Source organism: Panicum hallii, chromosome 5, assembly GCF_002211085.1.
Source record: "Panicum hallii strain FIL2 chromosome 5, PHallii_v3.1, whole genome shotgun sequence".
Lineage (NCBI taxonomy): Eukaryota > Viridiplantae > Streptophyta > Magnoliopsida > Poales > Poaceae > Panicum > Panicum hallii.
The window spans coordinates 25,932,753-26,004,841 of NC_038046.1; the positions used below are offsets into that span (position 1 = coordinate 25,932,753).

A 72,089-nucleotide genomic window follows, 5' to 3' on the forward strand; every position below is an offset into this window, starting at 1 on the left:
ATCCATTAAATATTGGTCACAAAAATTCCAACAACCCTACAGTTTTCAAACTTTCCAAGAATTTTATGGCTCGGAAAAGACTTCTAAAAATTGACAAACAATATCTACAAATCACCATATGAAATCTAGTATTTGAATAAAATATTTGGGGGCACAGTTACATAGAAAAATTTGAACTTGCTTCACAACTTTCTCTTAAACCACACAAGAAAATGGAGATAATTAAATGCACATGATGCTCCTTGATGCTTGGATGATGCTCATGATGATGTTGTTTAAATTCTTAACCATGTGGTTTAAGTTTGGGTCGTGACAAACCATGTTTTCAATTATACACTCATAATGCAATAAAACTAAGATTATATGTACCCCATCTTGCACATGTATCTTTACAATGCTTTAAGGCATTTGTGTGACGTCGGATCCAACTCCTTTGCATCATATGATTTCACTTTAAAATATTTGTAATAAGAAAAATGTGCCCCGTTTGATCTCCAAACTGCTCTAGTGCTTTCCTCGCTGTATAAACGGAAGCCACATATTATTGTTTCGCTTTGATATTGTTTGCTGCGGATTACAAGCAATATTTTCAGCATTACCCTCATTACGGATGCCTTGATCATGAATGGCAAGAGAAATAGGGACCCATGTTTTCAATTCTCACCATGTGGATCCACCTAGCTCATCTATTACCTTTTGTAGAAATAGGATAGAAGAAACCATCTAAAAATAATATAATCAAATTATTTTGTCAGAATTCACAAAAGAAACAAAAAATTTGATCGTAAGAAGTCACAAAAGTACCATCCTGTATCATGCCTCTAATCTTATACCATTTATCTTTTTTTTTGCGAGTACTTGTCTTATACCATTTATCATATAGTAATATAATCAATAGTATATTGTAATATTTAGTTAATGTCGGTGTTTTACCGCCACACGCACCGAGGGATAGCCCCGAGATGGTGAGTTTGTAGGTAGGGTGTCGTCGAGATTAGGAACTCGAAAGTGCAAGGAACACAAAGTTTAGACAGGTTCGGACCACCGAGAGCGTGATACCCTACATCTTGTGTGCGGTTTGTATTGACTTAGGTGTTGATCGGGGTGATCTCCCGTTTGGAGGGGGTCCCTGCCTGCCCTTATATAGTTTGGGGTGATAAGATTACATGGAAATCCTAACCAGATACGAGCTAAGAGTCCTACCCAAGTACTTTTTGGGTAGTTTTCTTCTATTCTGACTAGTTCTTCCACAGTACAAGCAGTTCTACTACGTTTCGAGTAGTTACAACTGGTGTAGGGTATGGACCATATTCCACCTCTTATCCTGTAAGATATAGGCCATGTGCGCAATCCCGTTGGCCCGGGTGTGACAAGCCCCGAGCTCTTCGTAGTCGAGTACTGCAGGCTTCCGAGTACTTCAGAAGGCGTCTTCGAGTTCTCCCAAACTCCATTTTAAAGATGTCTTCCGAGTACTTCCTGAGCTGCATCGAGGCTATGAGGTGCTTATGCCCCGAGTAGTTGTCAAGTCTTCTTTTATATGGGGTGCGATTGAACTCACACTACATATGCAGTAGCCCTCGAGTCTTAGGTTGACTCGAAGAATCAGGCTGAGTGTCAAATGAGTCTTGAATCTTCTATCCTTATCTTCCAAAAGATTTGAAAAATAAGTCGCTGATGACACGTGTCGGACACAGTCCTTGAGCCTTGAATCCAGATCCCCAAGGTTTGGAATAAAGGATCCAAAGAATCGTGGCATGCAATATATGATGGTAAGAATTTGATGGTTAAGATGGGCAAATTGGTTCAGGTATTCGAAAACCACTTTTTTCAGGATGAATTCCCTAAAAATGGTTAAACAAATAACTTCTCCAAAAAGCACCCTAAATTACCACTCAAATCAACTCTTGTTCCCTGAGTCAATGGCTAAATAAGACCTCTAGGTTAAAATTTTGAAAAACCCCTTATTTTGGAATAGAATCCCTAAAATAATGGTTAAACAATTATATTCTCGAGATAAATCTTCAAAAACCTCTTAAATCAGGTTCTTCCATGAATCTTCCGAGTAGTTTTGCAGCATCCAGCTTCCAAGTGTGAGAGCTTAAATGATATGCCAAAAGCATGCTGAATGCCCCATCGCACCCAGCCCCCGAGCCTGGGAGCCAGGCGAGTCGCACAAGATATGCGTAGTAGTCGGTGGCACCAGCCCCTGAGCCTAGGCATCAGCCAAGTTGCTGCTGAATATTGAACTATCAATAAAGCCGACTAGTCGAAGTCGATTCCAACTTGTTTTGTAGGCGAGACGAGTAGTTGAAGTAGTCGCCAGCCTGTAATAATAGTCGAAAACTAGTAAATGCGGTGTTATGGGAATAAGGCCCCTTCAGTAACATAGAATACTAGTCGAGAACTAGTAATCTGAGCGTTAGTGGAAGTATGGGAGTGAGGCCCCTTCAGTAAACTGCATGTAGTACTAGTCGAGAACTAGTAAACGGAATGTTATTGGAAGTATAGGAGCGAAGCCCCTTCAGAAACATAGAATACTAGTCGAGAACTAGTAATCTGAGCGTTACTGGAAGTATAGGAGCAAGGCCTCTTCAGTAAACTTGCACGTAGTACCAGTCGTGAACCAGTAAACAGAGTAGCACTGGAAGTATGGGAGTGAAGCCCCTTCAGTAACATAGAATACTAGTCGAGAAGTAGTAATCTAAATCTAAACGTTACAGGAAGTATGGGAGCGAGGCCCCTTCAATAAACTTGCACATAGTTCCAGTCGTGAACCAGTAAACGAAGAAGTATTGGAAGTATGGGAGCGAAGCCCTCTCAGTAACATAGAATACTGGTCGATTACTAATAATCTGAGCATTACTGGAAGTATGGGAGCGATGCCCCTTCAGTAAACTTGCACGTAATACCAATCGTGAACCAGTAAAATGGAGTAGTACTGGAAGTGTTGATCTCTAGTCACCTACTGAAGATGATTTCTTGGGCGGGCCATGAGAATTCACATGTTGCCATGCGCAAATATCACGGTTGGCCCGAAGGAAGTGACGACGAGGTCCTTCACATGGGGTTGATCAGTTCCTTGGTCGGGCCACGACAAGTCATAAGTTGCCATATGAAGATGTCTTGGTTGGCTAAGGATGAAAACGTCATAGATGCTCGATATTCCAGGAGTTTGGGACTTTCTGACCATCAGGGTACTGTAAACGATACGACCCTGGTCTTATAACCTTGTGTATGATGAAGGGTCCCTTCCATCGCGAATTAAGCTTGTGCAGCCCGGTTTCATCCTGGATGCGGCGAAGAACCATATCTCCAACGTTGAAAGATCATCGTTGAATGTTTCGGTCGTGGTAACGATGGACGTCTAATAAGTAGTGGGCTGACTGGAGTAAGACATTGCATTGGACGTCTTCTGCCAATTCAAGTTTGAGATGTCTTGCATCATCGGCCTCACCTTCTTCATACATCTCCAGTCGAGGAGATTGCCACATGACATTAGCCGATAATATAGCTTCTGACCCATAGATGAGAAAGAAAGATGACTGTCCTGTGGCTTTACTTGGTTGTGTGCGAAGCCCCCAGAATACTGACAAGATCTCCTTGATCCACTTTCCACCCTTTTTGCTATTCTCGTCGTAGAGTCTTTTCTTCAAGCCATCGAGGATCAAGCCGTTAGCATGCTCAACCTGGCCGTTGGCCCGCGAGTGAGCCACTGAAACATACTTCACCTCAATGGCACTATGTTCACAGAAATCCCAAAACTGATGCGAGTGGAAATTGGATCCCTGGTCCGTGATGATGGTGTTCAGAAAGCCGAATCGGTGTAAGATGTCGTAGATGAAGCTAACCACTTGATCTGCAGAGAGCTTTGTGATTGGATTGTACTCGATCCACTTCGTGAACTTGTCGATAGCTACCAACACGTGAGTAAAACCTCCTAGCGCAGTTGTCAAGGGTCCTATCATATCCAGGCCCCAATATGCAAACGGCCATGAAGGTGGTATGGTGATAAGGTTGTGAGCCGGGATATAGGGCTGCTTGCTGAAGAACTGGTAGTTTGTGCACCAGCGAATGAGTGTTTTGGTGTCTGCCAAAGCAGTCGGCCAGTAGAACCCGGATCTAAAAGCTTTTCCGACTAGTGTGCGAGAAACAGCATGGTTCCCGCACATGCCTTCATGAATCTCTTGGAGTATCTCTCTGCCTTCCTTTGTGCAAACACACTTCATGAGTATGCTTGATGATGATCCACGCTTGTATAAGTTGTCCCCGACTAGAACGTACCCTTTGCTGCACCTTAGGATGCGTGTGGCCTCAGCACTTTTTGGGTCGACGCCGGGGGTAGTTTGTGCTCCTTGATGTAGTCAAGAAATGTCACCCGCCAGTCGACCTCGATCATCAAGATCTCTCGGTTGGGTTCCAGTGGACCCTGAGCGATGGTGCTTTGATCTGGTAGCTTGATGGATGGGTGATGCAACTCATGGACGAAAACTCCCGATGGGACGTTAACTCGATCAGAACCTAGTTTCGAGAGCACATCCGCTCCCACATTGTTGTCACGAATCACATGATGAATTTTCAGCCCCGTGAACTTGTTTTCAAGCTTGCATATTTCCACGACGTACGCGTCCATGGTGTCCTTGTTGACATCCCACCCTTTGTTGACTTGTTGGAACACCAGCAAGGAGTCTCCATAGATAAGTAGTCTTTTGATGCCCAGAGAAACTGCCAGGCGTAGCCTGTGCAATAGTGCCTCGTACTCGGCTTCATTATTGGAGACCACAAATAGTATTGGGAACACATACTTGAGTTGTTCTCCTTTTGGACTGATGAAGAGTACTCCTGCACCATAGCCTCCGAGCTTGAGTGAGCCGTCAAAGTACATTGCCCAATGCTCTGGCTGGTTGGCTAAGTCTTCCACCTGATTTTCTCACCATTTTTCCATGAAGTCAACTAGTGCCTGTGACTTGATGGCCGTTCGGGGCTTGAAGTCGAGAGTGGGAGCCCCCAGTTCCATTGCCCACTTGGAAATGCACTTGGAGGCATCCCGATTGTGGAGAATATCCGCCAATGGGAAATTAGTGACCACCGAGATGTTGTATGCATCAAAGTAGTGGTGAAGCTTCCTGGAGGTGATGAGTATAGTGTAGAGTAGTTTCTAAATTGTGGGGTAACGAACTTGGACTCAGAAAGGACTTCGCTGACGAAGTAGACGGGCCGTTGGACACCGAAGGCATGGCCTTCCTCCTATCGTTCCACCGCGATTGCCGTGCTGACGACGTGAGTAGTCATGGCAATGTAGAGTAATAGGTTCTCACTTGGTTGTGGAGCCGTTAGGATGGGGGCGACTGCAAATGATGCTTGAGATCTTCTGACGCCTGCTTCGCTTCTTCGGTCCATTGGAACTTGTCGTGTCATTTGAGCAACTTGTCTGTAATGACGGTGATCTTCTCTAGGTTTGCTTCAATTTCTCGGTGACTAACAATGAAACCAAGTAGTTTTCCTTGTGGCACGCTAAAGACGCACTTGGTTGGGTTGAGCTTCCACCGAAATTTGCGTAAGCTGTTGAAAGTTTCCTCGAGATCAGGGATGAACTCGTCATGGGCTCTGGTCTTGATGACCATATCGTCCATGTTGGCTTCAACATTGCGATGTAGCTGATCAGCAAGGCATAGCTGGATAGCCCACTGATAGGTGGCTCCTGCGTTCTTCAACCTGAAGGATATAGTTATGTAGGCATATGCTCCAAAGGGGGTGATGAATGCTGTTTTGATCTGGTCTTCTTCCTTGAGAGAAATTTGATGATAACCCGAGTAGCAGTTGAGGAAAGAGAGCAGGACGCAGCCAGCCGTAGAGTTGATGACTCGGTCGATGCGTGGGAGTGCGAAGGGATCCTTCGGGCAATGTTTGTTGAGATAAGTGTAATCCACACACATTCTCCATTCATTATTGCTCTTATCAAGACTAGTACAAGGTTGGCTAACCACTCGGGGTGGTAGACTTCTTTAATGAAGCCAGCCGCGAGTAGTTTTGCTAACTCCTTCTTGATGGCCTCCCTCTTGTTGGGAGCGAAGCGTCGTAGTCGCTGCTTCTTTGGAGTGGCTTTGGGGTCAACTTTTAGGCAGTGCTCAATCAACTCATTAGGTACACTTAGCATTTCCGCTGGTTTCCACGCGAATATGTCACGGTTGGCCCTAAGGAAGCTGATGAGCGTGCTTTCCTATTTATCACTCAAGCCACCTCCAATCAGAGCAGTCTTGGTCGAGTCGCCTTCTTGCAGCTGGATGGCCTTGATACTGATGTCGCTGGTTGGGTTTTACCCGCGACTGGCTAGGCCTCTGGTTGGAGATCTCCATCTTTGACTCGGTGAGACTTTGGGTGGCCGCAAAGACTTCTGCAGAAGATTCTGGCACGCATGATGTCGCGGCGTACTCGATCCCCTCTTGGTCATAGTCGTACAACTTCTTCAAGTTGCCACGGAACATGAGTACGCCTGTCTTACCGGGCATCTTGAGTAGCAAGTAGACGTAGCGGGGTACGGCCATGAATTTGGCCAAAGCTGGCCTGCTGAGGATGGCGTGGTACGACGACTCAAAGTCAGCCACCTCGAACTTGATGTACTACATGCGGTAGTTTTCTTTCATCCCAAAGGTGACTGGCAGGACCACTGAACCGAGTGGTGTAGCCGCATTTCTGGGATGATGCCATAGCTCTACTAGGGGTAAGCATCTTGGAAATGTTCGGCCCCATCTTCTTCGATGTACTCGCAAACAGAAGGTTGATGCCGCTCCCACCGTCGATGAGTACTCGAGTCAACTATGAGCCCACCACGATAGGATCTAGGACGAGCGGGAATTTTCCCGGCTTGGAGAAGCTGGTCTACTGATCATCCCTAGAAAAGGGGATCGGGACCTCACTGTATCTCAGAGGCTTTTGTATGGCGAGCTCGATAGAAAGGATTTCGCGCAGGGTCAGCTTCTGCACGCTCTTGGAGGGGAAGCCTCCGTCTCCGCCGAAGATGACATTGACGACATTCTTCGGGTCTTGGAAATCTTGAGCCCCCGACTTGTTATCCTCATTGTTGTCTTCTTGATCCTTTCACTTTCCATCTTGAGGAAGGGGTGGAGCATTGAGTGACTTGCGGAGGCTGACACACTCGAAGAGCGTATGCCGTGACTTCGGGTGCACCGGGTATTGTTTGTGCAGGACTTTCTCAAACTGTGGTTGATTGCTCCCTGACTTTTTGCCCTGGGGATTGCGCTCGACAGCCGCGACTTCTTGGTCTGGCTTGCATTTTTAGGGATTCCTCGAGATGTTCTGCTGGCCCTTGTCGAAGTGGTTGTTGTTGTTGTTGCCTTGCTTGTCGTTGCTGCGCTTGAGGAAGCGATCGTTCTCCTCATCCTCCTGGTCAGCCCACCATGCCATCATGTCACGCAGTTCCACGGCAGTAGTCGGGCGGTTGCGTCTGAAGTTGTGGTACGTGTGCTTCGAGAAGAGGCCATTATGGAAGCAGCGGATGACGTCCTTGTCGGTAATGTTGGCGATGGTTGCTCGCATCTCGAAGAAACACCGGGTGTAGGACCTTAGAGTCTCATTCGACTTCTACTTGACCTGGGACAGATCGTGGTGAGTACCTACTCGGATCATCAACCCCTGTAAGTTGTCGATGAAGGCCCACTTGAGGTCATCCTAGGAATCGATGGAGTTTGGTTTATGGCTTTCAAGCCAAGTGAGGGGCATGGATTCCAAGGCTACAAAGAAGTAGAGTGCCTTGGTGGAGTTGGATCCCCCTGATACCTCGATGGCGACGGAGTAGCAACGAATCCACTAGCGCAGATCTTGCTTGCCATCTTACTTGGGGATGCCGACTAGTTTAAAATCCTTGGGGTAAGATTTCTCGGTGATGTTGGAGGTGAAGGTGGGGAAGCGATCATTATCATCATCGTCATGGTATTTGTCAGGCCGATCCCTTTTCCTTGCCTCGATGATGCACCTCGCATCACGGCCGTCATTGATCTTCTGCCTTAGATCAATCGTGGGAGCGTTCTGGAGGCTGGCCTCGGGTGGAGCTTGGCCCTGAGGCCTTGCATCATGCCGATTGCGGGGTGGGCATGTCGATTGTTTCACCTCTTGTTCGACATTGCCACGCGCGGACTGCTGGTCCTGGCGATTGCCGTGGCCGACTGGACTGCCCTGGTTGCGCTGGCGATTGTGGTTCCCCTAATATCCGAGGCCTCCTCTAGGGGTATGACTAATCTGTGCAAAATCACCATGGCACTGATCTTGAGGGCATGTTCCCAGTTGAAGATATTGGGTGTTGCCCATCGAGTTGCACGAGCGCGCGCTGGGTTAGATATTGCAACCTTTGTATCTAGGGGTTTGGTGGTAATTGTTGAGCTAGGAGTGCTGCTTCTGTAATAGCGCCGATTGGTGTGCGATACTCCCGATCTACTGCTGCTGCGAAAGCATTGTTGAGGTTCCTTTGGTACATTGGGTTGCGTGCATGATTTTCCACGTTCTGCCTGCGTTGGGCACGCTTGGCATTCTTCAACCACCGGATCCTTCTGTGCTCCTCGTTCTCATCCTGGGGGGGGGGCGTCCTCCGTATGCTCGTCAGCAGATACGTCCAGAAGTAGTTCAGCGTCGTACTTGGGACCCAGCTCGTCGTCATCCGCATTGCAAAGGGAAGCCATGTAGACTTGACGATCCGACGAGCTCTTAGCCGTATGGCTGTACTCGACTAGCTCTTTGTTGCCCTCTCCCTCTTCTGAGGTGGGAGAGAGGGGTTTGCCCTTCTGGAAGGGCAGTTCCTGCATGAAGGCCATAAGGCAGGAGTCGTATTCGAGTAGTTCAGAGGGCTCTAAGCCCTTCTAGTACACGAAACGTCCTTACGGTGTAGACGTTATGATCAAACCTAATTGATTACCCGAGAAGGATTTGGGATCATCATCCGATTCCAAGTGGTTGTCAAGAATAGGGGTCTCCCGACAGGCAGTGGCTCCCTTGACCCCGAGTCCTCCCAAGCTCCAACTTGAAGGTATAGTACTAGTTAACGAGTACTTTTCGTCGGAGTTCGAGTAGTTGTCGAAAATGGGGCCCCCCCGATAAGCGGTGGCTCTCTTGTCTCCAATCTTGAGAAGACGGTCCAAGTCCTCCTCCAAGTCGAAGAGGGATGTGGATTGTGTAGCCTCCTCAGATCGGTTTGAATCCAATCCGAGTAGTCCTGGTGCATCATGAGCTGAAGTCGCGTTGAAAATGGACGTCGTCTCGATCTCCCCGGCGTGATCGGGGATCATCAACTCGTCGAAGCTATTGACAAACTTGTCGAGGTCGCTGCTTCAAGTTGGTGTAGAGGCCTCTGGCTTCCTGGAGTTGGCTAGGTGGTCGTTGAAGCCACCCAAGCCGATGGCAACGCAGACCTAGGAGCCGAAGATGAAAGTTGTGCCCTCATCGAGTACGGTGCTGGTGAAGCTGAAAGATGCCATCGAGTTCTCCAGTGAATGCTCGATGAACACCCCTACCTAGCGTGCCAATTGTTGGTGTTTTACCGCCATGCCCACCGAGGGATATCCCGAGGTGGTGAGCTTGTAGGTAGGGTGTCACCGAGATCAGGAATTTGAAGGTGCAAGGAACACAAAGTTTAGACAGGTTCGGGCCGCCGAGAGCATAATACCCTATCTCCTGTGTGTGGTTTATATTGCCTTAGGTGTTGATCGGGGTGATCTTCCATTTGGAGGGGGTCCCTACCCGCCCTTATATAGTTTAGGGGGATAGGGTTACATGAAAATCTTACCGGATACGAGCTCAGGAGTTCTACCAAAGTACTTTTCGTGTTGTTTCCTTCTATTCCGACTAGTTCTACTACAGTACGAGTAGTTCTACTACGTTACGAGTAGTTACAACTGGTGTAGGGCGTGGGCCATATCCCACACCTTATCCTGTAAGATGTAGGCCATGTGCGCAGTTCCGTGAGCTCGGGTCTGATATTTAAGTAGATCATATTGATTTGGTTAAGGTTATGATTTTTTTTATAGTGTAGGTAAAAGAAACAACAAGTCAAAGTTGTAGCAGAAAACGTGGCCACGTTTACTTGCCTCCAATTAAAGGTGACGACCACTCTAGGTGCAATATGGAGCAGGGCCACCTATTGCTCCACCTATTTTTCTAACATAACTTAGGACTTGCATTGAAATAATTATGTACAAATATATAGCATATAAACTGTTTCTACGCCTGCGTCCTAGAAATGGTCTATTCGAAAATCACCACCGGAAACTCACCTCTTATCCCAATTACCATGTACTATAGTGACCGAAGATTTGTTAAATATGTGTTATGGGCTATGGCTTGGGGAACCGCACCTAGGATCTCTCCTCGAAGAACAACGGAGATAACGGCAGTGAAAAATGATGATTTGTCACTTCTTCATCGATTGTTCTGCTGATTTCTTGCAGTCTTCTTCTTCCTCTTCTTTTCTCATGACACCAGTGAGAAACCAAACCAGATTTGGGAGAGATAAAAAAATCAATGCAAAAAGGTAGGTGTTAACGCCAAATCCGATCAACACATGAGTACGCTAGAACGCGCGGATCGCAACGATCATCACCGGCAGTGCTCCTGCGCAGGCCAGTCATATAGGTTCTGCAGACCGGTCACACCAGTTCTTCTAGGGTAGCGCGAGGAGCTAGATCCGCAAGCTCGGGAGGGACCCCGTCGGGGCTAATGGAGCTAGGGTTGTTCTGAAGTCGGCATGCCACTCGGAACGCCCTCAATAGCTGTGGAGATGCAAGAAGAATATAATTAGGGTTTGAAAAAGAGATGAGTTTGGAGAGTAAAAAAAGTAAGTACAATAATGGTTGAATGGATTGGGATCACCCTCAATCGGCCTTAGCCTTGCCGAGGAAGTCGTACCCCTTCACGAGTCGGTCTAACCAGCCGACCTCAGTATTTGCTAATTTTAGCTGTCAACATATGCCCCCTGCCTTTTTGGTGAGCTTTGCATGCCAAAAAGCAATAACCAGAACCAGAACTATTCTAAGGAGGATGCTTAACACAAACACATCGGCCAAAAATAATTCTAAGGGCAATACTCATATATCAGCCATCTTCTTCTTCAAGCATTTGGCCACACGCTAGGGTGATATTTCTTCAAGTATCTTTCATTAAGAACTCTACATAAACGCTCTGCTTGCAGCGTCTCCACCATATATGAATTCCAGAAGATTACCTTGACGATCTTGTACGGCTCTTCCTAACTTGGCGACCACTTGCCGAACTTGTTGTTCTTTATCCCAAGAGGCAAAATTATCTTCCAAACCAGCTCACCTACCTGAAAAGATTTATTCAACCTTTTTATTGTAAGCTCTAGCCACCTGAAACTTATCTTTCTCAATTTCCTTCAAAGCCATCAAACATTTTTCGGCCACCTCATCAATATTATCCATCATTAAATCATGGTAATCAACGGCAGAAAGATTATTTTGCTTAGCCAATCTATAAGCATCCATATTCACCTCAACAGGCAAAACAGCCTCTTCACCATATACACGTTCAAAAGAAGTAACTTTAGTAGCACCATGTCTAGATATACGATGAGCCCACAAAGCTTCAGATAAAACCTCATGCCACCTCCTAGGATTCTCTTCTATCTTCTTTTTGATAAGCTTGACTAAAATCTTATTACTAGACTCAGCCTGACCATTAGCCTGAGCATAATATGGAGATGGATTGAGCAACTTAATCTTGTAAAATTCGGTAAATTCACATACCTCCTTTGATACAAATGAAGTACCTTGATCGGTTGTCAAAGTCTATGGGATACTGAATCTATGAATAATATATTCTGTAATAAACTCAATCATGTGTCATCTTCCTAAGGGGAACCGCTTCCACTTAGTGCAATAACCTGTACCCACCAACACGAAGCGATGTTCTTTTGATGACGAAGGATTAATTTGTCCAATGAAATCCAGTCCCCAACCTCACAACGGTCATGGCTTTATAATAGGATGCATCAACGCAGTAGACACCAACTGCAAATTATCAAACCGTCAACACTCTTCGCACCCTTTATTATATTGAAAATAATCGGCAAACATACTAGGCCAATAAAAACCAGCCCTTCTAAGGAACTACCTCATCTTAGAAGCCGATTGATGTGTTCCATAGATGCCCTCATGAACTTCCCCCATAGCAACTCTGGCCTGATCCGCATCCAAACATTTGAGAAGCAAAACTTTGGCGGTTCGACGATAAAGATCATCATCAATCAAAACATATTTAAATGCCAAACGCCGAATATTTCTATCTGCACCACGACTAGGATCCTTCAGATATATCACAATAGATATTCTCCAGTCTCCAACTTCAGCCTTGACAATTTTGTCAACTTTCGAGGCCGAATTGCCGCAAGATCAGGCCCCCTTCCTTGTACCATTGAGCAACTAGGTGGAAGAACCCCAATACTGCCCAAATACTCCACGTACCATTCTTAGAACATGTAAATTTTGCAAGCCATATGTGTCTGCAAACCATGAATCAACCAAGAACATGGCTAATTCAGATCAAATGTGAGCACAATAAATAGAACTAGGGAAAATACACCAACTTATATGCTCAAACATTGGACATTTATAGAACCTCTTCCCCTTGATTTTCGGCTGCTGTGACACATGCCAAATCACCCATGTGCCACACCTGGAGCATTGTGCCAGGGGCAAATAGCCTTCTGCATCCCTAAACAGCACCAGCAAGGTAGATGCAAACACCGAAGGAAGCAATGCTTGTACAGGGAGAAGCAGAGGTCTAGTCATGGGAGATGATAGAAGAAGGAAGCAAAGGATGGTGATGGCACGAGAGGATAAGATCAGCCCGTGCTGTTCAACTTGGTTGAACTAGACCGTCTAACTCGCTCTGTGGGCAATATCGTCTATTCCTTGTGGCTTTTTCTCTCTTCCGGTGCTAGTAAATGAATATTCTAAGCGGTATAGTGTGATGGAGCAAAGAAACCCATTTTCATAATGGTATTGGGAAAATTTGATCGATTGCGGTGTGCGCCGGCATATTCAGCGTTATTGCGGTATCCCACACCAAATTTTGCCTACCAAATAGTGCTATTTTGCTACCTCGATCAAGAATGATAGAAGTGGGAGCTGAGGAATGTCTTCTTACTCTATACTGTTGTTGTAAGACATGGCCACCAGAAGACGGATACAAGAGGAGAGAAAGTGGGAAGTAAGAGGACAATAGGCTCAATTGTCACCTCATGGTTATTTGCATCTAGCATATAAAATATCTAGAACACCAAAGAGCAATTTAATAAATATTAGTTATTTTAGAAATATATTTTGAGTGGTTTAATGTCAAAAAAAATTGTTGATGACATGGTCTAACAAATTGTTCATGAAACTCTTGCAAAATGGAGAAAAAAAACCCTAAATAGAATGGGGTCCTTTTATTTATGTATTCCTTTATTCATTCCAACCATGACAAATCTTCGCTCATTATCTTATTGCCTTAAAATATAATTGATACAGTCATGAGCTTGCATTAGAAGAATGGAGCACGTTGGGGAATCCCCTTGCGTCGGTGATGAGCAATCCGTTTTGGTGGTGGTTCTTCTTCATTGTTCTCATTGCAGCTATCTTTGTCACTAGTAGTACTTGAACCAGCATCATCACTCTTATGGACATCAGCCTTTCGGCAACATTGAGGAACGCTTTCAACCATAGTTGTCATATTCATATCATTTTGCATGCCTCTTAGCTGTAGAGATTTAGGATTTAAAATATGTGAAATCAATAAAATATCACATTTAATCTCAATATATAGATTGATAATGAAAATTGTTTCTTATTTTTTACTTAATCTTTAGCTGATATGTGATCACTTACATTACAGCCAAGAGAGCAGAAGCGGAATGCATCAAGTAGAGCACGGCCACATATCTCACAGTTATGTGTTGAAGACGAAGTTGTCTTACAAACGGAGACACCATAGTTACGTTGTTGCGGCCGCTCATTCAAGAAGACAACCCTTGCACTATTGATTATGTATGTTTGCACATCACTAATATCGAGAATGTCCTCAATCTCTGAAACCCTCACGACATCATGGTAGGATGATCGCCTTATCTAAAAGAGCCAATATGGAAAACTTAAATTTGCTATCTTTTATGCACTTACTCACAATATCCATGGAATGTAAATAAAATGCATTCATGAACATCCAAATTTTTGATACATATCATGTAAAGTTTTATGCTTGTGTTTTGATTGTGAGGTGAACTAAAAAGCAATAGTAGAATACACATCCAAATCATAAACATTTTAGTTGTATGGAATACGCCATATATGGAATTTCATAACACAGATGATATTTATTTGAGAAAGCGCATTCTATACTATTGACGGTATGATTACACATTTCGTACCTGGATTACACGATGGGTGGAGTGATCTCTTGAACGGCAATAGTAGCAGAAAGCAGCTGGTGGTGCCTCACACTGGATGCAAAATAGGTTACATTCATTACGACTGGCAAGAAGATGGTTTGCACAAGTGGTAAAGAATTGTGTTGCAAGCAGTAGCTCTAGCCATGGAGGCACCATCTCTGTTTTCATTTAAAAGCAATAGTTTGTTCTGGGCTTGTAAGTGAATGGAATGGCTATATTTATAGAGAAATGACTATGAGAAGTACTTGCACTTTTCCAGTAAATCGGCAGGCATAGTAAGAAGTTTTGCATAATCTGCAGTGCTAATAACTGAAATGTCGGCTAAAACATATAGGGTAAGTAATGCATACGAACACTTTTTCGCGTAAAACCATTTACAAAGTAAGAAGTTTCGCATATTTTGTGGTGCTAAGAAACTGAATTGTCGGCTATAAATCTCAGTGAAAAAATAATTAGTAAATGCACTTTTCCTGTAAAACCGTCGGCGTTATAAGAAGTTTCCAATAATTTGCGGCACAAAGAACTGAAGTGATGGTTAGAAGCTACAGAAAAATAACAAGAAGTACATGCACTTTTCCTAGAAAACTGCTGGCACAACAAAAGGTTTTTCATAATTTCTAGCACTAAGAACTGAAATGTCGGCTAACAATATAGTCGAACAAAAATCGAAAGTGCACTTTTTATGTAAAACGACCTGTGTAGTAAGGATATAATCTATGTTGCCAAGAACTGAAATCCTAGCTACAAAGTTATGCCCGAAATCATAATTCTTATTACATAGTGTATTTGAGCTTGTCATTGGCAGAATCACGTAATAGGCATTATGATTTCAAATGGACGTTTGTTAGTGGTTGTTAGGATATGCATGCAACATAATTTGTCTACTTATTATTGTTCCTAAGATGTTATTTTATTTGTGTTGTGTTGTTTATTGTACTAACTTTGATATTGTATAAGATTTTGTAATGATGACAAATTTGGTACTATCTATGAGAACAGATTGTTCACAATAGTTGAGACATAGTATTGGTACTTTACAATATAAAAACAAAATATTTTTCCCTATGGGCAGTTTGGTTCATGCGCACATGCTAATTGTCAAAACAGTCTCAAATAAATAGTTGCAATATACTATTTTAAGCAGTATCCGAGACTTTTATTTAGTTAAAATTTTGCATAGTTCCAACATGCTTGATGTGCTCACTATTGTGGAGCTGAATCCTAATGAAAGCCCACTCTAAATTAGAGTTAGGGGTGGGCATTCTGTTTAAACTGACGATTCGGCTCGGTGTTTTCGGCTTTAAAATTTTCGGTGTCCAAAAAATCAAGAACCGATAGGTGTACATAAAAGCTAAAAACAGAACACTTCGGTGTCGGTGTCTATGGCTTGGTTTTTCGGTGCCACCGCAGTTCACCAAACTTCAGACATCAGCAGTTCAACAAATCAACAATTCAATTGCACACACATTCAAGAAGCAAATTCGCAAACAGCACGTACAATTGGAATGCTCCATTGTACCAACTTTGCACCGATTGGATAGCTAGGAGCTACGAGTGTTGGGCACCGACCGCTGTGAAGCCTTCTTCGGCCAGAAGTAGATGCGTAGGTAGCAGCTTACTCCTACTTGGCCACTCTGTCTACAAGGCCGAGCAGCGAGCACCGTCGCTGTCGAAGCCGTCGAAGTCGGATGCGCTGGCGCGCCGCCACCCGCCAAATCGCTGATGGGGAGACTCAAGAAGAGAGGAATCGAGTCTGGATGGGAAATTAGGGATCGGGGAAAAAGTATGGTCACATGAAAAGACTGAGGGTGGCGGTGGCGGCGGCGGCGGCTGCGGCTACGGGACTGCGTGTGTGCATTGTGTCGTGTTGGGCTATAAGCGGAGGCTATTGGGCCGAGGTGGGCCGAGGGGGTGCGACCCTGAATTGGGCTTCTGTCTGTTGGATCATTGGCCTACTTCTATTTGATCGGTGTTCGGTTCGATTTACTATTGAAACCAAAACCGATCACTGAACCTCCCAAAATGCAAAACCGACACCGAAACCAAAGAAACCGAGACTTCGGTTTGGTTCGAGATTTTTTTCGGTTTCGGTTTAAAAATGCCCACCCCTAATTAGAGTCGGAAGTAGGGTGAACCTTGGGTTAAGTGTGGTTAAAATTATGGTTGCTCGTTGCTCTATTGCACTAAATTCCTTTGCTGCCCATTAGGCTTTTAACGAATGTGCAGGAGAGCGGCAATATCATTGTATTAAGATAGAAGAAGAGGCTAAAATTTTCGGTACAACACAACATCACGCACCTACGAAAACACTTTGGTTATATACATGCCCAATATAAACACAAAACAACCAACATATGTCTCTACATGGGCAATAAGCCTATAGGACTGCCAGCGACCAAGGAAATGAGCCAAACGAGAGGACTCCATTAAACATATTGTCGAGCTTACTGAATTTTGGGCTTGTTGCCACCAAGCAAAGAGATCCTTGTTGTTGGCCGGAGGTGTAGCAACAGAGAGACCAAAAAGCCCGAACAGCTGGTGCCAAAACTGTCTCGCGAAGACACAAGCTGAGAGAAGGTGATGGGTTGTCTCGTCCTCCTGCTCATAGAGGGCAGAAATCCGGATGAGGGAGATTACGTGCTGTCCAATACCAGTTATGGGCGACCAACCATAGGAAAAATTTGCACTTCCTTGGGGCCCATGAACTCCAAATCAGTTTATGTGGAGCAAAATAAATTGAACCATTGAAGAAAGCCTTATAGGCTGATTTGGTGGTGAATTGTACAGATGAGTTCAAACGCCATTTGTGGACATCTTTGACCTCATGTTGCAGCAATACACCCTGTACCAAGTCCCAAATGTTTAGAAATTCTGATAGCACAACAACTAACAAATGGCCCTGAATGTCCTGTAAGCATCTATTCTCCACCAAAGCTTCCTGAACTGTACGGTTCCTAGCCCTTCTTTTTTTTTACACAAGCAAATAACTAGGGGGCTAGCAGCTCGATTGAGCAGCCTTCTAACCATCCGTCGGCCCAGAATTTTGTACTTGCTCCATTACCCACAACTGAATATACTGCAGTGGCGAATAGCGATTGAGCACAGCTGTGAACAGGGACCGAGAGGGCTGCCCAAGGTCTATCAGGTTCAGTTTTGTTCAACCACTGGGTTCGTGCCCGTGCGTTTCTACGGACGAAAATAACAACATCAAGCAATTTGAATTATACCTCAGATATTTAAATTCTGTAGATAAGACTGGTTTTACTTCCCAAAGACAAAGGAACAGCATTTATGCTATGGGAAAAAAATATCATGTCAACGCAATGTGTAGATCCATTTGTATCTATACCTCATGTTTGAGCATGGAAACAATATTCTTGGTACAACAATATATGAGATACACTGCTCCCAAGACCATAATATGTGAATACAATATTTTTTTAATCAATTTGATTGACTTTTATGTAAGTACCAATTCAACCTACTTTCATGATACAATTAAGGCGTTGTAGTCATTGTAACATGTTTCTTCCTCCTATCGATTTTGCACCTTATCGGTTCTGGAAGTTTCATATCGGACAGAGTATCATGTTTCTTCTTCCTCCCATCAATTTGACTTCCCTACACCATTCTTCTCTCATGTCTTTGGCAGTAAGTCCTAGAAGTCCATGCGAGATCAGTATTATCATTAGCCTATCATGTGGAATGCCATCAACCCAACTCTCGGGTACAACTAATTTGACAACGGAAAGATTTGACAGCCTGTGACCATTAATAAAAAATTCAATCAGCTCAACTCTTTGGTCCAACCAATTTTACAACACATCCCACGATCATTAGTCAAAATATTTTTATTTGCAGTGGAGTCATATAGTATCACTTTAAGAAGCATTTGAAGCTGAGCACAGAACTACGCAGAGATCATGGTAAAGAGTAGAAGCTGCCCAATTATCAAGAAGTATGCTACAAAATTCAAACCTGCGAGTTGGGGACAGAACCACTCGCAGAGCTAGAACAAACCCAACAAACGGAGATGGGAGAGGAGGATATCAAGGCGCACCTCCTGATGGCAGCAGTGCTGAGGGACGCCTCCTCCGCTGGCAGTACAGCTGAAAATTTGACAAATTTGGTAAATTTTTTATTTAGACATGCAGTAGGCTTTTCGGTTTATAAAGTAGGGTAGCTTCATAGGATATAACACATCGTGATATGACAGACATCTAAATCCACATTTGACAATGTAAGGATATGGAACATAGCAACAATTAAACCTGAACTACTGAACAAAAATGCTTTATTCATGCTTACCATTTACTCCCTTATATCACCTCAAGTAATGGACCTTTGTACACACAGTTACCTTCTGGACATGGGGAACCATGAAAAGAATGAAAACGGCATAAGCATGGCCAAGAAACAAAGACATCTGCACCAAGAGTTTCACCTGAGTAAAAAGCAGAGGGCCGTGGACATATTGCCTCTTTGATCTTGTATGTGACAGCTTCCATGACTGAATTCCTTGTCAAATGTCAACCAAAGAAGAAAATTAGTACAGTTGCAGTCAAGAGGATCTGCATCCTTGTGACACACATTTGGACATACATACTTACATTTTGAGATGTGCAAAAAAAAAGAAGAGATACACCACAGAGGAGGAATGGTTTTCCTTCCAGTATGCAGGATATAGCAGCTGTCTCTACAGACTCACAAACTTTGCCTTGTAATTAGGAACATGAACTATGATCCATGCCAATGATGCATCCCAATAAGTGAAAAACAGGACTTTAATGTGTGTGAAAAAATTGAAGAAGCATTTCAAGGACATTGTTCTCCTTCTAAATAATCTGGTAAGAAAAACAAACAGAAACTGAACCGCGTGTTAATGTGGTCTCTTTTTAGCTCTACCACAAATCTGTAATCCTAATAAATTCAAACATGACAACTAAAAATATAATACCATATTTCGATTCTCCAAAATGATCTTACATACCAGGAATGGATTAGATGAAATATGGTGTTAGCTATCTCGTAGCTAGACAAATATTCAATTAATTGGAACATACATTTTTCTAAAAGATGCATCTGCAACCTGCGCATTTGTTTCAAAAGCACAGGACGACGATATAATGGTGACTTAAGATGCACAGAAACATGGCAGTACTAATGCAAGTTGACATCAATGTAAGCATCAGCAAACAACTCCGTTGCAAGTCTGAACACTGAACGTAAAGGAATAAAAAAATCATAGTTTCAAGTAGCACCAGGACCACAACTAAATCAGGAGCAAACATTAATTCACAAAATCATAAGATCCTTGCAGAACGAACATGAACTTAGGAAAGTACTACAATAATCACTCAACTTATCAACCTGTCAATTGGGCACCAATCTAGCCTCAGCACACCTGCATGAAGGGGATGTGGATCAGCAGCTGCTCGTCCGAATCACTGGCATGGTACAGCCCCTCAGCATCCCTGAAAGTCTGCAAGCACCACAACGCAATCGCCATTAGAACTCAACAGCGGAGCAATCACGACACTCACATGACCTCGACCTCGCTTGGCAGGAGCGATCAGGCATGGCGCCACCACCGACGATTTAAACCAATGCTTTTTTCAAGGGACAAAAAAAATTACTCTATAAGCGTCAATCTACTTGGTTTAAACAATATTATCATATGTGCGCCGGTACATTCAATACTGATCCTGAAATAACACTTGGGTTAGAAGAACACATATAGTCATTTTTAAAATAATATAAATAAGCAGTTTTAACCATTGCACGATTCAAAATAAAAAAATTACTCAATTATCAGGCCACTATTTCAGCCAATCAGCTATTTTTATGGCCTTCTTCAGGCCTGAATGAAAGATTTAGTGAAACAGGGTTAAACCTAACAAAAGGCAATACAAATTCCAAATGACATTTGCATATGTATTGTCTTCTGAAAACCATTTTTTCAGGTTGGTATGGTGCAAGCAATACAAATTCCAAATAACATTTGCATATGCTTGTTCTTCTGAAAACCATTTTGTCAGGTTGGTGTGGTGCTTTGCTTTAGAACAATTGAAAGTGAAAATTGAGCAAACTGATATGTTTGTCAGGCATCCATCATTATATCAGACAACAACCACCCCATGGGATGAGCACTGTATGTCTAACAACATGAGGGTTAAGCATTTCGTCAAAGGTATATCCATCATATGATCAGTCATATCATCAAAAGTATATCCATCATATTTCATGGCAGGAATAGTAGCACGCATTAATTTCGCAGTCCAACACTTTAGGACATCAAAGCAAAGTGGATTGATATTGGCTTACAATAGATGCAATCCAAGAAACACAGTGTTGCTTTTCCTACTAACACTTGGAAATTTGGATTTCTAATTGCAAAGGTTTACTAATTATGTTAGCAGTGAAACCTGTCCACTACACTGTCAGTTAATCTATAATAATGGTTGCCGTGAAACCTGCCCGCTACACATTTTAAGAAATACTTTTGCACACTATCTATTTTTAGCACAAATGAAGGAACATTGATAGAAAAAATATGCAGTTATGTGTAAAATGCAGTGTATAGTGTGGGATCACTGGACCAGTAAAGAGGCCTAGAGGGGGGGGGGGGGTGAATAGGCCTGCAAAAACTCAACTCCAAATTCTCGTTAGAGAAGAGTGCGGCACTGCCGTGCTGAGTGTGGCACTGCCGTGCTTAACAGAACACAAATTACAGAATTCAAAATCTGACGAACCAAAAGTGGATCGAGTTAATTTCTAGGTTTCCTGCAGGTGTCAGCAACACATATATGGAACCAAAACAGAGAACACCACAGTAGATAAATAGATCGGCCACAAACCTAGAACAAGAAAGTATCTTAGCAATAAGGTAAATCAGCACGCGAGACAAAGATTTATCCCGTGGTTCGGCGTCGCCACAAAGGCTGGTCTAAGTCCACGTTGTTGAGGTTGCCACAAAAGGCTTGAGCTTCACCACAAAGGTCGGCCCTTTCTCGTTCTCAAGTCAAGAGAGTGAACTCTTGAGATGAGGGGTGATATTACTAGCTGCAAGAGAAGGTTACAGACCTCCCAGGCTGCCACACGAAGGGGCAAGCACAAGGGCGACGCCTAGCCAGCTAGGAGCAAGCTCCAAGAGTAACAAACCCTAGTACCGCCGGCCAAACGTGAACCAAATGCTCTTTTGAGTGGGGAAATCAGTAGATCTGCTCTCCAATCGAAGTTTGCTGCCTTTTTCCCTCAAGATTTGGTGGTTGGATGTGAAGATCCGCTTGAGGGGGAGAGTTGGGAGCAATGGAGGAGAGAGAGAAGAGCATTGGTTCTGTCTTCTGCGAATATGAACGTTGGAGAGCTCTGTTTTTTTTTTCGAGGTCTGTAACCGTTGGGGAATTTATACCCCTCTGGTCTCAACGGTACATTAAGTGCAGCATTGCCGCACCAAGGTTCGGCACTGCCGCACCCACCAAAACAACTCTGCTGGATGTGAAATTTTGCTGGCTGTTTTGGTTGAGTATGAGGATGTGGTTTTCAGGATTTGAGCATTTGGTTCAACAGTTGGACAGTTGTTCTTGGATCCCTCTTTATAGTACGGCTTTTCTTAAACTCAATATTCAAAATATAAAATAAATTAAGCTTTCATGAGTCAAGATAGCCATCATATTGATTTGGGGAATCCTCCAACCTGTACATCATCCTCCTTTTTAAATTTCCTGCATGTCATCTCGATGAATCTCATTAGTTCCCTAATTAGGTGGTCATCAACGCCAAAACCCACAAAGAGCTTGATTGCACTTACAATCTCCCCCTTTTTGGTGATTGATGACAACCCAATTAGAGCTTACAAAAGGTATAAATTATAACTGAGAATTTTTCGAGAAATGGATGTAGGAGCCTCCCCCTAAATATATGAGTTGGATTATAATTCCAATTTTGATATAAATGTCAAAGTTCATATATTTAGATGTGATTTGAGGCCTCCCCCTACATCCATGCCTGCTGTGGGGTGCTGAACACTGTGTCAAAATAACAATACGTGATGCATGTGACAGTTCAGAGCATAACAGGATCTGGCTGTTGCAATGGGGTGCAGCACCGCTGAACAAAAGTGCAGCACTGCCGCACTTATTTGCATCAGTCAGATCAACATGAAAAATTTCACAGCAAGACATATATGAAAGATAATATCTCTAGCGTAAATATGAAGTACGCTACAGCACACAAACCGATACAGATAGAGTCAAATAGGTAGCAATATTACACAAATAGAGTTTTGATCGACTCTCAAACTCACAACCTAACATCTACTCTCATCGGATCTGACATGAAGCGCAGCTGCAGTAGGGACACAGCGTCGAAAAAGGTTTAAAAAGGTTTGACCCCTCTAATTTTCTCCCCCTTTGGCATCAAGTAACAAAAAAAGAAGAGAAAGGAGGAATCACTCATCATCAGAAGAGATTAATGCACGTCCTCCATCACTGGAATGCTGTCCTGAGTCACTGCTCTGCTCTGTCTCAGAAAGGTCAGGCAACTCAAAATGAGGTGGGACAGGAGCAGGTGGAAATGGTGCAAGTCCAGTACGCTCTCTGGTCTCTCTGACTGACTCTCTGAGCTCCAACCTGGTGTCATAGGCTGTCTGAGAAGCATAAGAGCAATGTCCAAAGATAGCTCTCATCCAGGCCTTGACAGTACTACTCAGTCCTCTGCCACTGCTCCTAGAACGAGACCTAGAGTGAGAACTCTCGGGAACGTCCTCACGACCTCTGGAGGTACCACCAACTGTCTCTGTGGCTGCTGCATAAGACTGGGTCTTCTCAATGTTATAGACGGTGTGGAAACCATCCTTAGAAAATATATAACCAGAAACCCTCTCAATCATGAACATAAGGTAGGGAGCATAGGGCAAACTCCTCCTAGCATCATCCATAGCATAAGCCAGCTGCACCCAAATAAACCTACCAACATTGAATTTCTCACCATCAGGAAAACGAGCAAGCAAGTTCCTCACAAAGCCACAAATATCTGAAGCTACTCCATCCTTAGGATCAATGGTGTTCCTCAGAAGGTTGTTCATGACATAATAGTAGCTTTTCAGACCACTCCTCTTGCCATCTGCCTGGCTGGGGTCTCTCGAACAGTGACTAATGTCACTGACCCTGAAAGGATTATCCTGGTGAATCCTGGAGTAAATCCTGTGCTACTACCCAAAACCAAGAATCTGGCAGAAAGTGATAAAGCTAACACGGTAGTGTCTGCCATCAGTCATCCAGTGGATCTCATCTGAATCCCTGTTCCAAAAGTATGTGGAATGAAACTGAGTAAGGATCTCCACATTCCAATTATACCTGAAACCCATGATGTTAGTCAAGTCATATCTCTCACAAGTGTTAATTGCAGCATTGAACTCGGGCTCATTTCTGTCTCTCATAGCTACCCAGTCAATATAGTGCATCTTGCAAATCTTACCCTTCTTATTATCGAAGATGACAGAAGCATAGAAGTTGGAATGGAACCCATCCCAAAATCTATGGTCAACGGCTAGACTCTTTGGATTTGTATAAGTATTGATCTCTCTAGCATCTACCACTTCCTTGAATTTTCTGTAATAGCTTTCAAAACGATGATTTGCTGCATTCTTTGGAGCGATGAGGTTAAATTCTTCTGTCCTCAAGACCATATATCCAATGTTGGCATCTGCAAGGTGAAAAGGGGTGCCTTGATCACCTTCAGGAGGGATGGTGTACCCAATCTGCTGCTGCAAATCCTCCTGATGCATGTTCTGCCTGTGAGTTTCCCTGTCAATTGACTCTCGAGGGGCTGCACTGCTGCTGGATCCCCTCCCCCTGCCTCTGCGAGCAAGCTGCTTCCTAATTGGTTTCCTCTTACCTCTCTGATCATCACCATGCTCCATCTTTCCTTTACTACAATCTCTGAATCAAAGTCTAAAAATATTATGATATTTGCTCACGAGTTTTGAAAGAATAAACATGGGAAATAAAGAAATTTGACTTTGTAAAGAGTAAATCCAATCTACTTGGTTGTCAACGACGCGGATGAAAGAGGGGTTAAATGCTGTTTGAATCATCAAAGAACATTGATGTTCTATTTTGGGCAGCACTGCCGCCCTCCCCCTTTTTCTTCCAAATCATGGAAAACCAAATTGATTCGATTTAAACCACCAAAATCAATTCTAAATGCCCCACATTGTATCTAGAAACAGAAATCCGAGAGCAAAAATATCACATTTCACAGATCGGACACAAACAGATTTGGTTAGGGTTTCACCTTGACTGCCCACGTGGAATGAAGAGGGAAGGAGAGAAGGGGTCCGGCCAGGAACCCTAGCCCTTGGGTGCTGACGAGCAGGAGGACACCCAGGGACGGCGCGGCAATGCAGTTGCAGAGCGCGCGGCGGCCGTCGCTCCGTGGGCGCGCGAAAAGAAGGGAGAGCGCACGGTCACGAGCGACGGGGAAAAGAGAGAGAGAGAGAAGAAGAGTTACAGTGGGGTCAGAGTGGATAGGGAAGAATAAATAAAGGCCCCACAGAGCAGATGAGTCACGGGAGAATTTTACAGAAAACCGGAAGTGCTGCACTGCCGCACAGGGAGCGGCGCTACACCAGCCCAAAGTGACCAGTTTTAGCTACTATCTAGGTGACTCTTTTTATCTTAGATATGGACATATATTCTTCAAATTTCATGACCAGAAACAAATAATCAATACAAGCTATGGTCAGGATCCTTGGAGCTAGTTTTGCAATTAGTTTTGAAACCCAATATGATGTTTTATTTTAAAATTCTTTTCCTACACATACTAGTTGATCAATCAGAAGGTGTGCAGGAATTCAAACCACGTTACGAGAATCAAGTATATTTAGCTCACTGCGCAAAGCACAAAACCTTGACTCATCAAGAGGCTTAGTGAAGATATCGGCTAGTTGCTTTTCGGTGCTCACATGGCGAATTTCGATATCTCCTTTAAGTTCGTGGTCTCTCAAGAAGTGATGACGGATGTCAATGTGTTTGGTCCGAGAGTGTGCTACTGGATTGTTTGCGAGTTTGATAGCGCTTTCATTGTCACACAAGAGCGGGATTTTTGAGTATTGACATCCGAAATCCTTTAAGGTTTGCCTCATCCAAAGTAGTTGAGCACAGCATGCACCGGCTGCAACATACTCAGCCTCGGCAGTGGAAAGGGCTACACAATTTTGCTTCTTAGAGCTCCAAGACACTAGGGACCGTCCAAGGAATTGACAAGTCTCCGAAGTGCTTTTTCTATCTACTTTGCAACCGGCGTAATCGGAATCCGAATACCCAAGTAGATTAAACTTGGAGCCCTTGGGATACCACAAGCCAAGGTTAGGAGTGTGCACTAAATATCTCAAGATTCTCTTAACAGCCGTTGAATGGCACTCTTTCGGGTTAGCTTGAAATCTAGCACACATGCACACACTAAGCATAATATCGGGCCTAGATGCACAAAGATAAAGTAGAGAGCCTATCATGGAACGATATACCTTGGTCTCCACGGGTGATCCTTCTTCATCAAGATCAAGATGTCCATTGCTTGGCATGGGAGTTTTGATTGGCTTTGCATTCACCATGTCAAACTTCATTAACATATCTTGGGTGTACTTGGTTTGGCATATGAAGGTCCCTTCCTTCATTTGCTAGACTTGAAATCCAAGGAAGAACTTGAGTTCACCCATCATGGACATCTCAAATCTCTTTGTCATAGTCCTACTAAACTCTTCAACATACACATGATTAGTACTACCAAATATTATGTCATCGACATATATTTGGCACACAAATAAATCATTGCCAACTTTATGTGTAAAGAGAGTAGGATCAGCTTTGCCTATTTCAAAGCCTTGTTTGAGTAAGAAATCCTTAAAGCATTCATACCATGCTCTTGGTGCTTGCTTAAGCCCATAGAGCGCCTTATGGAGCTTGAAGATGTGGTCGGGGAACTTGGGATCTTCAAAACCCGGTGGCTGCCTCACATATACCAATTCTTGAATTGGGCCATTGAGAAATGCACTTTTGACATCCATCTAGTATAACTTGAAGTCATGATGAGCAGCAAAGGCTAAAAGTATCCTGATTGCTTCAAGCCTTGCCACCGGTGCATATGTCTCGTCAAAGTCCAAGCCCTCAACTTGAGTGAAGCCTTGAGCCACCAATCTTGCCTTGTTCCTTATCACCACACCATTCTCATCTTGCTTGTTGCGGAAGACCCACTTGGTGCCGATGATGTTGGTCTTGGGTCTTTCCACCAAGCTCCACACTTGATTTCTCTCAAAGTTGTTGAGCTCTTCTTGCATTGCCAAGACCCAATCGGGATCCTTGAGAGAATCTTCAATCTTGGTTGGTTCCTTGGGTGACACAAAGGAGTAGTGTTGGCAGAAACTTGCCAAATGTGATCTTGTTGTCACTCCCCTTCGGATGCTTCCAATGATGTTGTCAATAGGGTGATCCCGTTGAATGGTTTGGCGTAGTTTAGGATGCTCAACACCTTCTTCTTCTTCTTCTTCTTCTTCTTCTTCTTCTTCTTCTTCTTCACCTTCGCTTCTTCTTCTTCAAATATGGGATAAAGATTGACTCCCTGAGTTGGTGGTGCACGAGTTGGTGAAGCTGTTGCCGAGGTAGAGGGAGTGGCACTGCCACACTGCTGATTTCCAGCAGGAGTGTGCTGCACTTGGTCGTCGAGTACGTCAGCGAAATCTTGTGCAGTAACAGCTTGTGGATCCTCCTCATCTGTGGCCTGAACTTCTTGTGGCCTAATGATGCCGATGGCCAATTGCTTGATTGCCTCACATGGTGGATCCTCCTTTCCTACAACACTTGAATCAACTTGCTCTACTTGAGAGCCGTTAGATTCATCAAATGTCACATCTATTGTGACTTCAACTCTACCCAAGGTTTTGTTGAAGACACGATAGGCATGCTCATTTGATCCATAACAAAGAAGAATGCCTTCATCAACTTTAGGTGCAAACTTAGAGGTTCGGGGCCTTTTGTTTAGAATGAAGCATTTGCACCCAAACACCCTAAAGTATGATACCTTTGGTTTGTTACCGGTGAGTAGTTCATATGAAGTCTTCTTCAGTTTCTTGTGTAAGTAGAGGCGGTTGATGGCATGACAAGCGATGTTGACTGCTTCATACCAAAAAATATCCGACGTCTTGTACTCATTAAGCATCGTCCTTGCCATGTCAATGAGTGTCCTATTTTTCCTCTCTACTACACCATTTTGTTGAGGGGTGTATGGGGTTGAAAACTCATGCTTGATGCCCTCATCATCAAGAAATTCTTCAACTTGGGTGTTTCTAAATTCGGTCCCATTGTCGCTTCTCACTTTCTTGATTGGGAGACCGAATTCCTTTTGTGCCCTTCTCGCAAATGTCTTCACCTTCTCTTATACCTGGCACTTATCAAAGACAAAGAATACCCAAGTGAAACGGGAATAGTCATCAACAATAACTAATCCATATTTGTTACCCCCGATGCTAAGGTAGGCAACCGGTCCAAAAAGATCCATATGAATCAACTCCAAAGGTTGAGTGGTGGTCATGATGCTCTTTGGTGGGTGAGGTACGCCTACTTGCTTTCCGGCTTGGCAAGCGCTACAAATCCTGTCTTTGTCAAAATCCGCATTGGTTAGTCTAAGGATGTGGTTGTCCTTTTGTAGTTTGGCCAAGTTTCTCATCCCAACATGAGCTAGTCGGCGATGCCATAACCAACCCATGCTAGATTTTGCTACTAAACAGGTCTCAAGCTTAGGCTTACTTTTGTTGAAATCAACTAAGTAGAGCTTGTTCTTGAGGCGACCTGTTAAGACAATAGAGGAATCCTCGCTACTAAAGACTTCCACACCCTTATCCGTAAAGAGACAATTGAAGCCTTTCTCACAAAGTTGTGAAACTGACAACAAATTGTAACTACATGAATCAACATGTAAAACATCAAAAATTGAATGCTCAAGTGTAATAGCAACTTTACCAAGACCAATCACATCCCCCTTTGAGTTATCACCAAAAATAATGTTCTCACTAGAATCTGTAGTTGGGGAATATGATGAGAACATACTCCTTTCTCCGGTCATATGATTTGTACATCCGCTGTCAAGCACCCAACTTGATCCACCGGAGGAGTATGCCTACAAAATAGATTTAGTTTCTTGATTTAGATCCCCAAATGTTGTTGGGGCCTTGCATATTAGTAACAAGAATCTTAGGAACCCAAATAGAGGTGTTAGTATAAACATTTCTGTCTTTGCCAATATATTTGGCATACACCTCCCCCTTGGTGTTGTTCTTCAATACAAAGCATGAACTCAAGCTTTGTCTATGTGCATGAGCCTTCGGTTGATAAGAATATCTATTTAGGGTGGCCCAGATGGTATTCTTCGGCTTCTGGGGCTCATTCTTCACTTTGTAGACCTGCTTCTTGGGCTTATCATAAGCAAAGGAAGAGTAGGTGACCTTCCCCTTTCTTGGGGGTGTGGCACTGCCGCCCTTCACAACGGCACTGCTGCGCTTGGCAGGCTGTGCTGCTCGGGTTGGCTTTTATGTCACACTCTGTGCAGGTCTATCTGTACCTATCTTCCCTTTGCTAATGAACTGAACACACTCAAAACCGTTGATCACTTTGCGACCATTGGTTTTGTTACCCTTTTCATGACCAAGTCCATTTTTGATGTGAGGTAATCTTCCATCCTTGTATTTTGGCCTCTTTGATTGATCATCTTTGCCACTTTTGTTCAGCATAGCATTGAGCCTAATAATCTCCTTTCTCATTGCCTCCATGTTTGCAAGGTTAGTGGAATAAACATTCAAATCAATATTATAACATTTTCCATAATCTTGACTAGTGGAGGCAGTAGAGGTGTCCTTTGCTTTAGAAGGATGTGAGGTGCTCTCCCAAAGAAGGTTATATTGCATCTCAAGGTCCTTGTGCTTTTCATCTAAGACACAATACTTGTCATTGAGTGCAATATTTACCTTCTTTGTGAAAGCATGTTCTCTTTGCTCATTAGCCAAAGCTTTGCGCAAAGAGGACACCTCACTTCTCTCTAATGCAAGAGCTTCCTTGCAAGCAATGTACAACTTTTCTTGTGCTAAGAGATCATCATCTCTAGTTGCTAGCTCAGCTTGTACACTCTCTAAGTCCTCTAAAGTTTTAGTGATGAAGATTTTAGTTGAAGGGTCTAGTTTTCTAGTTATCTCATTTAGTTCCTCATCACTAGAGACATTATCTTCACTAGAGCTATCACTAAGTTCACTAGAGATATCACCAGGAGATGGTGAGGGAGGAGGTGTGGCTTTCAGTTTTACCTTCTCACCCTTTGCCATAAGACAAATGTGAGAGGAGTGGTAGTCATCATCATCGGATATATTGTTGAAGAGCCTTGATGTAGAGGATGGCTTTTGGATAGCTATGGTTGCAGTCTTCACATCCTCTTCACTTGACTCCTTACTCGAATCCCATTCATGCCCAATGTGTGCCTCTCCCATAGGCTTCTTCTTTCTCTTATACTCTTGTTTGTGCTCATGCTTGCTTTCATGGTTGTCCCTCTTGTAGTTGTTGCTTTTCTTCTCATAAGGACAATTTGCTATGAAGTGCTCGGTGCTGCCACAATTATAGCAAGTCCGCTTCTTTTTGTTTGGGAACCTTCTTTGCACGAGCTTGTACCCATTTGATTTCAGCCCTTTGTTATACTTCTTGATGAATAGTGCCATATCATCTATCTTCTTGAAATCTGCCCCATGGTCTTCTTCTTCACTTGAGGAGGAAGTTGGATCATCGTTTTGTTGCATTTCCTTCTCTTTCTTGGGCTGAGAAGTAGAAGTTTGCTTGCTGCCCTTTGCCTTACTTGAACAGCTTTGTTTGCTTGATTTATTGGCCTTGAGAGCTACATCTTTGATTTTCATGCTATCCAACCTTGCTTGCAACTCACCAAGCTTTCTTCTCTCATTTGCTTCTTCTCTTTGCATATCAAATGTCAAAAGTCTTCCAAGCACATCATTGGGAGTGAAGTGCTCAAACTTCTTCTTGTCTCTAATCAAGGTGACTACGGTGTCATTTCTTGGTGAGTAAGCTTCTAATATGATCTTCACTACCTTGTGGTCATCAAGCTCATCACCACCATAGCCTCTAATCTTGCCCACCAAAATCATCAACCTATCAAACATCTCTTGTGGCCCTTCTCCATCAACAATGACAAACCGGTTGAGCTTGGCCATCAATAAGTCAATCTTTGCTTTTCTCACTTTATCAACACCTTCATGTGCTAGATGCAAAGTATCCCAAATATGTTTTGCAACATCAACATTCATCACTCTGTTGTACTCATTTCCATCCAAGGCGCTAAGAAGAATGCTTGTGGCTTGGCCGTTGAGATGGACAACAGCTAGCTCTTCATTTGTGGGAGCTTCGGGATCCTCCGGTCCTTCAAAACCACTGCACACAATCTTCCAAAGACCGGGGTGAAGACCAATAAGATAGGCTCTCATCAAGTGCTTCCACTTGGCAAAGTTGGTCCCATCGAAATGAGGCAACTTGCCCGCGGGTACATTAATGAAAGACTTCTTATTGCGGTTAGTGAAACAAGAAGAATAATTGAAGGATACAGCGGAGTATTTGTTCTTGTTGGTACTGCTCTCATCCTTCTTCTTCTTCTCACCCTTCTTGCTGTCCTTAGAGATATGGTATGATACATCATCCGAACTAGATGATAGTTCACTTGATGATGCTTCATAGACCTTCTTGGCCCTTTCTTCTCTTCTCTTGGCTCTTTCTTCTCTTGTGATTCTTCTAGCTTCCTTGCGGCTCAGCTTCTCTTGAAACTTCTTTTCTTGCTCACGCTCCTCTCTTTTCTTGAGCTTTGCTTCTCTTCTTTCTTTTCTTTCTTTTCTTCTTGTAACATCGGTGGTGTTCCCTTCGGGAGCATCCTTGAGAGTGGAGTTGCTGGCTGTAGATAGTGATAACTCACTACTACTGCCAACATTCTCCATGCGAACTTCATTTTTCCTTGCCACCGGTCTTCCTCGAACCTCCACCGGTCTCCATACTTCACGCGGTGAAGCGTATACGAAGCAACGCAGCTCTGACACCACTTGTGGGATCACTGGACCAGTAAAGAGGCCTAGAGGGAGGGTGAATAGGCCTGCAAAAACTCAACTCCAAATTCTCGTTAGAGGAGAGTGCGGCACTGCCGTGCCGAGTGTGGCACTGCCGTGCTCAACAGAACACAAATTACAGAATTCAAAATCTGATGAACCAAAAGTGGATCGAGTTAATTTCTAGATTTCCTGCAGGTGTCAGCAACACATATATGAAACCAAAACAGAGAACACCACAGTAGATAAATAGATCAGCCTCAACCCTAGAACAAGAAAGTATCTTAGCAATAAGGTAAATCAGCACGCGAGACAAAGATTTATCCTGTGGTTCGGCGTCGCCACAAAGGCTGGCCTAAGTCCACGTTGTTGAGGTTGCCACAAAAGGCTTGAGCTTCACCACAAAGGTCGGCCCTTTCTCGTTCTCAAGTCAAGAGAGTGAACTCTTGAGATGAGGGGTGATATTACTAGCTGCAGGAGAAGGTTACAGACCTCCTAAGTCTGTCACACGAAGGGGCAAGCACAAGAGCGACGCCTAGCCGGCTAGGAGCAAGCTCTAAGAGTAACAAACCCTAGAACCGCCGGCCAAATGTGAACCAAATGCTCTTTTGAGTGGGGAAATCAGTAGATCTGCTCTCCAATCGAAGTTTGCTACCTTTTTCCCTCAAGATTTGTTGGTTGGATGTGAAGATCCGCTTGAGGGGGAGAGTTGGGAGCAATGGAGGAGAGAGAGAAGAGCACTGGTTCTGTCTTCTGCGAATATGAACGTTGGAGAGCTCTGTTTTTTTTCGAGGTCTGTAACCGTTGGGGAATTTATACCCCTCTGGTCCCAACGGTACATTAAGTGCAGCACTGCCATACCAAGGTTCGGCACTGCCGCACCCACCAAAACAACTCTGCTGGATGTGAAATTTTGCTGGCTGTTTTGGTTGAGTATGAGGATGTGGTTTTCAGGATTTGAGCATTTGGTTCAACAGTTGGACAGTTGTTCTTGGATCCCTCTTTATAGTACGGCTTTTCTTAAACTCAATATTCAAAATATAAAATAAATTAAGCCTTCATGAGTCAAGATAGCCATCATATTGATTTGGGGAATCCTCCAACCTGTACATCATCCTCCTTTTTAAATTTCCTGCATGTCATCTCGATGAATCTCTTTAGTTCCCTAATTAGGTGGTCATCAACACTAAAACCTATAAAGAGCTTGATTGCACTTACATATAGCCTACAGGAATGCAGGTCTGCGGACGGCCTGAATCGCCCGGTGGCGGGATGATGCGGCCGTCCAGGGCTTAAACCCGATAGACGGTCCAAATCAAATGTTGACACAGCCGCTAATCAACCAACGGTGGGAATTGCCAGACGGCGGGACGACAGGCGTCCTGCGCTTTGATCGCACGACCAACCGGTCGCCTAATCAGCCTTTTTAGGAGTAGAGATTAGGAGTAGAGATAACTAGCGAACTTTGGGGGCACCTGATACGTCCTGGAAAAACTTGCATAGCGAAGACCTTGTGTCAATCATCTTTATGGATCATAAAACTGTAACTTAATTAAACCACCAAAAAAATCGAAGCATTAGGTTGTTCGAAACAGTTGTTCAAACAAGCATTACCACTTTGCCAGGATTGAAGAGGCTGAGAAGATATTGACACATATATTTGACTTAGAACCTGGCAAGTTTCAGAGTGAACAAACAAAATATTTTGACCTTTTTAGACTAACCAAATCTTTTCTACCATACCAGATTGGTACACATCCTTCTTACAGTTGTAGTTTTGGCGTATTCAATTGAATGTGTGTGTCAGCATTATGTGCAGCATCTGCTGGATGCTAGCTTGTTGTGGCATTTCATCAACCAGCTTGGGCACAGGATTCAGACATGTCTCTGCAGGAACAAAGGGGTGTCCCTCTCGCCTGAAATCAACATCATCATTAGATGAACGCACAAAATAAAAATCAGCCTTGGACAAGAGCACGAACTGCAAGCACAGGGAAGGTTCAAACGAGCACAGGCAACACGGACCTGGGCAATGGCGGAAGCGAGCGTATGACCTGAACTAACCAGCATCGACGCGATGAGAGCTCCCATGGTCGACCGCTGCTGCTGGGCATCGTAGGTCCGAGCATGGAAGGGGAGGGGTGCTGCGGAAATGGGAGCGGAGGTAGCATGGGCGGGCAGTGCAGCAGCCAGCAGTGCGTCCATCGCGCACTATTGAGCAAAGCCTCCAGAGGAGGCTGAAGCCGCCGCAGGTGCAGGGCGGGCGGTGCCTCATTTTGGGGGCGGAAGGAGAGGGGGCTTCGCTTGGTGGGATGTGGTGGTGCAAGTCTGCAAGAAGAGGGCCAGGAGCTACGATGCAGCGACGGCGGCGGCCTGCGGAATCGAGACGCGACGTGGCGTGAGCGACGGAGGCCCGAATGGACTAACGGTCATGATCTACGGAGTCTGTTGAGGGGATGCTAGTGCGTGGTCTATGGCGCACCACGTCCACAAGAAAGGGTATGTTCTCTGCCTAATTTAAGTCGTCGATTTAGGATCAAAGGTCGTTATCTCCATCTTGTTCCTTCGACCCCGGCTGCCGGCCACCACACGGTGGCGCCATGAACGTACCCACTATGCATGGCCGGAGCTTCGCCGGAGAAATGGTAGGATGGTCTACGAGTGGTGGATTTCAATGAAAAAATGCAAAAATTGATAGAGGAGGCAAAGGGAATCTTAATTTAATCATCATAATCAATTGCCGTTTTGTAGTGTTGTCCTCAGCGGCGATGCCACGAAATATCGTGTGGTATTTCTTATGTCACAGATAAATCCGCAAGCGCATGAAATACCGTTGTAATATTTTACCCATGAGTACTCTTAGGTACCATATTTATATTTTCGCAGGGAAGGCGGCAGTTATGGAATAGGTAAGTTGATGATAAATTCTTGCTTGGATATTCAATTGTATAAACAGAGATAATAAAATATATGGTTAACGAGGTACTGTGACACACAAGTTACTGAAGCTCAAACTTAAAACTTAAGCAAAAACATTAGGCATGGAGAAAGGAAGAAGAAAGTGACATTTGGACTTATGTACTTCTATCTAAACTTATACTATACACTCATACATATATATGATTATCCTCAGCTCTAGACTCCCAGGCACTACCGGAAGAACCGCACGCTGGCAGAGGAGCCACCAGTCCACTCGGCTATTTTATGGACCTCCTACCGCAACTACCCAAATGGGGAGAATTACGCTGGACAGACAGGGCTATCACAACTGCCGCCAACCTCAACTAACCATGGGATGGAGCTGCATCTTGCAACACTAATTAATCCAGACACCACGTTTACATTAAAGAGCGATATTTAGTATCCCGCATGGAGCCCCCACCCTCCAAATGGACAGACATCATACTAGAGCAAACATACGAATATAGGAACCGTTGCCGTGGTACTAGATTTACTCGTCTAATCATGCAAGCCATATGGTACAAGTATAAACTAATCATAGCATATATGTCTGACACCGCTGAATATAAACTATGCTAATATATAAATCTAGAAGATAACTCTATTAAAGAATTCCGAATATTACAAAGGAGAGGAAGAGCAAACCCATAGCGAACACTCCAAGGCAATCTCGGGAACCCAAAAAAGAGCTACTTCATCTAAACTCCACTATCCTAAGGACTAAGCAAAAGAGCAACTTGAGAGAGCAACTTAAGTTATGTCTTCATTTGGAGCCCCTCCTCTCATATTTATAGGTGTGCTTATGGGGTGCTTCTACGGTGCAACCAGCTGAAGCTCTACAGAATCGACCTTGGGAGCCAATGGGGAGGTGACACGTCGAAGAGGTAAGGTGGTGGAGCTGGTTCTGGTTTGGCCGAACCAGGCTGAGCTCCCACCGACCTCAGCTTTGTCTGGGTGATTGACATGTGGGCCCTGGTCACTCCTGAGCGTGGCTTAGGTCTGTCCTAAGTAGGTTGCCTGCTCTGGTGGGCCCTTTGATCCATATGAGGCTGAACGGTGCATTTTGATTGGTCGATGCTTTTTACCTTGGATTCAAGGATGTGTTTTCCCTCCATTTCTGCTCAATTTCTTGCATAGCACTAATTTCCAAGGGACATGTGGAAATGGTATTATTCTTAGATAAATATGCAGGTGAGGAATGCTAGTTCTCCCAATTTTCTAATCAACTTGACAGTCGAAATTGGTCCGTAACGAGCATTAACAAGATCCCCCAAGCTGTCCTTTGCTCGTCCCGAGCAAAGCAGGACTTAAGGTTGTTGATAAGAAAATTACTGTTACCCATTACCTGTCGTTGTGCCATGTCTCGAAGCTTAGGTGATCTCCTTGAGGCTGAGTAGGTTTGGCATGAGTGCCCTACCCTTGTTACCTTAATCATCTATGGGGCTTCTTAGCTCCTCCTTGTCTTGGGCTGTTGAAAGTTAGAACGGGCGATAGAGCAATACCTACTTCTTTTTGTTCAACAATCCATTTGAAGGTTTTCTTTTGAATTTTGAAAATAAGACCAAGTTTCTTGAATGAATCTCTCGGATCGCTCAAGGGTGCATGAATCCTTGCCAGGGCAATCTTTGCCTCCTCATATCTAGAGCTTTTGTAGGGATTAAGGTATGGAATGGATGAAGCATACCTGCATTTCATATATCGCCAAGACAAAGAGTGGATCCATGGAGAAATAAGTCATAAACCAAGATCAAGATATGCACGTGTGTGGATTGATGAAGGTGTGATTACTCCTCTTTTTGCGTGACTCCTCTCTCCTTTATATTTTTTTTTGGACATAGCTATCCCCTTTATTCTTCTCTCTTTTTTTGGTCATGCTTCTTAGCATGCCTTTCTTTTTATTTGGGGTAACCATATCTTCATGGAGAGAGATCACATAGCACATGGAGTATTTATTTGGTAGATGGATGGAGCATGCTAATTCCCGGTGTAGGAATTTCACAGTGGATGTGAAGTGTGCGTGATCTCGATCGAGAGGATATGAAAAGCATCCTGCTAGGGTCACAACAATTTGGCAAAGCTCAATGAAATAGCAAGTGGCATATGTGTAGGGTTTTTTCAAAGTCTATAGCATATGGCTCTAGTAGGACTTGTAGCATCATTGAGGAACTTGTCTTTCCCTTTTATTTTGAAAACAAAGACTCCAGATATCATGTATTACTTAGGAGGAGATTATAAAGCTCTATCTTCTATATCTATGCTCACAACAACCTAGACTTGGATGGAGCATGTGCAACCCACGAGATTTTCAGATTCATGGCAAAAGGTTCAAATAGCCAACAGAATCATACTCAGGGGACACTATGCTTAGGACTTAAGCAAAATAGACGAGTAAGAGTATAGCAATTATTCATCCTTTCAACATTAGGAAAGCTAGAACATTCATTACTGCACATATGGAAGGGAAATTTAAGCAGAAGAAAATATTTTTGTTGTTTTATGGCTTTTATATTTTATTGGAAACAGTAAAGATACAATTCACTTGGTGGAGAACCTGCCCCAAGCTAGCTCTTAGTTTAAGGTCTGATGAGTAGGACCCTCTCCATACCTGTTTAACTCGAGGTCCAATCATCCATACCTGGAGAGGAGGTCAAGGATGATGATGTCTTCTTCTTTCGCCACACCTTCTTGTTCTTCTTTGTTGTCGTAGTTGGTGTGGGAGATGGATCCGCGAGCGTGAGACTGTGTATCTCCCAGTCTTCAAACTGTTCCGGCTCTGCCCATAACCCTTGCCCTTCATGATCCTCATGAATCAGGTACATCTGTTCTCTTCTATTTTGAAACCTGAACTTCATGGTTCTTTGCCTGATGCAGAGACTAATTTTTCCTGTTCCAACATCTATCCTGGCCTTGGCATCTCTTAGGAACGGTCGCACGAGAATGAGCGATATTCCCAAGTCGCCCTCCATGTCAAGGACTACAAAGTTCGCGAGGTTGAATGAATCCTTGACTCGTACCAGGAGATTCTCGACTATCCCCTCGGGGTATCATACTATTGAGTCGGCCAACTGCATGCACATGAAGGTAGTGAAAAGAGCTGGGTAACATAACTTTTCGAATGTTACCTTGGGCATGATGTTGATGTTTACCCCAAGGTCACAAAGGGCTTGCTCGAAGTGGCAGTTAAATATCAAGCAACTCATCATTGGGGTTCCGAGATCCTCCTTTATTGTTACTGCTAGTTCGCCCCATAAATTTTTCTTTGGGTGAGCGAGCCTTTCTGCATGATTAGTAAGATGTACCACATGATGACTTACCCCATCTTGTGATGACTGCATTAACGCTCACCAAGGAGGCTTCGGGTTGCCCCGGGATCTATCCTATTTCAGCAGAAGGGATAGCAGCTGCCAGCTGAGCTAACTGAGTTTCAAGCATTTTGTTGAAGCTCAGCTAGTTCTTGACAACAGAGGAGATGCCATCCATCTTTGCTTGAATGGTCTCCAAGGATTTGTCATTGGCAGCAAGCTTCTTTTGTAATGATTCGTTGGGTTTTGCTTGGCCTAGGACAAGATCCCTCAAGAAAGGTTGGTTACGATTAAATGAACTTGAAATACCATTACCTCCTTGGTAGTAGGGGCACGACTGATTCCACCCCTGACCTCCTTGTGGACGAAACCCGTTGTTGTTGTTCATATATATGATGTCTTCATGGGTTTCAGGGTAGTCGTTCCCCGTATGTCTAGTGTTCCCGCAGACCTTGCACGCCATACGAGCATCTAAGGCTTGAAGTGCTTGCGTTGGAGCCTTATCTTGGGGACGTTCTTCTATCTTCTTATGGAGGAGGTCTAACTTAGCGGCCATCATGTCCATCTCCTTGATGGTGTGCATGCCCCGCTGGCGTGGTTGGATACGTTCATCATTCCAACCTTGGTTGGACACCATCTTCTCGATTAAAGTTTTGGCCCTGTCAATGGTTAGCGAGTAGTAAGCACCACATGCAGCAGCGTCAATGTGGTCGCGGGCTATTGGAGTCAGCCTGTTATAGAAAATCTGAAGGATGAGCCAATCATCCATCCCATGGTGAGGACACACTAGGATGTACTCTTGAAGCCGTTCCCATGCTTCAGTTATTGACTCATTTGACGCCGGCTGAAATCCAGAAATTCTTCCTCGGAAAGCATTGGTTTTCTTTATGGGAAAGAATTTGGCGAGGAATGCCTTGGTACAATTATCCCAGGTGTCTGCTGCACTTCTGTTGGCGTAGAACCACTGCTTTCTTTCCCATAAGGGAAAACGGAAACAGACGGAGTCAGATTGCATCTTGGGTGACTCCCTTGATGATAAAAGTACTGCAGAGTTCTAGGAATTGTTGGAGATGTGCACTGGCATCCTCATTGGCCTTACCATAGAATGGGCTGGCCTGCACCATCGTAATGAGACCCGTCTTGATCTCAAAATTTTCAGCTCCAGTGTTGACGGATGGCCCGACTGGGACATTATCAGCAGAAGGAGTAGAGAATTCACGGAGCATCTTCTAGGCCATGGTGTTGGAAGTTGATGGAGCAATAATGACTGTTTCGGCTATCGAGAGTGATATCTGAGGAGGCATGGCACCAGGTTGAACTCTCCTCAAAATGACTCCGGATCCTGAGTAAAATTTTGTGGCTGATCGAACCAGTCATACACTACCCTATTTTCACATTAAAGAGAAAACAAAGCCAAGTTAACCTGTTTAAACAATGAACATCAATCAAGAATTTAATCAACAACTTTATCTATTCTTTTAACCAGTGCCTTCCCTGGCAACGGCGCCAAAAATACTTGTTGGCATTTCGTAGTATCATCACCAGGACGGTTAATCCGTGGCGGCGACGCTAGGAAACATCGTATGGTATTTCTTCTATCACAGATAAATCTGCAAGCGAACAGAATACCGTTGTAGCATTTTACCCATGAGTAATCTTAGGTGTTGTATTAATATTTCCGCAGGGAAGGCGGCGGTTATGGAATAGGTAAGTTGATGATAAATTTTGTCTTGGATATTCAATTGTATAAACAGGGGTAAGATAATATATGGATAATGAGGTAGTGTGACACACAAGTTAGTCAAGCTAAAACTCAAGCAAAAATATTAGGCAGGAAGAAAGGAACAAGAAAGTTACCTTGGGACTTATGTACTTCTATCTAAACATACAGCTTATACTATACACTCATACACATACACATGATTATCCTCAGCTCTAGGCTCCCAGGCACTACCGGGAGAACCGCACAAGACTGGCAGAGGAGCCACCAGTCCACTCAGCTATTTTATGGACCTCCTACCGCAACTACCCGAAAAGGGAGGATTACACTGGACAAACAGGGCTGTCACCATCTACCGCCTACCTCAACTAACCATGGGATAGAGCCACATCCGCCAACACTAATTAATCCAGACACCACATCTACATTAAAGAGCAATACTCTAGTATCCCGCGTGGAGCCCCCACCCTCCGGATGGACAAACATCGTACTAGAGCAAACATACAAATACCGAAACTATTGTTGTGGCACTAGATTTACTCATCTAAAAATTCAAGGCATAAGATACAAGTATAAACTAATCATAGCATACATGTCTGACACCGCAGAATATAAACTATGTGAATATATAAATTTAGAAGATAACTCTATTAAAGAATTCCGAGTATTACAAAGGAGAGGAAGAGCAAAACCCATAGAGAACACTCCTAGGCAACTTTGGGAACCCAAAGAAGACCTAGGCAACTTCGGGAACCGAAAGAAGAGCTGCTTCACCTAAACTCCACTATCCTAAGAACTAAGCAAGAGAGGAACTTGAGAGAGAACAACTTGAGGTGTGTCTTCATTTGGAGCCCCTCCCCTCATATTTATATGTGTGCCCATGACGTTCTCTTGCGGTGCAACTAGCTAAACCTTTGCAGAACCAACCTTGGGAGCCAATGGGGAGGTGACACGTCGAAAAGGTAAGGCGGTGGAGTTGGTTCTAGTTCTGCCAAACCACCTAGTTCGGCCAAACCAGGCTGAGCTCGCACCGACCTCAGCTTCATCTGGGTGATTCACATGTGGGCCCTAGTCGCTCCTGAGCGTGGCTTGGGTCTGTCCTAAGTCGGTTGCTTGCTCTAGTGGGCCCTTTGATCCATGTGAGGTTGAACGGTGCATTCTGATTGGTCGATGCTTTTTGCCTTGGATTCAAAGGTGTGTTTTCCCTCCATTTCTAATCAATTTTCTGCGTGGGACTAATTTCCAAGGGACATGTGGAAATGGCATTATTCTTAGATAAATATGCGGGTGAGCAATGCTAGTTCTTCAAATTTTCTGATCAAATTAACGGTCGAAACTGGTCCGTAACGAGCGTCAACAACTGCAGCAGTGCGACTTGATCTGGTCGTGGGTGCCGCACCGCCACTAAAGTATAATGCCTATAGAGTGATTTTCAGTAGGGTTACAATCACGAACGGTTTCAGATCACCAAAGGCAATTGCACCATAAGAATGATCAGGTGACCACTGCAAGTCATCCCCTTGCAAAAATGAGTAAAAAAAATCTGAACAGTCAACAATTCAGCCCACGGGCATTGCACACTGCAATTCATCCTATTCATCCCCATTCAAAACGAGACCGAAAAGAAAACATGATCACCGACTGACCATGGGAACCCGAGCGCACCTCCTCACCCGCAGTTGCAGGTTCACGTGTGGTCAATCAGGGCAGCAGGTCCTCTGTGATGCTGCGATGCGTCGTGGAAATGCTTCTGTTTCCCTTCGCACAACATACTGAAGGGCAGGAAGAAATAGCACATGCATCAGAAAATCGTCCTGCCATCAATCCCCCATGCGTAAACGGTCGAAAAAATAAATCACGATCTAACCTTATGTGCCCTTGTGTTCTCCCTCTTTGATCGCAATTGTCTCTTACCCCAGTTCAAACAGGGCAGCAGATCCTCTCCGATGCGGCGCTGCCTCGCTTGTGTATCCCTGCACACGAGGTCTGAAGTCGGGAAGAAGGATTCAAACGTGCCGATTGTTTCGGAACTTGACGGCTAAAACGCGAGCAAAGGGATAAGGTGGCAGTTTCGGAATTGACCTAAGCAACACTAATCAACAGCACCTGATGCCTCCCTGCGGGTCCGCGAACGGCTTGAATCGCCCGGTGGCGGGACGATGTGGCCGTCCAAGGCTTAAACCCGATAGACGGCCCAAATCAAATGTTGACAGCGCCACTAATCAACCAACGGTGGGAATCACTGGACGGCGGACCACAGGCGTCGTGCGCTTTGATCGCACGACCAACCGGTTGCCTAATCAGCCATTTTAGGAGTAGAGATTAGGAGTAGAGACAACTAGCATACTTTGAGGGCACCTGATACATACTGGAAAAACTTGCATAGAGAAGATCTTGCGTCAATTATCTTTATGGATCATAAAACTGTAACTCAATTAAACCACCAAAAAAATCAAAGTGTTATGTTGTTTGAAACAGTTGGTCAAACAAGCATTACCACTTTTCCCGGATTGAAGAGGCTGAGAAGATATATTGACACATGTATTTGACTTAGAACCCGGCAAGTTTCAGAGTGCACAAACAAAATATTTTCACCTTTTTAGACTAACCAAATCTTTTCTACCATACCCAGATTGGTACACATCCTTCTTACAGTTGTAGTTTTGGCGTATTCAATCGAATGTGTAGTCAGCATTATGTGCAGCATCTGTTGGATGCTCTAGCTTGTTGTGGCATTTCATCAACCAGCTGGGGCATAGGATTCAGACATGTCTCTGCAGGAAAAAGCGGTGTCCCTCTCGCCTGAAATCAACATCATCATTTGATGAACGCACAAAATAAAAATCAGCCTTGGACAAGCGCACGAACTGCAAGCAAAAGGGAAGGTTCAAACGATCACAGGCAACACGGACCTGGGCAATGGCGCAAGTGAGGGTATGACCTGATCTAACCAGCATCGACGCGATGAGATCTCCCATGGTCGACCGCTGCTGCTGGGCATCGTAGGACCGAGCATGGAAGGGGAAGGGTGGTGCGGAAATGGGAGCGGAGGTAGCATGGGCGGGCAGCGCAGCAGCCAGCGACTCGTCCATCGCGCAGTATTGAGCGAAGCTTCCAGAGGAGGCTGAAGCAGCCGCAGGTGCAGGGTGGGCGGTGCCTTGTTTTGGGGGTGGAAGGAGAGGGGGCCTCGCTTGGTGGGATGTGGTGGTGCAAGTCAGCAAAGCTTCCAGAGGAGGTTGAAACAGCCGCAGGTGCAGGGTGGGCGGTGCCTTGCTTTGGGGGCGGAAGGAGAGGGGGCCTCGCTTGGTGGGATGTGGTGGTGCAATTCAGCAAGAAGAGGGCCAGGAGCTACGATGTAGCAGCGGCGGCGGCTTGCGGGATCGAGGCGCAACGCGGCGTGAGCGACGGAGGCCCGAATGGACTAATGGTCATGGTCTACGGAGTCTGTGGAGGGGATGCTAGTGTGTGGTCTATGGTGCACCACTTCCACATGAAGGAGTTTGTTCTCCACCTAATCTAAGTCTTCGATTTAGGATCCAAAGGTCGTATCTCCATCTTCTTCCTTCGATCCCGGCTGCCAGCGACCACACGGTGGCGCCATGAACTACCCACTGTGCATGGCCGGAGCTTCGCCGGAGAAATGATAGAATGGTCTACGAGTGATGGATTTCAATGAAAAATGCAAAACTGATAGAGGAGGCAAAGGGGAACTCAATTTGATCATCATAATGGGCTGCAGCGGTGCGACTCGATCTGGTCGTGGGCGCCACGCCGCCACTGAAGTATAGTGCCTAGAGTGATTTTCAGTAGGGTTACCTTCAGGTAGGGTTTCAGATCAACAAAGGCAATTGCACCATATAAGAATGATCAGGTGACCACTGTGAGTCATCCCCATGCAGAAACGAGTAAAAAAAATCTGAACGCTCAGCCCACGGGCATTTGCACACTGCAATTCATCCTATTCATCCCCATTCAAAACGAGACCGAAAAAAAAGATCACTGGCTAACCATGGGAACCCGAACGCACCTCCTTCTCACCCGCAGTTGCAGGTTCACGTGTAGCCAATCAGGGCAGCAGGTCCTCTGTGATGCTGCGATGCGTCATGGAAATGCTTCTGTTTCCCTTCGCATGACGTACTGAAGAGCAGGAAGAAATAGCGCATGCATCAGAAAATCATCCTGCCATCGATCCTCCATGCGAAAACAGTGGAAAAGACAAATCACGATCTAACCTTATGTGCCCTTATGTTCTCCCTCTTTGATAGCAGTTGTCTTTTACCCCGGTTCAAATGGCGCAGCAGATCCTCTCCGATGCGGCGCTGCCTCGCTTGTGTATGCCTGTGTGCATGAAGTCTGAAGTCGGGAAGAAGGATTCAAACGTGCCGATTGTTTCAGAACCTGACGGCTAAAATGTGAACAAAGGAATGAGGCGGCGGTTTCGAAATTGACCTAAGCAACACTCCTCGACGGCACCTGATGCCTCCCTGCAGGTCTGTGGACGGCCTGAATTGCCCGGTGGCGACACGATGCGGCCGTCCAGGACTTAAACCCGATAGACAGCCCAAATCAAATGTTGACGGTGCCGCTAATCAACCAACGGTGGGAATTGCCAGACGGCGGGACGACAGGCGTCGTGTGCTTTGATCGCATGACCAACCGGTCGCCTAATCAGCCTTTTTAGGAGTAGAGATTAGGAGTAGAGATAACTAACGTACTTTGAGGGCACATGATACATACTGGAAAAACTTGCATAGCGAAAACCTTGCGTCAATTATCTTTGTGGATCACAAAACTGTAACTCAATTAAACCACCAAAAAAATCAAAGTGTTATGTGGTTTGAAACAGTTGGTCAAACAAGCATTACCACTTTGCCAGGATTGACGAGGCTGAGAAGATATATTGACACATATATTTGACTTAGAACCTGGCAAGTTTCAGAGTGAACAAACAAAATATTTTCACCTTTTTAGACTAACCAAATCTTTTCTACCATACCCAGATTGGTACACATCCTTCTTACAGTTGTAGCTTTGGCGTATTCAATTGAATGTGTAGTCAGCATTATGTGCAGCATCTGTTGGATGCTAGCTTGTTGTGGCATTTCATCAACCAGCTGGGGCATAGGATTCAGACATGTCTCTGCAGGAACAAAGGGGTGTCCCTCTCGCCTGAAATCAACATCATCATTAGATGAACGCACAAAATAAAGATCAGCCTTGGACAAGCGCACGAACTGCAAGCAAAGGGAAGGTTCAAACAGTCACAGGCAACACGGACCTGGGCAATGGCGGAAGTGAGGGTATGACCTGATCTAACCAGCATCGACGCAATGAGAGCTCCCAAGGTCGACCGCTGCTGTTGGGCATCGTAGGACCGAGCATGGAAGGGGAGAGGCAGTGCAGAAATGGGAGCGGAGGTAGCATGGGCGGGCAGCGCCGCAGCCAGCGACGCATCCATCGCGCAGTATTGAGCGAAGCTTCCAGAGGAGGCTGAAGCAGCCGCAGGTGCAGGGCGGGCGGTGCCTCGTATTGGGAGCGGAAGGAGATGGGGCTTCGCTTGGTGGGATGTGCTGGTGCAAGTCTGCAAGAGGAGGGCCAGGAGCTACGATTTAGCGGCGGCGGCGGCCTGCGGGATCGAGGCGCGACGCGGCCTGAGCGACGGAGGCCCGAATGGACTAATGGTAACGGTCTACCGAGTCTATGGAGGGGATGAGAGCGTGTGGTCTATGGTGCACCACGTCCACACACGAAGGGGTACGGTGTCCACACACGAAGGGGTTAATGTCCACCTAATCTAAGTCGTCGATATAGGATGCAAAGGTCGTATTTCTATCTTCTTCCTTCGATTCTGGCTGCCAGCGACCACACGGTGGCGCCATCAATGTACCCACTATGCATGGCCGGAGCTTCGCTAGAGAAATAATAGGATGGTCTACGAGTGACAGATTTCGATGAAAAAATGCAAAAACTGATAGAGTAGGCAAAGGGGATCTCAATTTGATTGTCATAATGGGCTGCAGCGGTGCGACTCGATCTGGTTGTGGGTGCCGCGCCGCCACTGAAGTATAGAGCCTATAGAGTGATTTTTAAGGTTCAGAAAGGGTTACAGATCACCAAAGGCAATTGCACCATAAGAATGATCAGGGGACCACTGCGATTCGTACCCATGCAAAAATGAGTAAAAAAAGAATCTGAACACTCAACAATTCAGCCCACAGGCATTTGCACACTGCAATTCATCCTATTCATCCCCATTCAAAACGAGACCCAAAAAAAAAGATCGCCGACTAACCATGGGAACCCAAGCGCACCTCCTTCTCACCTGCAGTTCCATGTTCACATGTAGCCAATCAGGGCAGCAGGTCCTCTGTGATGCTGCGATGCGTCGTGGAAATGCTTCTGTTTCCCTTTGCACGACGTACCGAAGGGCAGGAAAAAATAGCGCATGCATCAAAAAATCATTCTGCCATCGATCCCCCATGCGAAAACGGTGGAAAAAAACAAATCACGATCTTACATTATGTGCCCTCGTGTTCTCCCTCTTTGCTCGCGGTTGCCTCTTACCCCAATTAAAACAGGGCAGCAGATTCTCTCCAATGCGGCTCTGCCTCTCCTGTGTATCCCTGCGCACGAGGTCTGAAGCTGGGAAGAAGGATTCAAACGTGCCGATTGTTTCGGAACCTGACGGCTAAAACGCGAGCAAAGGGATGAGGCGACCGTTTCGGAACTGACCTAAGGAACATTAATTGACGGCACCTGATGCCTCCCTGCAGGTCTGTGGACGGCCTGAATCGCACGGTGGCGGGATGATGCGGCCGTCCAGGGCTTAAATCGATAGACGGCCCAAATCAAATGTTGGCAGCGCCACTAATCAACCAACAGTGGGAATCACCAGACGGCGGGACAACGGGCGTCGTGCGCTTTGATCGCACGACCAACCGGTCGCCTAATCATCCTTTTTAGGAGTAGAGATAACTAGCGTACTTTGAGGGCCCAACTAAAAAGTTGTAAGTCTAGGATGCTGTCGGTGTTTTACCGTCTGCCCACCGAGAGATATATCTGAGGTGGTAAGTTTTAGATAGGGTGACGCCGAGATTAAGAACTCGAAGGTGCAAGCAAAACAAGGTTTAGACAGGTTCGGGCTGCGATGTGCGTAGTACCCTACGTCCTGTTTGGTGGTTTGTATTGCCTTGGGTGTTGATGTGTTTTGAGGGGGTCCCTGCCCGCCCTTATATATCCGGAAGGATAGGGTTACATGAATCCTAGTCCGAACTAGCCTAGGAATCGTACTCGAGTATAACTCGAGTAGCTTCCTTCTGTATCGGCTAGTCCTACTCGTATGCGAGTAGAGTACAACACAGATAAGGTATAGGACATATCCTATCCCCTATTTCTGTATGAACTACGTTATGTACGCAGTCCCGTAGTACCAGATCTGATAAGCCCCCGAGCTCTTCGTAGCTGAGTACTGCAGGCTCTTCGAGTACTTCTGAAGTAGTCTTCAGCTTCTTTTGAAGTCCCGTCTTCAAGTTCTTTTTCGAGTACTTCCTTGGCTGCATCGAAGCTATGAGGTGCTCATGCCCCGAATTACTTCTTTGGTATGGTGTGCGATGAAAAATCGCACTCCATATGGAGTAGCCCCCGAGCCTTAGGTTGAATCGAAGAATTAGGCTGAGGGTCACATTAGTCTTGAATCTTGCTTGCTTACTCTTCGAATATATTCGAAAAATAAGTAGTCAATGCCACGTATCCCGTAGCCCTCGAGCCTTGAATCCAAATCACTCAGATTTGGAAAAAAGGATCTAATAGTCATGGCATGCAGTGAAAAAATATTCTCTTGGAAAATAATTGGTGTGATTGTACAGATGATGGAAGTTAGATTTAGAATTCGAAAAACCCCTTTTTTCGGGACAATTAACCTTGAAAAAATGGTTAATCGAATAATTTATCTAAAAATCCACCAAATGACCCCTCAGCTTCCGAATATTCCCTGTGACGACTCTTCAACTTTGGAACAGTAAACCTGTATCCAGCCGTTGGTTATTTAACCCGTGGTAACTTAGGGTAAAATCTGTGCTTCCAATCTTCAATCCGCCGAGAAATTTCTGAATCCCCAATCAGATCCGTGCTCCGCCTTCACCCCCTTTGACAAGCCCCAAGCTAGCCGAATCTCTCCGTCCCTTCTCTGCAGCCCCCGAGCAGCTCGTGGCAAACAGATCTAGAATGGCGCCCAAGAGATCCAACGAGAAAGATGGGAAGGGGTAGGAATCGGAGCTGCCTTCTGCGAAGTGGACTTACAGTAAGTGCTCCAATAACGATCTCCTGCATCTTATTTTTGAGGGTTTGCTTCAGGGAAAAAGTCTCATTAACTAGCACCCTTCTTTTCACCAATCTCTTCCCACGGAGAATGTAGACGAAATCATCTTATTATACCATTTATCTGAACGGGGTTTGGCTCTCCCCACCTGTTCCTTCTTCCGTGGCCTTCTTTACTTCTACGGGCTTGAGCTCCATCATCTCAACCCGAACTCGATCTGCCACATTACCATCTTTATCCACTTTTGTGAAGCTTTCCTTGGAATTGAACCCTATTGGGATCTTTTCCGCTATCTTTTCCGGGTAAAACCGCAACCTACCTCCAAAAATCCATCCGTTGTAGGGGCGCCGACATCTAGCTTAGGCAACAGGCCGGTGACAGATATTTTTCCTACAAATTCCCCTCCAACATCCCTGGATGGAAAAACCATTGGTTTTACATCGAAAACCATGTTCCCCAACTCCCTGAAAGGTCGGGTAAGCCCCCTGTGTTGCAACCGGAGTGGAACACCGAACTCTCCAAGGGGGACATGGACCAAGTCGATGAGTTGCTAGTGCTCATAGCAGCCCATAAAGAAATAGGGGTGATCGGCGCATCAGTAATGTTTTCATTCTTGAAACGCCGAATCCAACCAATCCAGCAATGCCATACACTAGGCTTCGAGTACATGGGTGCTGAAGACCCATCTCGGATCTGCGTAGAGGAGTTGACCGATGATGCCGCGCTCATCCAGGTCAAGCGGGTGCTGCTGGCTGTCAACACGATGCCCTACATCCCGGAGCTGTTCTCAGCACAAAATCCTCCAGAACCAGTAAGGTTTCGACTACTTGAAAAAATTTCTATTGTTCTGGAACTTCCGCTGAAAATCCTCTACAGAGACACACGGCATTGTACCGGAGTTATCCGCCACAAGCCGACATCCCCCAATCATACCACCTTCTTCCCAGCACCGCCGCTGAAGCAAAAAGGGCTCAATCGTCTGACAATCTGCCCAGCGGCGAGACATCTGAAAGTGAGATCCCCCTGACAGAGAAGGCAACTGAAGGGAAGGCGAACAAGAACAACTCCCCCGATCATCCGTGGAGTTGGTGGAAGCCTTTCCATCAGTTCCTCGGGTTCGTCGAGTGGTGCGCAAGCGTAAAGTAAACGTAGTCGAACCCACCAGGTATGGGGCCGCCATCTTGTAGGATTATCAAGTCTAGTGTTTGTTGGATGCTAACTTTGTCTATATTGCAGTCCATCTTCTTCTCCTCCCGACCCCAAGCGCCAAAAGGTGGTCGGGACCGCATTTGCTGGGGATGATGTTCCAGTAGGTGGGTCTGCAGAAACTGCTGGGGCGGACCCGACGACTACTTCTGCAGGAGCCGTAACCATTGTCGTGGCGGTACCTCACCGGGGCATCCAGTGCCCTCGGCTGGTGCAATCCCTCCACTGGCAATGAGTACTATGGTTGTAAAACCACGGGCACTGAGACTGAAGAAGTCCGGCATAAAGAAATCCAAACTGTAAGTGCAGCTCCTTGGTCATAGCGTATCATTTTTTCTTTTGACTTGTTTGATGATGTATCTGACTCTGCTTTGTTAGGACTTCGTCTGCTTTGGGGTTGGATGAGCCAGAGCCCATCTCGGCAACTCCAGCCCTCGAGCCGCCAGCCCCCGAGGATGAAGACGCGACACTGCCTGACCCACCACCTCCCGAGCCCCAGCAACTCGAATCCAGCGCTGGTGGTGGTGAACAAATCGAGGCCACCAATGCTGCTCATTAGGATGGCACAGGTAAGTGTCTGACTCCCTGCAGCTAACTGCGCAGATTGCAGACTTCGTGTATTGAACGCGTTCTCGACTTGCAGGTGCCTCGCAGCCATCAACTGAAGAGGCTACGGGTACCTCTGGCAGCCCTGGAGCTCTGCTGATGTTCGGGAGAGGAAATAAGAACATCATCACTAAAGATCTGTTGGATGATCCTCTCCTCACGATCGACAACATGCGATATTTCCAGAAGATCTCCAAGGAGATGTACAAATTTACCCTGGTAAGGCATGACTGCTCTTCTGCCATTATGTTTTGTCTAGTTGTTTTGTCTTCTCAGTCTTCCCCCTTGTACAAGATGTGGCCAAACGCTCTCAAGAAAAATCTAAGAAGCTGAAAGTAGTCGAGAGTGGCCTCCAGGAGCTCCAAGCGAAAGATCGACGCATCCAGGAAGAATATGTATCTTCAGAGGGAACTCGACAAGCTGAAGCAGGAGCGGACACGGGAGCTACTCAAGAACGACATCCATAATCTTGAGAAGTCCAACTCCGAGCTCCAAGAACAGCTCAAGGAACAGAAGAAAGCGCATCAAGGCAAGTCCCTTCCTTGATCGAGTATTTTGTCTAGCATTTGATCTTGTGTTCTGAAATATTATCTTCACCGCATGCCAAAAAGAGCTGGAGGACCTAAGGGTGGCTGCCCAACAGCTAGTTGAAGTGGTGGACCCACAGGATGACGGCGCAACAGACGGGCGATCCCTGCTGGATCAACTCCGCGGAGCTCCGTAGAAAGTCCTGAGCTTCATCGCCGAGGCCCCCACCATGTATGTTAGCCACGCCTTAGGTCTTGTGAAGTCATTTTGGCCCAAGGCTCGACTAGAAGCACTCGCGCAGGGTGTAGCTGCGGACTGCTCTGAAGAGTAGTTCAGCGAGTACCTTCGAGAGGCCAGGCCTGTAGCTGAAAAAATAGTAGAGAGTATAGAACAGGATTGAGTTATTGTAAAGTACTCTTCTCCTTATAATATATCTATCATTGCTGTCTTTACTATCATTGCCTTGTGATATCAGGTTTGCCATCCACGTTCATAGGCTTAAGTAATAGACACTACCCTGGGTGCAACGACCCTGGGAGTAGTCCATAAAGCTCCTCAAGTGAGCTCATCCAACAAGTTAGATAGACTCCGATCGAGCAGATCTACCTTGTTAGGAAAAAACGCGATTGTCATCGCAGCAACTATCATGCTCGTAGCAAGTAGTCGATACTACCCTGAGTGCAACGACTCTGGGAGTAGTCGATATAGCTCCTCAAGTGAGCCCATCAAACAAGTTAGATTGAGTCCGATCTAGCGGATCTAACCTGTTCGGAAAAACACGATCATCATCGCAACGACTATCATGCCCGTAGCAAGCAGTCAATACTACCCCGGGTGCGGCGACTCTAGGAGTAGTCGATATAGCTCCTCAATTGAGCTTGTCAAACAAGTTAGATAGAATCCGATCGAGCGGATCTAACCTGTTTGGAAAAACGCGATCATCATCGCAACGACAGCTATGCTCATGGCAAGAAGTCGATTTATATAAAACTTGAACGTGGCTATAGCCTCCGTATTTTTAATAGAAAATTTACATTTCTGATTCTATGGCACATGGCCTCCAAATTGAATCGGAAAGAACCCGCCTTGGCGCTCGAAGAACAGCTATCACGACGTGTCTTCTTACGGGTAAAACTTTCGTAGGTTCTGCACGTTCTAGGAGTTTGGGACGTCTTGGCCCTCGAGGTATTGTAGTCGATAAGACCTCGATCTTGTAGATGACGAATGGTCCTTCCCACCTCAAATTGAGCTTGTGTAATCCTGACTCGTCTTGGATGCGGTGTAGGACCAAGTCGCCAATACTGAACGACCGTTCTCTGACATTGCGGTCGTGATATCGTCGGATCCCCTGTAGATATCATGCTGACTGAACAAGAGCAGTGCAGCGAGCCTCTTCGACAGATTCAAGCTCTAGCTGCCTTGCTTCGTCCGCCTCGCCTTCACTGTACATTTCAACCCTTGGGGATTTCCACATGATGTCAGTCGGTAAGATTGCCTCGGAGCCGTAGACAAGAAAGAATGGTGTTTGTCCTGTGGCTTTGGACGGCTGAGTCCTGAGCCCCCAGAGGACATGTGACAACTCGTGAATCCACTTTCCGGCTTTCTTGCTGTTTTCATCATAGAGTCTTTTCTTGAGGCCCACGATTATCATGCCGTTCGTCCTCTCGACTTGACCATTAGCTCTTGGGTGTGCAACGGAGACGTATTTGACTTTGATGCACGCATTTTCATAGAACTCCCAGAACTGGTTAGCCGTGAAATTTGATCCCAGATCCGTGATGATGGTATTCGGGAAGCCGAAGCGATGCAGTATGTTGAAGATGAAATCAGCGACTCTGTCTGGTGTGAGCTTGGTTATCGGCTTGTACTCGATCCACTTGGTAAACTTGTCCATTGCTACCAATACGTGGGTGAAACCACCTGGCGCTGTTGTAAATAGCCCAATCATATCAAGCTCCAGCAGGCAAACGACCAGGATGGCGGTATGGTGATAAGATTGTGGGCTGGGATGTGAGATTGCTTGCCAAAGAATTGGCAGTTCTGGCATCTCCGCACCAGGTCTTCAGCGTCTGACACTACGGTGGGCCACCAAAAACTCGCTCTGTATGCTTTCCCAACTAGCGTTCTTGAAGCTGCATGGTTGCCGCATACGCCCTCATGTATCTCTCGTAGTATGTCATAGCCATCTTCTCCTGTGACACACTTCATGAGTACGCCTGATCGTGCGCCACGCTGGTAGAGTTTATTGTCGACTAGGACAAAACCTTTGCTTCTGCGCATGACCCGAGCTGCCGCTGCGCTTTTTGCATCCATCCCAACTGGTAGTCTTTGGTCCCGGATGAAGTCGATGTAAGTTTCTCTCCAGTCCTCCCCGAGCATCATAACCTCTCGATCGGGCTTCTGAAGCCCGGTATCAGTGGTTATCTAAGTTGAGGACTTGATGGATGATTGCTTCAGCTCCTAGACGAAAACTCCCGCTGGGACTTGTGCACGGGTGGATCCCAACTTGGATAGTATATCTACGCAGACATTGTATTCTCGTATCACGTGATGAATCTCCAGTCCGAAAAATTTATTTTCCAGCTTGTGCACTTCTTGTACTTAGGCATCCATTGTCTCCTTGTTGCAGTCCCACTCTTTATTGACTTGCTGAACGACCAGAAGTGAATCGCCGTATACAAGTAGTCGCTTGATGCCTAGTAATATTGCCAAACGTAGCCCGTGAAGCAAGGCTTCATACGCGGCTTCGTTATTGGATACCTCCCAAAGGATCTGGAGGCAATACTTCTGTTGTTCACCTTTCGGGGAGATAAATAGGAGTCCAGCACCTCCGCCATTAAGCTTGAGAGATCCATCAAAATACATGGTCCAGTGCTCTGACTTGTCGACTGGAGTTGGAATTTGGTTCTGTTATCGGTCAAAACCCACTGGCGAGCAACGACAGGCAACACAAGGAGCCGGGAGGCTTCCGGGACTGCTGATGGGCCCCGGTCCCTCGGTCAATGGCCCAAGAGTACGGCACACCCCCTGGCTTGATGGAGTGCTAGGCGTGCCACCTGACCTATACCTGATCAGGAAGGTGTAGAAGTCGTTTCTCAGCTATCTTCCTGCATGCACAAACATGTTAAACATTAGTTCGAGCCGTGATCGGCTCTTACAATGACTCCCAAGATCAGCTAAAGAAGCCGACGGAGTCACTGTACTAGGTCGGACCTGTCTTCATACTAGGTTGGACCTTCGGGTACTTATCAGAATCAGCAAGAAGAAGCCGATTGCCATGTTTAACAGATCGGATATACTAAACATATGAACGTTTGCACAAATCCGATAGAAAGAATAGAAACATGCTCTGTAATTACCAAGCTAATTCAATCTGTGATAGTGAAAGCTTTCACCGTATAACCGGAACATCCTACACGTGGTTAAGCCTAACGAACATGAAAGATAACAATACGCTAACCCAAAAAGAGGCCTAAAAACCAACTAACAAGTCGATTCCCGGAACAATCCCTCGTCAGGTTATCATAAGGCACCAAACATGTAGCCGGAACATTTAACCCGTTTGAAGGACCTAATTATACGGATATTAAACCAATTCTTTGTAACACAAAGAACTATCATAACAGATTTGATCTACTAAGCAATAACAGAGCAAGGCGCTGCCCCTGCGCCCGAAATCGAACATAAGGACAGCTAAACGATTACAAGCAGCAAGCAAAGCATGGATTCACTGTTCGGAATCATTGCAGCATCATAATCGTTTAAGATAACTAGTGCTACTCGCCATCAAAAATGCTTCAGTACGAGCAGCACAAGGATAAACAGATAAACGCAACGCTGCTCCGACCATGCAAGACATGATCGGAGCAGCATGTCGATTACCTGGAGAAAGCCCTTGGAGAAGGGGTGGCGATGCGCCGAGAGTTTGTTGTGGATGATTGATTGTATTGATTGAGTCTCACGATACATATTTATAGTCTGGAGACTTGATCTTTCCCTAACTAATCTTAGCTGATTATGGTACAATCTCTAACTTACTATATTTAAACTATCCTTAGATACACGACCATCCTGGCCCTTGACACGTTCGCTCAGAAGCCGATTTGCAGACCATTACGATGACTTCCTTCAGCCCATGTTGCTCTCGGCCCATCCTTTGGCCCAGTCAAATTATGGCGATAACACAAGCCCCCCTGGTTTTGGCAATGATAATTCCGAAACCATCACCTTTTCGACTTCTTAGACTTGTGTACGCACATACCGCTCCCAGCGCCATTGGACGCGGCCCTTCGACTTCCAAGGCCTGTACACACGCGCTGCCTTCCAATCCCATTGGGCGCCACCCTTCGACTTCTTCCTCGGGAATCACGATAATGCCGCTTGGCCTTCCATCTCTGTCTTTATAAACCGGCATCAGCAGATTTGTTTCTATCCATCTTCTTCCCCCGTGCATTAGTCGTACTAGCACACTCCGCATCCCCCGACGATGGCTTCCTTTTCTTCTGTTTCCTCCAATTCCCCTTCATCTTCTTCCATAATCTCCATCACTTCCCCTGACTCCAACACCTCCAGAGAGGCGACGCCGGAGTTCGATCCAATAGCTTCGTATGAAGCTCACGCTCCTCTGCATTGGGACGCAGAGGAGTGGGACTACAACACTTGGTCAGAGGACGATGAGCCCTTGACCGACGATGAAGACCTCCAGATTCTCCTTCATGGGGACCTGGACGAAGATGGCAATGAAGATTCCTGGAATGATGACTTCCTCTCTTTCTCAGAAGAAGATGCCAAGGAGACTTCCATCAATGATGACTCAATAGCAGGAGGATTCTTGCGTGGTGGATCGTCGACTTCAGAAGGCAACAGGGACACCAGCGACGACGCCAGCGATGATGGCTGCGGCAGCAGCAGCACCGGCGGCGGTGATGGCAGCAGCGACGACGACACCAGTGCGTCCCCTCCGTACAAGCGCCGCAAGACCTTAGGAACTTACTGGTGGTAGTTCATAGGATCCTCCGCCATTGATCGCAGAGCCGGTAGATCGGCTTCTTTTGTAATCACCTTTTGTAAATAAATCCTTTTATTTCAACAAGCCAATGTCTGACATTTAATCTTAAAGTCCGATGGCATCGCATCGGCCCTTTCCCTTGAATTATCTGATCCAATCTCACGCTTTTCTTTTATTTCGTGTCGAAAAATCCCAAGAACTCGAGTACCTTTCAAATGATCTTGCCAATAACAAGAGTACTCTGCAATCGACTTCTTTGCTTGTTGTTGGCTCCCATTCCTCAATCAGGTCAAACAATATGAGTACCAGAAAAAGCCCACGAAGAAGTCGAACCTATTCTTTTAAGATCAAGGGACTCCTGCGACCATCCTCTCTGCTTTTGTCAAGACCCAGAATTGGCAAAGCCCAATTACTGCTTCTAAAGTCGATGGTTTAACATCGGCTGTTCAACCTTCAATTCTGTGTATGGACCGGCGCTGCTTTTTCTCTACATATCGGGCTTGCTCATCTCATTCCACCTTGCAGCCTGATGCATTGCACCGGCTTCCAAAGTACTCGATAGATGCTGTCCTGCAGCCTACAAGGTACCCGATTAGATCAACTCAATGTGCTGCAAAGTACTCGATTATATTCCTGCAAATACCCTGATTATACTAGTCCATAGCCTGATGCATTACATCGGCTTCATCACTCGTCTTCCCACATGCTCGGGAAATACTTCTTGAGATGTTGACCATTGACAGCCACCGGAAATTTAACACCATCTAATTCTTCAAGCATGTATGCATTCCGTGGCAAAACTTGATCAACTCTATAAGGCCCGTGCCAATTTGGAGACCATTTACCATATGCCACATCCTTAGTCCCCAATGGTAACACCGCTTCCCATACTAAATCCCCAACTTGGAATTCCTTCGGTTTAACTTTCTTGTTGTACGCACGGGCCACCTTAGCCTTATTTTCCTTGATCTTTTCTAGCGACCAAAGCCTGAGTTCTGTAATGTCTTCTACATTGTCGCTCATTAGTGCTGCATATTCTTCAGCAGTCAACTCATTCTGAAACTCTATTCATCTTGAACCGGCCGTAATTTCCCATGGCAATACGGCCTCCTGCCCATATACCAGATGATATGGTGAAGTTCTTGTTGCCCCATGGCATGAAACACGATAAGCCCATAATGCTTCTAATAATACTTCATGCCAGCACCGTGGGTATTCATCAATCTTCCTTTTGATTAGCTTGATCAAGCTCTAATTGGACGCTTCAGCTTGTCCGTTTGCTTGAGCATAGTACGGAGATGACCTGATCAATTTAATCCCCATGTCGGCAGCGAACTTTTTGAATTCATCAGATATAAACACCGACCCTCCATCTGTTGTAATGGTCTGAGGGATTCCAAATCTATGAATAACATGTTCTTTGACGAAATTGATGACGTCCCTTGATGTTACCGACTTCATAGGCACAGCCTCTACCCATTTGGTGAAATAATCTGTGATGGCCAAGATAAACTGGTGGCCTTTACTTGATGGAGGATTAATCTTACCAATCATATCCATACCCCAGCCCCTGAATGGCCAATGTTTAATGATGGGACTCATTACTGATGCTGGTAGTATTTGTACCCTTCGAAACTTCTGACAGGCCTGGCATCCTTTATAATACTTGAAGCAATCTTCCAGCATATCAGGCCAATAATATCCCGAGCGCCTGATCAACAATTTCATTTTGTGGGCTGATTGATGAGTACCACACGTACCTTCATGGACTTCATGTAAAAGCCGATTCGATTCAATCGGCCCCAAGCACTTAAGTAATAGTCCTTCCAGCATCCTGTTAGAACAGGTCATCCCCTATCAGGACATATTTCATGGCTTTGTACCGTATCTTCTTAGGTGCCCCCCGAGCCGGATCCTTCAAGTAATTGAAGATGTCGGCTCTCTAATCCCCCTGATCCAGCAGGTTTATTGGAAGATCGGCTTCATCCGCGGTGTCCTTGTAACCTGAAGCCATCTGGGCAAGATCATTGGCCTCAGAATTTTGTACCCTTGGTATCCAGTAGAAATTTATATACCTGAACTGGGCCATCAGCTCCTGGCATTGTCTCCACAAAGGAAACAACAACTCGCTTTCACATCGATATGTCTCCGTGAGCTGTGAGATGACCAATTTTGAATCCCCAAAAACTTCTACTGCCTCTGCTCCAGCTTCGAGAAGTAACTCCATACCTTTATGCACTGCTTCACACTCGGCTAGATTATTAGTGCAAGGTGTTGGCAACCTGATTGAAAAGGAATATGTTACCCCCCGAGGCGAAACGAGCAAGATACCTATGCCAGAACCATCTCCACAGACCGACCCATCAAAATACATTGCCCATGCGCGGATGGAGAGCGCCGATATGTCTGAGCTGGTTCTTTCCGCAACGAGATCTGCCAGCGCCTACCCTTTGTCTGCTTTTGCGGGCTGGTACCGGATGTCAAATTCTAACAGAGCAAACATCCATTTACCGAGTCGGCCTTTCAACACCGGGGCCGACAACATGTGCTTGATAACATCTGATTTGCAGATGACAATTATCTCGGCGGAAAGCAGGATGTGGTGGAGCTTCGTACAAGTAAAGAACAGACAAAGGCATAGTTTCTCAATTTCAGGGTACCTTGTCTTTGCATCTAGCATCCTCCTGCTGAGATAAAAAATAACTCTTTCCTTGCCATCCTGCACTTCTACGATAACTGAAGCAATGGAGGTGGCACCTACTAACAGATAAACATAGAATGGTTTACCCTGCTGGGGTGGGACTAACACATGTGGTTTGCATAAATATTCCTTGATATCTTCAAACGCCTGTTGTTGCTCTGCCCCCCAACAGAACTCGTCATTGGCTTTAATCTTCACCAACTCCATGAATGGCTCGATTCTTCCTAATAGATTGGAAATGAATCTCCTAACAAAGTTGATCTTACCAATGAGTTGTTGGAGTTCCTTCTTCGTAGTAGGTAGTACCATTGTTTTTACAGCTTCTTGACTCTTCAGGCCGATCTCGATTCCCCGTTCATGAACCAGAAAACCCAGGAACTGACCGGCTGATACACCAAAAGCACATTTCTTAGGATTCATTCTAAGCCTGAACTTCCTAGTTCATTCCAGAACTCGCCGTAGATCTCCTAAATGTCCTTCAGCCGATGCAGATTTTACCACCACGTCATCAATGTAAATCTCCACCAGCTTACCGATTAAGTCGTGGAACATATAATTCATGGCCCGTTGGTACGTAGCACCAGCATTTTTCAACCCAAAAGTCATGACTACATACTCGAATAATCCCACTGCACCTAGCACTCTGAATGCGGTCTTGTGAATATCCTCTGGAGCCATAAAAATTTGATTATAACCAGCATTGCCATCCATGAAACTCAACATCTTATGACCAGCAGCTGCATTAATCTATGTTTCTACAACTGGCATTGGATACTCATCTTTTGGCGTGGCTCTGTTAAGATCTCTGAAGTCTACACAGACTCTCCATCGGCCGTCCTTCTTCTGTACAGGCACAATACTGGAAATCCATTCAGCATACCTGCATGGCCTGATGAAGCCTGCTGTTATCATCTTCTCGACTTCTTTCTTGACTTCTTCTAGGACTTCGGCCTTCATTTGTCGTGCTCGTTGCTGGAACGGCCAAAATCCTGGCTTGAGAGGGAGTCGATGTTCAACAATACTCCTATCCAACTCGGGCATCTCTGTGTAATCCCAGGCAAAACAATCCGTATATTTTCTCAGTAGTGTTATCATCGCCTCTCGCAACTCCGGATTTAACTTCTTGCTGATGAATGTTGGCCGTGGCTTATCCCCAGGACCAATATCGACTTCTTCTAGCTCGTCAGCCGATGTAAACCCATATCCTAGCTTCCCTTCATCCATCAAGTCGACACTGCAAATAAATAATGAATATGATGTAAAAGGATTTGGCCGATCGCAGGGATCGACCGACTTGTTTTTTTCATTAACTTGTGCTTCTTTACAATTAACACATGGCCAGTTACTTGAACGGGCCTCTTTGTGCACTATGTAATGTAACATGGATAATAAAAACAACTTGAGTCCTATTTTTTGGGGCCGATCGCGGGGATCGGCCTCTCCTGTTTCTCAGGTGCAAACTGACTTTGGCACCCCATCTAATCTGTAAGGCCAGTGGATAAGACCTACCTCACCCCATTTTTGTAGCCTCCACACGGTCGCAGCCCTCCAAGCTGATCCCTGAGATTGGTTCCTGGTCCTCCGCATCCCAGACACTCATGGCAGCGTGCGAGACTTCAACAGAATCGTCTGCATGGACTACTTCTACTTCATCTCCATCCCATTGAATCAGACATTGGTGCATTGTAGAAGGGATACAGCAATTGGCATGAATCCAATCTCTCCCGAGTAGGACGGTGTATGAGCCCTTGCTGTTGACCACAGAAAATGATGTAGGGACAGTTTTACCTCCCACCGTCAGATCCACGCTGAGAACTCCTTGCGCCTCTGATGTTTGTCCGTTGAAGTCACTTAGTGTGATGTTGGTTTTGATTAAGTCCCCAACAGAATGCCCCAGCTTGCGCAACACTGAGTACGGCATTATATTGACTGCTGCTCCTGTATCGACTAGCATCCTGCTGACAGGTTGGCCGTTGATGTACCCTTTGAGATATAAAGCTTTCAGGTGCCTGTAATTTTTGTCTCGGGGCTTCTGAATATAACTGGTCGTGGCCCCAAGTCAAGCTGAGCCACTGGCACCTCCTCACGGCCTGGTGCATGAAACTCTGTAGGGAGAACAAACACCATATGCGCATCAGCCGATGTCTTCACATCGGCTTTCGACTTCTTGGGCCGCCATATCTTCTTAGAAGAACTCTCTATTTTCCGAGGATTGTAGATCTTTTCTGCCAAATCTGGCCGCGCCTTCCTTAATGTTTCCAAGTACTGGACCTCGGCTTCTTCCAGGCTGTGCAGCCGCTGCACCCTCCGCTTCTGGGACCGGTTGAGCCCATCAGGGCACCAGCGTGGTCGGTGACACCTGTCTTCTTTATCTTCCGGGTCTCCCCCTGCACGTGATGTCTCGACTTGTTCTCGACGAGGCTGCTCTGGTCCCAAACGCTGAAAAACTGAGGTATTTCTCGTATTTCGCTTCTGAGAATTGCATTCTGGGCAATCATCAAGGGTAAGTAGTCTTTTCATACCAGAATCCCAGCAGTATATAAAGAACGGGTAATACCAATGATCCCGTGTATCCTCCCACCTTCTGAAGCGTTTCCCAGTGCATCGCTCATATTCTTCTTCTTCAGTTTCGCGTTGGAGATGCTGCTGATACTGATACTGGTATTTTTTCAGAAGATGAGAGGAAACTGGTCGTTGATTCCTGACGTGCCTGACCTATTCCTCGGTGATATAGTCCCTTTCTTCTTTTTGGGGCCGATCGCGGGAATCGGCCTCTTGCCTCCTTGAATGTTGACGTGATGTATGTCCTGCCATGTTAATACCAAGCGTGAAATCAAGCTGCCGACGCGTTGATCGGTCGTACCCTTCCACCATGTTTACGTTTGGGAACGGCTGAGTATCAACCTTCATGGCATATTGCCCCAAGATTAATCGGCCTTGCTCAATGGCCGATTGTATCTGTCGCCGGAGTTCCTTGCAGTCGCCAGTACCGTGGGTGAAAGAATTATGCCACTTGCAGTATAATCTCCCCTGAAGCTCCTGGGATGTTGGAATCTTGAAACCTTCAGGGAACTTCAATTGCTTCTCTTTCAGGAGTAAGTCGAATATCTGTTCGACCTTGTTTACATCAAAATCAAATCCTTTTAAAGGACCCTGTTGTTTCACCCACTTGCAGGACACGGGCTTTGCCCCCTGTGCCCACTCCACGACTGCAACCTCTGGGTCATCCTCAGAGTCTTCAGAATCTTCAGCGTCAACCATTACCACTTGACGCTTGAACTTGTCTTGGTACAACTTTGGATGGCGTTGCTCGTATACTGTCATCTTTTGTACTAGATGTGCCAAAGAGCTGAACTCCAGCTGGAAAACCAAATCCCTGACTGGTTTCACTAATCCCAAGATTGCCAATTCAATAGCTTCTTTCTCTAAAATTTGAATTGAGTAGCATCGATTCTTGACTTCTCTGAATCGCTGAATGTACTCCGCCACTGTTTCTCCTCGTTTCTGGCGGACCTGTGCAAAATCAGCAATCCCAGCTTCTATAGCTTCTGAATGATATTGTACATGGAACTGTTCCTCTAGCTGCTTCCAAGTGCGAATAGAATCAGGACCCAATGATGTGTACCATCCAAAAGCCGGCCCTATGAGAGACTGCGAGAAAACCTCACCCGCAATGGATCTGACACTGAAATCATCCCTAGTTGTGCCAGATATCGGCTCACATGTTCTATGGAGCTGGATCCCTCTGCCCCGTTGAACTTGGTGAACTCAGGTAGCCGATACTTGGGCGGCAGGGGAATTAAATCATATTCACTTGGATACAGCTTGGTGTAGCCGATCGCTCGCCTTCTTGGGAGAATGCCAAATTGATCCCTCAAAATAGCACTGATTTGATCTACTGTATGAGCTCCTGGGGCAGAGTGCGTACCTTCATGACTCGGTCTCGTTGCATAAGTAGCCAGCCATGCCTGTTTATCGGCATCGACCACGGATGTCCCTCCAGTAACTCTTTGCGCCGGGTGCCCACCATCTGGTATATACGCACAAACATAACCGTGCGGCACCTCCTTGGGGGGTTCGCTGAAGAACTGGTGATCAGCAGGGTCACCTCCCGCCTTGTATATGATATATGCTGGAGAATTCTATTGCTCTGGGGCAGCAAATGAATAGGGCACTGGTGGCCTGGCTTGAGAAGGCAATTCCCCCCTGTGACTCCCTAAAGCAGGTCATGTTGGAGAGTACTGGTGTTTCATGATTTCCTGCACCACGCGCAGCGCAACGCGCTCAAGGGTGTTCACCAAACTCTCAGAATGTCAATGCAATGAGTGAGCCACCATGTATTTCCTGGTGAAGAGCTCACGTACATTCTTCCGTAGGAGTAGACAGATCCACTTCATCTAATGCACCCTCAGATGAAAATCCCTTCCATCTGATGCCGTGGTGTCGAGTTCTTTCAAATGAGCCGACGAGATCGGCTTTAAAAGCAGCTTTTATTTCATCATACCTCTGCTTATGCTCTTCAGATAACTCTTCATAAGTAATCGTGTTCTCATACGGCATCTTGACAATGGAAGTCGATGAAGCCAAAGAAGATGATGTAGCCGATTGCAGTCGATGTAGTCGAAGTAGTCACTGAAGTAGTCGATGTAGTCGACGTAGTAGTCGATGTAATTGGTGAAGTCGATGAAGTAGTTGATGTGGTCCCACTGGGCGTGCCAGAATGTGTTGTCAGTAAAACCCACCGGCGAGCAACGACAGGCAACACAAGGAGCTGGGAGGCTTCCGGGACTGCTGGTGGGCCCCGGTCCCTCGGTCAACGGCCCAAGAGTACGGCACACGCCCTGGCTTGATGGAGTGCTAGGCGTGCCACCTGACCTATACCTGATCAGGAAGGTGTAGAAGTCGTTTGTCAACTATCTTCCTGCATGCACAGACATGTTAAACATTAGTCCAAGCAGTGATCGGCTCTTACAATGACTCCCAAGATCAGCTAAAGAAGCCGACGGAGTCACTGTACTAGGTCGGACCTGTCTTCATACCAGGTTGGACCTTCGGGTACTTATCAGAATCGGCCAGAAGAAGTCGATTGCCATGTTTAACAGATCGGATCTACTAAACATATGAACGTTTGCACAAATCCGATAGAAAGAATAGAAACATGCTCTATAATTACCAAGCTAATTCAATCTGCGACAGTAAAAGCTTTTACCGTATAACCGGAACATCCTACGCATGGTTAAGCCTAACGAACATGAAAGATAACAATACGCTAACCCAAAAAGAGGCCTAAAAACCAACTAACAAGTCGATTCCCGGAACAATCCCTCGTCAGATTATCATAAGGCACCAAATATGCAGCCGGAACATTTAACCTGTTTGAAGGGCCTAATCATACGGATATTAAACCAATTCTTTGTAACACAAAGAACTACCATAACAGATTAGATCTACTAAGCAATAATAGAGCAAGGCGCTGCCCCTGCGCCCGAAATCGAACATAAGGACAGCTAAACGATTACAAGCAGCAAGCAAAGCATGGATTCACTGTTCGGAATCATTGCAGCATCATAATCATTTAAGATAACTAGTGCTACTCGCCATAAAAAATGCTTCAGTACGAGCAGCACAAGGATAAACAGATAAACGCAACGCTGCTCCGACCATGCAATACATGATCGGAGCAGCATGTCGATTACCTGGAGAAAGCCCTTGGAGAAGGGGTGGCGATGCGCCGAGAGTTTGTTGTGGATGATTGATTGTATTGATTGAGTCTCACGATACATATTTATAGTCCGGAGACTTGATCTTTCCCTAACTAATCCTAGCTGATTACGGTACAATCTCTAACTTACTATATTTAAACTATCCTTAGATACACGACCATCCTGGCCCTTGACACGTTCGCTCAGAAGCCGATTTGCAGACCATTACGATGACTTCCTTCAGCCCATGTTGCTCTCGGCCCATCCTTTGGCCCAGTCAAATTATGGCGATAACAGGTTCTCTCTCCACTCGGCCATAAAATCGACTAGAGCTTGGGACTTAATTGCAGTGCGTGCCTTGAAGTCGATTTACAGAGCCCTCAGTTCCACTGCCCACTTTGATATACATCCCGTGGCATCTTGATTGTGCAGAATATCCACCAACGGAAAATCCGTAATCACAGTCATCTTGTACTCGTCTAAGTAATGGCGTAACTTTCTTGATGTGATCAATATTGCATATAGAAGTTTCTGGACTGCCAGGTATCGTACCTTAGATTCGGAGAGTACCTCACTGATGAAGTACACGGGCCTCTACACTCCAAATGCATGGCCCTCCTCGCTACGCTCGACGATGATGGCACTGCTGATGACATGAGTTGTCACCGCAATATAAAGTAGTAGATCTTCTCCCGGCAGTGGCGCTGTGAGGACCAGGGGTGACTGTAGGTGTTGTTTCAGATCCTGCATGGCCTGCTCGGCCTCTTCCGTCCACTGGAACTTGTCCTGGCGCTTCAGGAGTTTGAAGAAGGGTAATCCTCTCTCCCTGAGATAGGAGATAAACCTGTTCAGGGCTGCCATACATCCTGTTAGTTTCTGCACATCCTTGATTGTGGCTGGAGCCTCCATGTCGGTGATGGCTGAGATCTTCACAGGATTGGCTTCAATTCCCCGGTTGTTGACAATGAACCCGAGCAATTTCCCTGATGGTACTCTGAAGACGCACTTTGTAGGGTTGAGCTTCCATCGGAACCTTCGTAAACTGTTGAACGTTTCTTCCAATTCTATGATCAGGTCCTCGGGATTCCTGGTCTTGATGACCACATCATCCATGTAGGCCTCAACATTCCGATGCAGCTGATCAGCGAAGCACATTTGAATTGCGCATTGATAGGTTGCACCTGCGTTTTTCAACCCGAAAGACATAGTTTTGTAGGCATATGTCCCGAACGGGGTGATAAACGTGGTCTTTATTTGATCCTCCTCCTTGAGCACGATCTGGTGATACCGCGAATAGCAGTCAAGGAAACAGAGGAGTACACAACCCATTGTCGAGTCGACAACTTGATCAATGCACGGTAGCCCGAAGTGATCCTTTGGGCAATGCTTGTTCAGATCGGTGTAGTCAACGCATATTCTTCATTCATTATTCTTTTTCTTTACAAGGATGGGATTAGCTACCAACTCTGGATGGATTACTTCTTTAATGAAGCCAGCCGTGAGGAGTTTAGCTATTTCCCTTTTGATTGCCTCTCGTTTGTCTTGAGCAAAACTTCGAAGGTGTTGCTTTTTGGGCACAGCTTGTGTGTGTACATTTAGGCTATGCTTGATCAGTTCCTTGGGCACCCCTATGAAAGCATCTAGGCCCCTAATTCGAGTTTTGGTAATTAATGACAACGGTTTGTGGATTAACAATTTCTTTTGAGATAATGAGTATAGGTTGATCCACGGATGAAAGAGATTTAATTGTGAACGTGTGGAGTTTTGGAGACGATGAGCAAAGCTTGTCGGTGTTTAACCGGCTGGCCACCGAGGGATATGCCCAAAGTGGTAGGTTTTGGGTGAGGAGATGCCGAGATCAAGAACTCGAAGGTGCAAGGAACACAAAGATTAGACAAGTTCGGGCCGCAAGATGCGTAACAGCCTACGTCCTGTATGGTGGTTTGTATTGCCTTTGGTGTAGAATGATCTAGAGATCGTGTTTTGATAGGGGTCCCTGACCTCCCTTATATATCTGAGAGGCCAGGGTTACAAAGATACTAACCAACACCAGCTGAGGAATCGTACCAGAACGTATCTTGAGTAGATTCCCTCTGTATCGGTTAGCTCTATCTCCTATTTAAACAAGATAAATAAGAGATAAACAAGATGAATAATAGATAAGATGGACTTAATCTCTTAAACCTCTTTAAACTACGTCATGTACCCAGTCCCGTGGCCCCGGGTCTAACAAGCCCCCAAGCTCTTCGTAGCTGAGTACTGCAGGCTTATCGAGTACTTTCGAAGCAATCTTCGACTTCTTCCGAAGCTTCGTCTTGAAGTCCTTCTTCGAGTACTTGCTTGGCTGCATCGAAGCTATGAGGTGCTCACGCCCCGAATTTTATTTCTGCCATGGTGTGCGATTTGAAAAATCGCACTCCATATGGAGTAGCCCTCGAGCCTTAGGTTGAATCGAAGAATCAGGCTGAGGGTCCCATTAGTCTGTAATCCTCCTTATCCTTCAAAGAAATTTGAAAAATAAGTAGTCAATGCCACGTATCCCGCAGCCCCCGAGCCTTGTTTCCGAATCCCACAATTTTGGAGATAAGGATCCGAAAACCGTGGCATGCAGGTTAAAAAATGACAACTTGAGAAATTACCAAAATGATGATACAAATGATGGACATTAGATCATGAATCCGGAAAACCCCTTTTTTCGGGCGAATTAGCCCTGAAAAAATGATTAATCGAATACTTAATCCAAACAGTCCACCAAATGACCTCTCAACTTCGGAATATTCCCAAAAAATGACCCTTGAACTTCGGAACAGCAACTTTTCCCCACCCTGCTGGTTATTTAACCCCACGACAACAGTGGGAAAAGACTGTGCTTTCAATCTGCATTTTGCCAAGAACCGCCAAAATCCCCAAACAGAGCCAAACGCCGCCGCCTTCCCCCCAAAGAAATCCTCTCGCTCCAACCTCTCCGCCCCTCTCCCCGCAGCCCCCAAGCATCTCGTGGCCAACGAATCGGAGATGGCGCCCAAGAAGGCAGAGATCGAGAGGAAGAAGAAAGAGGCGCAGCCTTCGACCGCGGAGTGGACACACAGTAAGTGCTCTCTAAACAACCTAGTTTCCGAGGGGTTGCTGCAAGAGAAGAACCTTATCAACTGGCGCCCCACTTACCGTGAACCTTTCCCCATGGAAAATGTTGACGAAATCATCACATTTCTCCATTTTGCCGAACGGGGATTGGCCCTCCCCTCTTGTTCCTTCTTCCGAGGCCTTCTGTATTACTACGGGCTTGAGCTTCATCATCTCAACCCCAATTCTATCTGCCACATTTCAATTTTTATCTATTTCTGCGAAGCTTTCCTTGGAATCGAACCCCACTTGGATCTTTTCCGCTTCCTCTTCCGCCTCAAACCACAGCCTACATCCAAGAATCTTTCCGTTGTGGGGGGCGCCGGCATCCAACTGCGTCAGCAGGCCGGCGACAAATATCTCACATACAAATTCCCCTCCAACCTTCCTGGATGGAAAAACCATTGGTTTTATATCGAGAACCATGCTCCCCACCTCCCAACGAAATCAAACAGACCACCTGTAGTGAGGCTTGAGTGGAATCTTGAACCCTCCGGTAGGGAGATGGATCAGGTCAAGGAGCTGCTGGACATCATAGAGGCACAGAAGAAGAAGGGAGTGACCGGTGCCTCCGTCATGTTCGCATTTTTCAAGCGCCGCGTCCAACCAATCCAGCAGCGCCATCGCCTGGGATTCGAGTACACAGGCCCCGCTGATCCTTCTCTCATGTGCGCAGAGGAATTGCCAGATGAAGCCACGCTCCAGCGAGTCCAGCAGGTGCTGCTAGACGTGGACGCCGTGCCGTACGTGCCCACATTATTTTCCACATGAAATCCGCCCAAACCAGTAAGTATTCGGCTTCTTTGTTGCTGAAAATATCCTCATTTACGCCAATACTGAACTAAAGGACCTTCTGCAGGGATATACAGAGCTGTACTGCAGCTACCCGCCGTTGCCTGACGTCCCCTAGCCGGACCACCTCCTCCCCAGTGCCGCTGTTGAGGCAAAGAGGGCTCGCATCACTGCGGCCCTGCGCAGCAGCGGATCCACCGAGGATGTGAGCTCCCGGTCGGAGGAGGGGGTGAAGGAGAAGCACGTCGGGCCAACTCCTCTGACCAAAGCGTGGAGTTGACCGGCGCTTTGCCATTGGTGCCGCAAGGCTGTCGGTTGGTGCGTAAGCGAAAGGCGCAAGAACTCGAGTCTGCTGGGTAAGAGCTTACTGCTTTGATGCATTGCTATATGTTGAGATTATGCCATGCTCACAATGTCGTCCTGTAGTCCTTCCGCTTCCTCCTCCCGAGCTGAGCCCGAAGAAGAAAGAACAGGCCCATCGGCCGCCGCGGCCGTCACCATCACCGTGGCGGGGACCGCGCCACAGGCTGGTGAAACCCCACCTTCAGCGACGGGGATGCCGCGTCAGGCTGTGCGGATGAAAAGGGCCATTAAGAAGAAATCTGTACTGTAAGTCTACCTCTGGTTGCACAGCAAATATTTTGATCTTTCGACTTATGTGTTGACTAACTTCGACTTCATTAGTGCTGCTAGTGTCGCGGACCTCCAGCTGACGCCAGCTTCGACTACCCCAGCCCCCGGGTCGTCGACTCAAGAGGAATCATCAAGCGCTGGGCTAGTCACGGCTGCATCAGCCCCCGAGCCATCGGCCCTGGAAGGGTCAACGCCCACGGAGCAAGCCCCTGGGGTAGACGCGACGCTGCCCGACCTGCCGCCTCCCGGGCCCTGACAAGTCGAGGTCGGGGCCGGTGGCGAGAAACAAGTCGAGGCCCCTAGCACCGCTCCTACGGATGGCACAGGTGAGCATCTGATCGCCCCGGCTAGCTACCGGGATCCGCATGCTGTACGCTGAGAACATTTGTGATTGCAGGTGCGCGGCAGCTGACTACTGAAGAAGTCGCGGGAACCTCCGGGAGACCCGTTGAGCTGCTGCTGGCCGGGTCAGGTTGTCAGGATGTCGTCGCCACCGAACTGGCTGGTGACCTGCTGCTGACGGATGGTAACATAGAGAACCTCAAGAAGGCGCATGACTTTGCCATGGTAAGACCTGAGAACCTTTCTGCCAGTGGCTATATCGAGTTGCTAATCTGTATTTCCCCTTTTTTTATGCAGTGTGTGATCGCCCACTCCCGGAAGCAAGCAGAAGAATTGAAGACCCTTGCCTGCGACCGCAAGGAACTCGCTGCCCTGAGGAGGCGCCTTGACGATGAGAAGACGGAGAACGTGCATCTTGAGAAGGTCAACACCGAGCTCCAGCGACAACTCGAGGAACAGAAGAAGGAGCTCGAGGTACATAAGTAGGCACACCAGGAGCAGCTCAGGGAGCAAAAGAAAGCGCACCAAGGTAAACCATTGCTTCCCTCGGGTACTTGCACTGAATGACTCAACCTGGATTCTGAAAAGCTTTCCACCACAGAGCTTAGGAGAATCTTAATGAGTAAAGAAGAGCTACTTACTGACGTGAAGAACCTGCTCTATCACCATACAGATGACATCGAGAGGTTGCAGAAGGTGATCGGCAACACTGAGCAACAGTTCGTCGACAGCCTTTAGCGAATCAAGACGCTGGGCGAAGAACTCGAAGACCTCAGGGGGGCCGCCCGGGAGTCGGTGGATGTGGTGGATCCACCAGAAGAAGGCGAAGCAAACCCCCGGCCCCTGCTAGAGCATCTCCATGAGGCCCCAAAGAAAGTAATGGAGTTCCTTTCCGAGGCACCTGTCACGTGCGTCAACAACGCCCTCACAATCGTGAAGTCCTTCTTGCCAAGCGCGCAATTGGAGATATTCGCTCAAGGCATGGCGGCGGACTGCACCGAGGAACAATTCGACAGATACCTCCTGGAAGCCCAACCTGTATCTGAACGTATAGTTCAAAGTGTAATGCAGGATTAGGGTACTAAAAACAAGTGTTCGCTTCCTTGTAAATATGGTGTCTTTTGATGTCTCTACTTGTGTATGTGCCCAGGCTAAATTGGTATCCAGGCTTACAAGGCGTAAGTAGTAGACACTACCCGGGAAGCGACGACCCTAAAGGTAGCCATAGCTCCATGTAGGAATGTATCTAACAAGTTGTCCACAACCCGAACTCTGGGTCTAGAACTGTTAGAAAAGAACACGAGCGACGTCGCGCGAATGCCGGGCTTAAGGCAAAACTACCCCGAGTGCATCGACTCTGAATGTAGTTAGGGTCGCTCCTTGTATGAGCGCGCTCCGCAAGTTAGATAGGACCCAGACGGACGGATCAGACTTGCTGGGAACGGATCGGACTTGCTGGGATCGAATGCGGGCGTCACCGCTGGTATGCCGTGCTCTTGGCAGGGACGACACTACTCTGGGTGCAGCCACGCAGGATGTAGTCAAGGCAGCTCTTTGCACGAGCTCATCCAACAAACTGGGAATAAACCAGTCGAATGGGTTGATTATGTTGGGGAAAATGTGACTGCTGTCGCGTGCGACCATCCAAGGTCGCGGCGGAGATCGATATGTAGAGAATTTGGGCGGAGCGGAGGGTACCGTCAAAAAATGAAGTCAATGAGACATGACCGTGGCCATAGCCTCCGTAACCTTTACGACAGGAAGTCAATTTATACAAATGTTGCACGTGACCGCGGCCTCCGTGCGCCCAGAAGGGAATGTACAACTCGAATCTTGTGGCACATAGCCTCCAAATTGATTCAAGGAAAAGGGATCTTCTAGGCCCCCGGGGATTTAGCTATCTCCGGACATCTTCTTATGGATAGAACTTGCGTAGGTTCTGAATGTTCCAGGAGTTCGGGACATCCTGACCCTCAGGATATTGTAGCCGATAAGACCCTGGCCTTGTAACCTGCTTGACGACGAACGGGCCCTCCCACCTTTAGTTGAGCTTGTGTAGGCCAGATTCATCTTGAATGCGACGCAAGACCAAATCACCAACACTGAATGACCGCTCCCTGACATTGCGATCATGATATTGTAACATCCAGGTAGTTAGAAACCTAGATACTAAGTTTGGATATCTTATATATGCTTGCTTTGATGTAGGTGAGTTGTACAGGATAGCTAGGGGTATATTTGTAATTTATGATTTATAAAAGTACTTGAGTGTAATTGGGTAAAAGTACTATTAAGTGTCAAATCTAAATGACCATAGAGAAGAAAAGTACAAAAGTTAAGTTAAAACCTAAGAAAAATAGACTTTATATGAAACTGAGGGCCTATGTGTGATTAACACAAAAATATAAGGGCTCACATATGAAATGTTTGATACATGAAAGTAAAATTCAGGTTTATTTGAGGACCAATATGTTAGAAATACCAGTAATCATGACATTCCAGGAAAAATTGTAAACATACCCAAAGTTTGATCAAATTTATTTGAATAAAGACAAAAGTAATTCAAATTCTAACTTTATTCATAAACTTAACTTAAAGAGTTGTAAACTTTGATTTTCTGAACCTAAGCCCTAAAACAATGTTGTAGAGTTTGAAAAACTCTACAACTTACATGTTGAGCATTTTCTCATTTAACCTTTGTAGCAGTGAGAAATCCTAGTTTACCGAGAGGTCCCTGCACTTTTTGGAAATCACAAGCAAGTCCCCCGGACCTCTCCCCTCTCTTCTTCTTCCTCCCGCACGTGGTCCTGCTCTGTTCGCCTGCCGCCGGCAGTGCTGCGCCTCTGGCCGCCGCTTCACCGCCGCCGCAGCGCCACCTCCTGCTGAGATCTTTTCCACGCGTCGCCCTCTTCCTCTCCCGGTCCAGTTCCTCTTCCCTAGTGGCCTCTCGCGCACGCGCCACGACTACCCCGAGCGTCCGCCGGCCGCCACCTCCTCATCGTCGTGGAGAGCTCACCACAGGGCCTTAACTTTCGGTCTCTCGCGTGCAACGGCATCACGCCAACCTCTACGTCCTATTGCTCAAGTTCCAGAGCCAATTTGCGAGCACCCGACCCACATTTCACCGCCGCCGTCTTCTTCTGCTCCGGCCACGCACGGCACGCCCGTGGGCAGCCATAACCAGACCTCCTCCACCCCAATCAACCCTTGTGCAAGCTTTTCTGTAGCTCAATAGTGCTCATCGACCACCAATTGCCCTCCAATTGCAACCGGAGCTCCGCCTCCGACGAGCGCCACCGTCGCCGCCTTCGGTCTCACCGTGGGTAGCTCACTCCGAGCTCGCCCGTGCCACCACAACCTCCTAGCCAGCACTACATCATCCCTGTGAAGCTCCACGACCCATCCGTTAGCCCTCTAGTCCAACACATTGGCTCCCCGACGCTCGCCGGCGTTCCCCCTCCCCGCCGCCGCTTCTGTCTCCGTCGGTCACCTCTGATCCAGCACGTTTTCATCCAATTGGTCGCACGTACACCTTCCCCGTGACTTACTGGTTCTCGTGCGCAGG

General features: G+C 46.0%; 2 protein-coding genes and 1 non-coding gene across 21 annotated transcripts; 1 reads left to right on the top strand and 2 right to left on the bottom strand.

Moving 5' to 3' along the window:
* Window positions 1–13,545: 13,545 nt before the first annotated feature.
* LOC112895971 lies at window positions 13,546–14,617 on the bottom strand. Its single transcript, XM_025963990.1, has 3 exons — window positions 14,429–14,617; window positions 13,890–14,129; window positions 13,546–13,761 (listed from the first exon to the last, which is right to left on the bottom strand). Exons 1-3 carry the CDS (start codon window positions 14,615–14,617, stop codon window positions 13,546–13,548), a joined length of 645 nt encoding a protein of 214 aa, XP_025819775.1.
* A 3,147-nt stretch (window positions 14,618–17,764) lies between these two features.
* LOC112894774 lies at window positions 17,765–43,108 on the bottom strand. 19 transcript variants are annotated; one of them, XR_003229065.1, is made up of 7 exons: window positions 33,609–34,000; window positions 33,294–33,499; window positions 19,820–19,931; window positions 19,060–19,316; window positions 18,894–18,959; window positions 18,510–18,558; window positions 17,765–18,107 (listed from the first exon to the last, which is right to left on the bottom strand). XR_003229065.1 is itself a non-coding variant. In XM_025962581.1 (4 exons), exons 1-4 carry the CDS (start codon window positions 19,956–19,958, stop codon window positions 18,019–18,021), a joined length of 309 nt encoding a protein of 102 aa, XP_025818366.1. In that variant the 5' UTR covers window positions 19,959–21,026; the 3' UTR covers window positions 17,765–18,018. The 19 variants fall into 19 exon arrangements, 4 of the variants coding, with proteins under 4 accessions (XP_025818366.1, XP_025818368.1, XP_025818369.1 ...); XR_003229056.1 differs by having other exon boundaries at window positions 17,765–18,211; window positions 18,894–18,967; window positions 19,060–19,293; window positions 19,854–19,931; window positions 33,609–33,999; XR_003229054.1 differs by having other exon boundaries at window positions 17,765–18,211; window positions 18,894–18,967; window positions 19,060–19,293; window positions 33,609–33,999.
* Window positions 38,614–38,720, top strand: LOC112896050. Its single transcript, XR_003229340.1, has one exon. It is a non-coding gene; the product is annotated as a small nucleolar RNA R71 (small nucleolar RNA).
* Window positions 43,109–72,089: the final 28,981 nt, after the last annotated feature.

Coding starts and splice junctions, on each gene's coding strand:
- LOC112894774 (XM_025962581.1), bottom strand. CDS start 19,958: ATGGCGATTGCGTTGTGGTGCTTGCAGACTTTCAGGGATGCTGAGGGG. Junction 18,559..18,893: donor GCCCTCTGCTTTTTACTCAG/GTGAAACTCTTG, acceptor TCAAATTTTCAG/CTGTACTGCCAGCGGAGGAG. Junction 18,108..18,509: donor AGCACTGCTGCCATCAGGAG/GTGCGCCTTGAT, acceptor ATGGACTTCTAG/GACTTACTGCCAAAGACATG.
- LOC112895971 (XM_025963990.1), bottom strand. CDS start 14,617: ATGAAAACAGAGATGGTGCCTCCATGGCTAGAGCTACTGCTTGCAACA. Junction 14,130..14,428: donor CCACCCATCGTGTAATCCAG/GTACGAAATGTG, acceptor TGGCTCTTTTAG/ATAAGGCGATCATCCTACCA. Junction 13,762..13,889: donor TCTGCTCTCTTGGCTGTAAT/GTAAGTGATCAC, acceptor AAATCTCTACAG/CTAAGAGGCATGCAAAATGA.